This window comes from Oreochromis aureus, linkage group 15, assembly GCF_013358895.1.
Source record: "Oreochromis aureus strain Israel breed Guangdong linkage group 15, ZZ_aureus, whole genome shotgun sequence".
Taxonomy (NCBI): domain Eukaryota; kingdom Metazoa; phylum Chordata; class Actinopteri; order Cichliformes; family Cichlidae; genus Oreochromis; species Oreochromis aureus.
In genome coordinates, this window is record NC_052956.1 from 1,866,419 (window position 1) to 1,938,507 (window position 72,089).

At 41.3% G+C, this 72,089-nt stretch overlaps 1 long non-coding RNA gene and 1 other non-coding gene across 3 annotated transcripts; one reads left to right on the forward strand and one right to left on the reverse strand.

Annotated features, from left to right (window-relative positions):
- Positions 1-22,198: 22,198 nt before the first annotated feature.
- On the reverse strand, positions 22,199-25,345 carry LOC120433360. 2 transcript variants are annotated; one of them, XR_005608516.1, is made up of 4 exons: positions 25,235-25,345; positions 24,486-24,811; positions 24,261-24,339; positions 22,199-22,259 (listed from the first exon to the last, which is right to left on the reverse strand). It is a non-coding gene; the product is annotated as an uncharacterized LOC120433360 (long non-coding RNA). The 2 variants fall into 2 exon arrangements; XR_005608517.1 differs by lacking the exon at positions 25,235-25,345 and adding an exon at positions 24,946-25,186.
- A 19,272-nt stretch (positions 25,346-44,617) lies between these two features.
- On the forward strand, positions 44,618-44,690 carry trnat-ugu. The gene has a single exon. It is a non-coding gene; the product is annotated as a tRNA-Thr (tRNA).
- The last annotated feature ends 27,399 nt before the right edge of the window (positions 44,691-72,089 follow it).

Genomic DNA, 72,089 nt, shown 5'->3' on the forward strand with positions numbered 1-72,089 from the left:
AACTGCAGGTTGGTGAAAAAAGCACAGTTCATGCCATTAGAAGAACTGCAGCCTTTATTGAAACATGTGGGTTTGTAATTATGAGTAATAAAAAGAAAATCTAATATCATTTAACACTAACACTATCAAAACTTAACGGACTATTTGTTCCTTGTGAACGCTGCAAACAAGATTTTTAAAGAAAAGAGTTGACGAGGCAGCGACTCCCGAAGCCTGTTTGCCACGGCTCCCTCGTGTGTTGCAAAGCAGCGTCTGAGCAGAGAGGTGGAGCTGCGTTATGAGAAGATAATGTGAGGAGATTGAGCAATCCAGTGAGCATGACACCGCCTCTGGCTGTACTTCTTGATTACCAACCGTTTGTTGCTTCTGTAACCTCAGCGGGCCCTTCACCATGGAAACTCCTCATCACTCACTTCCCACCGCGCCTCATTATAGAGCCACCGCCGCGAGCACTGGTCCAGGATCAGCTCACCTGAGCCTTGGCACTTCAAAACTCACACTTTGCCAGTTATTAAAGCTGATCAGGTATGGAACTACAGAGGAAGTGGCAATTGAATGCGAGCCTCTGCGCCCGAAGGTGCGACTCTTCCTGGTTTGACGATGTTGTTGGCTCACCTCGGCGCCTGGATCATCTCGGATCATGTAACCATGAGCTAACATATGCTAAGCAGGCTGCTGTGACTTCTTTATCAGACCTGGATCTACAGATGCTGCCGTGTTGGCGATCAGCTGGCAGTTTGACTTACTGGGGAGATAAAACGAATGGAATCTGTGGTTCTCATGAATTAAATGCAAAAAGATTACACTAAAAATTACTTTATAACGTTTATTTTTAATGGACTGGTCTTTGCCTGTGGCACATTGCTCAACTTTTAGCATTCAGCTTGTAAAATAATCATACAGTTCAGATAATGTTTTAATAATTACGGAAGTGCCAAAGTGTCAAGTAGCTCAAATGGATTTTCTGCTTTTTCGTGATCTTTTGGTGGCCTTTTGCTGCATATTAACTCGAGTCCTTTATTTATATTGCACATTTAAACACAGCAGACATTGGGATAAACTATCGATTAGAACAATTTGTGAATGAACCAATTAAAAATGGTTTAAAGCAATTAAAAGACAATGAAACAATTAAAACAAATAAAACAATTAAGCAAGCGCCATGTTTGATGACTTAGAGAAGTGATTAACTGCCAGTTTTGAAGTTGGGCCTAATCTGCTATTGAAAACTGGGAATGATGTGCTTTTCCTGGAGATGTGGATGCTTTGCAATATTTGTTAAATGTAAAAATGCCCTAAACAAACTTTCCATCAACAGGCCTGCATTATTTAAAATGCCCTCTAGCCACAAGCTGCTGAAATCGGTCCTGTAAGTTTTCTCAAAGTGGATGCTGTGCAAGAGCCAAGATCTTGTCCTGCTATAAGATTTTTTTTTTACCTAAACAACATGTATGAACACTGCTGAATGGAGTCATGTGAGAATTAGTAATTGCACAAGGCTCTTTGAGGCAGGAGGAGCGGTGCTGAGGGGGTTGTCAGGCAGGATTTTGAAGGTGATGCAAAGGAAGAAAAAAAGTTGGCTCCTCTACCTCGTTGTTGTTTGGATGAGCCACGATAGCCTGCAGGCACAGGCAGACAGGAGGCTGAGGACTAAACACATGCAACCCGCTCTCATTCCCATCGTGTCAAATGCTGCCATTTTGTCAAAGCCTCTGGCGTCTCTGAGATACGCACAATGTGTCCTTTGGCGTTAGTGCTGTGACGCGCTGGCTGTGGCAATATCGATCGCCAAAAGCAACGCTCGTGTTTCAAAGAGAGCCACTAAGTTCACGTAAGGAGGCTTGACAGGTGATGTCCCATAGAAGCTTCGTTTTCACACATAATTTTGCTTTGCTGCATTTCCGAGCTGTTTGCTCGGCAGTGTTAGCGTTTGGGTTAAAACAGTCCACTCATGACATGCCTGTTAAAAACAAACACTTCATTTCAAGCGACAACTTCTGGGGCTGAAAAACTAAGCTAACGCAAAGTGCCAAAACAGTTCCTCTTATATTCACTTGGCAAAAAATGTCAAGACTCATGTTCAAATGCTCAACCTAAAGCAGAAGAAACAAAAGTGTTTGCTGTGTTTTTGAAGCACAGCATTGTGCAAAAATACAGGTTTGGCTTCAAGCCCCTCAATACGACTGTATAAGACTAAATCGTTCTCTAACTCACCTGAAAAACCCTGAATCAGTCGACAGGTGCAGCACTCTGCCGGGCTTAACCTGACCTGGAAAGCTTGATCATGTTAGTGCTCTCGAATCCTTTTTAATGCAGTTATCGCTCAAATAATGTGGGTTACTGTGTTTGTGCTAACAGCTTGTCTAAGAAGGTAAGTGAACAGATATAGACATGTGCACTGTGTCCACTCAGAGGATGCAGCATGCTAACTAGGCTTCCTGATATTAGCAGAGAAATTAGTAGCTCACTTTTTTGTCCCAACGTGGTCAGCTGCTTCAAAGTGCACTCATCCAATGAGATGATTGGGGAAGGAGACAACATCTTTTATCAAATCTGTGGTAGACAGGCACAGCCAAGGCACAGCTTCAGCCTCAAGCGCACCTCCAAACTGCAATATAAAATCCTCTCGGTTGACTTTTGTGCTAGCAGCCATCATAAGCAACACGCTTTGATTCTCGTGAGCAGCACTGAGAGCAAAACTCATACATGAGCACAAACTGAATCCCAAGTTTTAATTTGCATTTGATATATTAAACTTTTTCATTTTCATTTTGAGCTTTATCTGAAACTGCACCACTTAACTATTCCTATGACACCAAGTGAGGGACTGTACTAATGTTAGGAAGAGCAAAGTTAAGAAAGAACGTTTGTTAAAAAAAAGGTCAAATATGTAAAATATGTTTTAATTTTGGTGATCATTAAGTTATCGTAAGGTACTTACCCAACATCCAATATAAAGGAAAAACTAAAGGAAAAATCTTTTTTAAAAACATACACATGTTAATTCCTACATGTTTGACAATGTTGGTGCAATCTGTTTGATTCTATTGGTCCACACGTTAAGGAGGAGTTATGATACAGACACATATACAAACATACTAAGCAGTCGTGTTTGCACAAACCAAACACTAAATAAGAACTAATCACTGTGCAAGTATGTAATGAGTATATTTCACTGCTTATTTATGTATGCTATATTTTTATTCTAATTTCTTACTGTGCTATTTTCTGTCAGGTTTCTGCTTCTGGAAACTTTCTACACACTGCGATCATTATAGTAAGAAGAAGACAATAACGTTGCAATTGTTTAGTTTACCAACTGCAAAAGGAAATAATTTATAGCTTTACATGTGTCGATGCATTAGTCATTATCATTTAGGTTCATTTATATTTATATTGGACTTGTTGTTACTATTTTAGCCTCGAAGATTAGCCGCTAATTAGTGCAAGCTAATGGACATAAAGATTTTTTTATATTATTGTTATGAACTGACTAGTATTGAAATTCCAAAGAAAAGAGATTCAGGATTTTTGCAAATAATTTGAGATAAGGTTGAGCCATGAATAATTCTCAGACAGTCCCTAAAAGTTCCTGATCGTCATTCTTTTCTAGCCTTTTCAAACTATGACGGAGAGGGCGAATAACTGAATGGGTGTGGCATCCTTTGGTGTATACGCCAGGCTAATTAGATCCCTCGTGCTCTTTAGGAAATATAAGAAAAGCGAACCTGCATTGCAACACTGCATGTATACAAAAGTGGTCAAAAAAATCCATTACTGCCACATTAATGTGTGTGATTACCCCCGCGCGCGCCTGTTTCAGAGTGTCGTGAATGCGGTATTCAATAAGGTGCTGAAATGCGTTTATGCTTGCGATGAATTCCAATTAGTTACAATTAGACCCTTCGGTGTATGGCACAGTTTATTCAGCTGAATGTTTTGCTGAGGTTGCCCCGTCTGTCTCTCGGGGAGCCTGCGGTTCCTGCTCAAGTAAACTGGTGTGCCCTCGCAAGCGTATTCCCATTTTCTGCTTCACTGAACTGGTGGTCCCCAATAATCCTAACACCATCATTTAGTCAGGCAGGGTGCGGAGTGTTTTCATCCCCCCCCCCTCCTCCTTCTATTTTCTTCATCCCGCACAGTCGGCTTGGATTCCCCGAGCCTAGCAGAGTAGAATTAATGCGTATAGTTTGTTGGCCTCCCTTTTTCATGCACCTTGAGAGAGAGTAAAGTAGAATCGCCTCAAGAAAAGGTGCTTTAAATTCACACGCCGGTTTTTTAGGCGCTCAATGCTTTCTTCTGTTCTGATTTCTTCTGATTCTGCTGGCAGTTTCTCTCCTACACCTTATAGAAGGATCACAGTTTTTTGGAGACCGTTCCCTCTCCTCAAAGAGGCTTTCAAATACGGGAGCCTGGGCAAAGTGCTTTTCCATCATCTCTCCCATGCTCTGTCATGCGGACAGCAGGTTGGAACAGAATGGCTGCTTCGCTTTAATACCGAGAGAAAAGAGTGCGAGAGAGAGAAAGAATGAGGCCCGGTGATGGACAAAAAGAGCGAGAAAGGGAGCGATGGGCAAAGTAAAGCCTTGCTGTGATGCTGGCGCTCAGTCAGGTGCTTCTAACTCGCTCCCATCTTAAGCAAGAGATGAAAAAATGGACAGAAGTTATCTATAATAACCAAAACTGGAAGGAGCTGAAACAACAACAACCAAAAAAAAAAAGCCAGTGAGATACTGTAGAGGCAGGGGAAATAAAAGATAAGCTTCCTTGCTTGTCCTTTGCACCATGTCCTTTAAGACAGCAGCATATTTCCTCTTCAAAGATAAGGATTTGATTATCCAGGACAAGCTCTTCTTAAGCTTTGTCCTCTTAGTTCCACAGGCGGGAAAGACATCACAGATGAAACAATATGCTGCGGATATGAATCAAATGGGAATGTTACACGCTGAAATAGCGAAATGGCTGTGTTTACAGAGGTCTATGAAGAACAAAGGCAGCCGGGGCTTACAATGATGGACGCAAATCCTGAGTCTTGGTAACTACCAGCTTCGGCTTCCATTCTGAGCACGCCTGACAAGAACTTTGATCTCTCACATCCAGTCACCTGGCTCTGTTCCACCAGCCCGGATAAGTCTAGACAGATAACGCACACACAACTTTGTTCTCTGACTTTCAACTGTTTACACTGAAGAGCGGATTCTTTCTCTCACAGAGCTCTTCCTCCTACATGCATTTGCAGGATCACAGATGAAAATATAGGGTAACACCGATACTTCCTTCAGCCTTTGCACAACAATCTCCTTAAAAATGACACGGCTTTCCCTCAAGATTAAAGAATAATGAAAAGTGGCTTTTGCATTTGAGATTTCTCCTGTGTTTTATCTGATCTGTTGCAAAATTCAGAGATTCTGGCACAAAATTATTTGCGTTCATACTGATGCTGAGGACCCACCAAAATACTCGGCTCGACTGCAGATTTCCAAGCCTATAAGGATACGTACCAAAAAAGCCAAGGACTGGGTGTAAAGTGACAGTCTGCTGTCACAAATCTGTCCCCATAAAGCTGAAAAGCTTTTCACTTCAGGGTACTGCTAAATGAATACATGTACTGGTTGTACTTTGCAAAGAATGCTGAACAGACTGGCTTTGAGGCAGCTGCAGTTGTGATCTGGTGCTATATAAACGAAAGTTACTTGAACTGGTTACTATATTGTGCTTTTCTACTCAAGTAACTTTATACAACACAGCTCATTCACACAAACACCAATGAATCATCAGGAGCAACTCAGGATTCAGTGTCTTGCCCAAGAACACTTCAGCATGCAGAGTAAAGCATCTAGGCATTGAACCACCAACCTTCAAATCAGTGGATGGCCTGCTCTACTTCCTGAGCCCAAGCCACCTGTGAGGGGTGAAATAGAGTGGGTTGTACTGCTTCAGCAGCACCAGTGTTCCAGTCAAACCCAGTAAACTCAGTAGGTAATTACAGTGCACTCCCCAGTAATGCAAAGTGTCTATTATTTAGACACTTCTCAAAAATAATTATCCACACCCTCACTTATCTTAACTGCACTACTGTATAGCTCTGTGTAAATAATCATTCTGTACATACAATAATTTTTAACCTTACAACTGTTTACAACTTGCATAGTTCCCATTTCTGTATAGCTGTATAACTCAGATTTCTGTAAAGTTATTTATTTCATATTCTGTATAGTTTTTCATATTTATATCCTGTTCATAGCCTGTACATAGCTTGTACTCACTACAGCCTGTACATACTTATAGTTATAGAATATTCACAACATACTTCATACCGTGTACATTATAACATACCATAATAGACCCATTTCTGTAATATACTTGCATATCTATATTATTGCTAATATATATTGTACTATATCTATATCACGGCTAAAGCACTTCTGGATGGATGCAAACTGCATTTCATTGCCCTGTACCTGTGACATGTGCAATGACAATAAAGTTGAATTCTATTCTATTCTAAAATAGACACAAATGCCATTAATCATATGGCATCAAGCTAAGGAGACTAATGATAATCTAGCTGCTGATAAATGCCTCCAAACCATACGCTGACTATTTCAGTGCAAACATGTTGAATGTGTGCCACTCCATTCTGTCGGGGTGGCAAGCTTCTCCTCCATTGTCTTGGTTAATCCCCCGTAACCTGGAGACTAGCCAAGGACTCCTTCGTAACCAACGGAAAAAAACAGTATTTTCTGACCGGTTGATGTGTGGTTGCTTCCTCTAGCTAAGGTGATATTAGTCATGAACAAATATACAGATGCACCAAAAACCTTCTTGCAGATTGCTACATTCACCCCAAGTCTGCATGGAAGACATGTCTCCAAATACTCACAGAGAAACTGTGTAGAGTGCAAATCAAACCGGGAAACATTTGCTTTCACGTAACGGTTTCAGCAAACAGACACAACTTTTACTTGGAAGTTGAACTGTCTCTGTTTCTGGTTTGTATCACACGTTTTCAGGTTTTACTGCAGCCTGGCACTTAGGAAGTGTTTGCAAACAACGCTGTCACAAGGTTTTACTACCTGTTTTACCCAGCAACACTTTGAAACCTCCACAAACCATTCAATTCGGTTTTATTTATATAGCACCAAATCACACCAACAGCCTCATTTTGCTTTAAAGTGTAAGGTAAAGACCCTAAAGTAATAAACTCTTTTCAGCTAGGTGGGGCATGCACATTACTAAAGACTTCCGGTTGCCAAATGGTCTCTAGGCCTGTATTACTGAGGCTTTACCAAAACAAGGTGTTCTTTACAGGTGTCGGTAATTTAACCATCACCTGAAAATAATGGAGATTTTTTTTACCTCAGTCATTGGCACAACCTTAACTGCAATTTTTCTCCAAATATCTATTTTTGTTACCAAAACCAGATCAACCCATAACTGACAACAAGAATAAAAACTGCCTAACAACTAACAATAGTGATCCAACCAAAATGTCAACCAGTCTATGTGTCGGTGGGTCAGCTCAGCTGGTTAGCACACGGTGCTGATGACGCCAAGGCTGTGGGGTTGATCCCTGCATGGGCCACAAAATACCTTTTACATTATTTCCTTAGGGATTAATAAAACATTCAGATTCTGATACAGCAGCTGCCTCCATCAAGCGTTTAATGGAGGCAGCTGCTTAAAAGTACTCATGACGTCCACTCACAGCTCGCCACAGTCCAGCATCACATGACTAGAAGAGAGCTGGCATACTTATCAACGGCTAATGTTTGATCCAGCTACGTTGGACAACGTAGTTCTCACATCCACATCTGTCAGGTAAGTGCTAGAAAACTGAAGGGCATGCATGAAAAACCTTCAAGCATCATACGTGTGATTTAAGCCACCTTCACACCCTCCACCTGTGAATACGTCTCTCTTCATGGCTGCAGCATTGTAAGCACTCGGGAATACAGATGTTCTGTAGGCCATTAAATACTGCCGGTGTCATACGTTAAGCACAAGACGTCATTTGGCTGCAGTGCACGATGCACCCGGTACTTTTCAGGCCCACACTGAACCATCGAGCAAAAATGAAAGTAAAAAGCAAAAGAAGACGAGCAAAACAAAGTGAACAACAGTCTGCTGGCTTACACACGTCTGAGTTACTCCATCATCACCACTCTGGGCTCCTAATGCATATTTTGTATCGCTTTCAAAGAGGACCATTATCTCTAGGCGTACAATATTGCCACGGCCGGCGCATCAAGGCACAGCCGCCAAAGGACACCTTGTGTGTAATCTGGAGATCCTGGCAGCATCTGACTCTCTGGGATGAGAATGTGTTGAAATAGCCTGTAAAGATCTCCACTTATACGGTTTAATTCTGAACACAGGCTGTGTTGTCACACAAAAGAAAAGCTCGTGCTGAATAGAAATCAATCACTGACGATGTACAACCGAGAGTTCCTTTGAAAAAAAAAATAGCAGTTGAGTTACTTCATTGGACAAACACTTATAAGAATGTCTTACAATTTTTTTCCTCTTTTTTTGGTGAGTGATTAAGGTTTGAGGGTTTAATAAAGAGGGAAAATGGAATAAAAGAAATAATAAAATAAAGCCTAAAGTGCCACTTGAACCACCAGCAGGTTGCTTCTTCAAAACCTGTACCTTCTCTCCGTGTGCCTCTCTCTCGCCCTCTCATCGAGCTCTCGTGTGCGGCATCTAAATGTAAAAAGTCAGAATTAATCGAGAGACAGAGATTTGAGCTGCAGTTCTGAAATTAGGTGAGGCTAAATTGCAGTCAAGGCCGTGTGTTAGCTCAAAGCGTGATTCTCTTGGCCTTTGCGAACGAGAATCTTCCAGGACACGTGTGCCCTCAAAGCGTAAAGCACCCGATTCCCTCTTTATCGCCAACGTTTCAATCCGAGAGAGAGCGATGAAGCCATTATTGAGCCCTCTGATCTGAGGCTTGATACGGTGTCCCCGGCTGTATAAGCTAGCCTGAAATATTGCCGGTTGCTCCCTGTCCTTTGGAGAACATTAAGCCACAGTGATGGCACGGTACATTTTGCAGAGTGGTGGCCGGTCACTGCTTCTAATTCTGGGGTTTGTTTTTAAAAGAAAACCTGCCATTACTCAAACAGGAAACCCAAGTGAGAAATTGACTCTTTTCAGATTTTCCCCATCCACAGCACCTGCTGTCAAGGTGCCCTTCTGTAACTCCCTCACTCTGAGTTCAGTCCAGCTCTTCAGGAGCTGTAGATGCGTTGTGAGCATCTTTCTTTCTTTACCCGCTTCTGTCACAATTGAGCGAGCTACAAAGCAGCCGTGACCTGAGCTAATGTTTAAGAAATCCTTGTTAAATCATCACAAAATGTTTTACCCGTGTAACGATCAAAAGCCCGCTAAAAGCCCCTCTCATCAAATGAATCCAAATGAGGGAGATGTATGAGTAGTGATAAAATGAAAAGAAGAATTAGAACCAGTCCTGCACCTTTTTAATCACTCCTTCTGTTGCAGCATCAGATGTCTTTTAGGTTTGTAAGATCCAAGGGTTTTTTATCTCCCTTTGACTGTCACTGATGCCAACTAAAGGGAATGAGGGATTCACCCAATTAATTTACTGAAGCCCGCAATAAAAAAAGGCTGAAAAGCAAGCATCCAAGCGGACGGCCTCGCGATTCAATTAAGTGGAGTGCGTATTCCACCAAAGAGGAAACAGTGCAGTTGGAAGATGATGTCATGGTGCTAATAGAGAGTCGGAGACTTTTGTTAGCGCTGCAGACGCTCGTGTGACTTACGAGTTGTTCTGTTAGTTTGGATTTTATAAGCAAACTTTGGGTTGATGAAGCTGCGATAAGTTGTTGCCGCAGTGTGGCGTTTGTGCGTCCGTGTTTGTGTGTGTTGTTCAATTTACGTCCTCGTGTGATTGGAAGATATTAAAGTTTTATATTACTGCATAACAGACTCAATGAATCCTCGTAGTAGGAATGCTGGTACACGTCCTCTTTGTAACTCTTGAGAGTTCATTAAAGCAGCTACAGGGATTTCAAGAGGATGACTTCCTGTGCGTACTGTTGGGTTTAATCAAAGACAGTGAAATGGCTTCTGTTCAGCTGAAGATATTTTGATTAAAGGCTCGTGCTCCCTGCCTCAAGCGATCCAGTTTCTTGGAGGAATCTGCAATTCCCAAATCATCCCCAGTCTGGGATGGTGAGTAAAACATGATACAACCTAAAAAATAAATAAAGAGGGAGAGAATGATTGAATTACGCTGCTTCAGAGGAGTCTCCTGTGAAATTTTGCATTGAAAAAATCCTCTTTTGTCACACGTACCAGCTATTTTAAAAGGTATATATTAGACTTTTTGTGCCTTCATTGCATACAATGCAAGAGACGACAAGAAAAGAGGCTGTAATTTTTTTGACACCTGTTTTAAAGAAGTGAAATGAAAGAAGTGAAATTCAAAGAAGGTGGAAGGTTGTAGTGATTTCTTTGTCCAGTACAGCTGGCAGAGATGGAAAAGTTGGTGTGCTGATAAAAGTAAAATCAAACTCTTAAAACTGATAAATGAGACACATATATGTGCATGCTTTTCATCTTTTCCACATTGTCTTCATATGGTTTTCCTGATATACTAAAGTGATTCATCGTATCAACAATTATAAAGTAGCAGCCAACGAAACTTCAAATAATAAACTCTGTATGAGGTCGACAGTCTCGCTGGCACCCACTGATAACAGCTGCAGATGTGACAATGTATGAAACCAGGAGATGTTTAAAGAGCAGTCTGCAAAGAGAACACTTAATTGCATGATGGGCAGCATCCCTGAATGACCCAACCAGGAGGTGATCATTAGTCATAAGGAAGGTGTGACTGGCAGAGCCAGAAATAATTTCCACCGTCAGCACTGAAGCGAGGAGAAACTGAATATAAAACAGATTCAAAGCTTCTTGCAGCTGAAACACGTTTGAAACACGGACTGCTTATGCTTATGAGAGTCTGGGAGACTGGGCTGCATAATATGTGCACTATATAAGCTGCTTCAGCTCACCCACAGTTACTGCAAGTCACTTTGCAACCCACCTCCAGCCTCTGACTCAATCATTGTCATATCTGTTGGTATTAATGTCTGAGGTTTTGCTGCTTTTCCTTGTGGAAGTGTGGGGAGGTGCCAGAACAGGGCAATGCAGGCAAGAATTAATTACTGCAGAAGGAAGAAACAGTCTTGGTGACAGCAGCGCAACATTTACACACTTTCTCCTGCTCGGTGACATAATCTTCCAAAATGGTTCTTGCCCTCGTTTGCTTAGGTCGGCAACTTGCAAATCACAATAAGAACCGCAGCACTCGTGTAGGGTAACTTAGGCATTTGTTGTTGATGATCTGATACGAGCATCCAATTTAAGAACAGTGGATGTACGCTCCACGCTGATTATGTCATGTTCTGTGCTGAGGAAAATGCCTGTGAGCCAAGAGTTCCTCATTCACAGTTATCAAAGGAAACACCTTGTCTTACTGCAAGCTGCAGCGTGCACGTACAGATTACCTTCACAGCCTGCATCTCTCAAAGCAAATCAACAGAACAGTGAAATAAGGAGAGATAAAGAGACAAAGTCACATTTTCTCTCTCAGTTAGAAGCAAGGCGTTGGTAAAAACCCAGGAAATAATCAATTACATTTCACTGCCGCGTTTGCCCAATTCAAGTCGGCATCAAAGGCGGGTTGGGCTGAGGAAGATCAATTTGAATAACAGCTTTGATTTTCGCATGATTTTTGCCGGTTGTGATGCAGCCGTTTTCGGAGCACACGGAGTTCGGGAGGCATAGCAGCTTCTTAAAGAGCAACTTTGTTTACGTCGTCACGAGCTTCCCTCTCCCTTCAGCCATGTTGTGTGCTCATTCTATCAAGCACTCCCTAAACTGTCAACTGAAATTTCATACCGTCAGACTCTGACAGCTTTAAACTCCCCACCTTGCATCCTGGCCCAAATCTCAGTTACTCAGTATATTATTTAGAAACAGTGGAAGGAAGATCACCTGATGAACTTCTGCCCATCGTAATTTATCATCCACTGTCACAACCAATCTCTCTCTTTCATGGTCTACCTGTGAAACAGAGTCTGATCTGCAGAACATTATTTTTCTAATGAGCTTTTCAAAAAACATACTATTCCTTACACACTGGTGGTAAAACCATACCCTCTCTGCTGTGATACTGCTAGACACTGTTTTCCATAGTCTGAAGGAAACTGTAATTTCTCTAAGAATATGGCGAGTGCTCTGCTGCCTCCCACTACTTGTCACAAACTGCTGTATTGATTTTTGCACACTGCAAAACTACAGTAACTCTCCCGATCTACAAGAATAACATCACATCTTTGCCTGCCTGGAGTGTTGTGTTCTAAAGATGCCAACGTGTTATGTTCCCAGTGTTTAGAGAGAGTCAAAGCTGCAACCAGCTTTTTGAGAAAGCGGAGGGGAAACGAATAACACCGAAAAAGTCAGAGTGTCTTCGGTTCTGCTAAATTAGTCAGACGTGCATTAAATCCACTCTGATAATCAGACTGAATTATCATTGTTTTGCCCTAACCGCCCTGTACTTAATGATGTGTTCATCTTGCCGATGTAATTTTCAATTGACATGCAAGCTGTGCAGCAACTGCTTAAAGCAGTCGCAACAACTTTCTCATTATGAGTGAAGAAATACGACGTTTACTAGTTTTAAAGACAACTCAAAGAGTTTGATTGACTTAAAACGTGTCAGTCTGAAGTCATGGAATCTGAAGTGTGCTGAAGTAAAGCAGATCACGAGGTTGTGAAAATCCAGGGTGGTGTGTGGGCATATACAGAAACCCTTAACTGACTTAATTTAAAATGTTTATATAACCATGATCCTTCCTTTACTTTAACCGCACTATTTATGCTGCTGTTTCCAAGTATGGGGGCATAAAACTTTGTTGTATGTAACTGTTGCCCAGAAAGACTCGCGTAAACATGTTCTCATTTGACCTATCAGTGGAATAACAAGGCACAAAAATAAAACTTTATGTGCCTTTTGTAAAATTTGATAAGTTTTCATGCTAAAGCTTGGTTAGAGTATGGGATCAATTAGGCCCCAGTCACACGGACCTAGAGACCAATAACCAAGGAATAAATATGTATTCTCCAAGTGCTTGCTGTGGTCACCTGTAGTTTGCAGATAAAACACCGACTTTTCTCCCAAAACTCACCTGCTAAACATTAGGCCACAGTAAAAACTGTGAAAAGTACGCAAAAGTACGTTCACCTGCAAAGTAAAAGTTAGCATTAGCGCTGCAGCCAACATGTTTCAAAAGGCACATCGCTTATTGTGAAGGCAAACAGTCTCTGTTTCCAGTTTGTATCACACTTTTCACTCTTCCAGTACTGCTTTTTGTGCAAATTATGGGAGACAGCAGTGATCACAAGGAGGTTTTTGGTGCAGCACAGTCTAGCACGCAAACACATGCTGCACAGTGAATAGCAGTAAGACCCCAGCACAGAACAAAGCAGGTACGATGTTAGGTCAGACTGAGTGCAAAGGAAGAAACTGGGTTGCAAAGTGGCTTGCAGACGCAATCAAATGTCTGAAGGCAAAAGTATTTTAAAGAGCGTACCCTTTGGAACTGGATGTTTAGAAGGATAATAGTTGAGTTAAGAATTATACAGACAGCAACTGTTATTTCCACAGATGTTTGCAATCTAAACATAAATAAAAGTCTTTGAGCAGTTACTGAAATGACAGATGATTACATTGTTGAAGAAAGACTTTTTTAAAGGGTTTGTGGGCTCTTACTTTTTTTTTGTCTGGTCAAGTTTAAGTTTCAGTGTCATTAATCACACATATGATTCAGGATGGAGACTTCACACCTGGAACTGCCAGTGAACATACAGTGAGTATGGTTCTCCATGTTTACAAGCATCTTTCAGGAAACAGGGCTGCTACACGCAGCTTCATCTTATGTGATGATGCCAGACAGATTATTTAGTGTTTTGAGCGTTTTTAGAATATAGGCTGGATGGCAAAGTGAACATCAACATCTCCACTTGCCTTTCCTTTCATACATCAGTGGCATACTAATCAGAGCTTGGTTTCAGATCTGCCAATCACTGCCCGCATCTCAAACTTTGCAGAATGATTTTGTTGAGTGGTAATGAAATGGTCATTCAGGCTGGATGTAAGACCCAGGCTAATTATGCATGTATGTGTCAAAAAATGAAACATGACTCGATGAGGAGAAAAGTAATGATGGTTTTTAGTTTTGACTCAGAGTGGGTTTTTTTTTTTTACAGTGCCGGTCGAAGGCGAGGGTGTCTTCCTATCGCATGAAAAATCGAAGACAAGCTGAGAGACGCAAAATTTCAGGCAGAGGGAGGGAAAAAGGATGTGGGGGCGTATTGTAAACAACTCCTACCCTTGGCACTGCATGTGGTGGTTCACATGAGAAGCAAAGCACGAAAAAAGAAAAAACCTCATCACATTCACAGATGGCTGCCCAATCCAAGGCAAATGTCAAAAGGACTCACATGACAGCTCGAGCACCTGTGGAAAAGAACACAGCGCAGCGAGCACGATGGGTTTACAGATGGTTGTATGTGCGGGGAGATGATGGAAAGCCCATCACAAATGTCTCTGTATCATCTTATTTTCAGGGACATTAAATCAAACCATTTGAAGCAGCCGCAGATGATGCGCTCCCGTTTGGTCAGGATGTTTATGTTTGTTGTAATAAAGTATAGACAGATCCAAAACAAGCATTTGCCTCTTTGAGATTAATTCAGAACTCAAACTGTGCCAGAAAATACTCCACATAGGCAGAGGAATAATGAGATTTGGATATATAAAAATTAGCTTACAGTGCAGTGCACTCAGATGAACAAACTACAAAATAAAAAAGGGAAAAAGGGGGATGGTTTATGGAAATGCAAGCAGCAACATTCATATTCCCAAGATTTCTACTAAAGGTCACTTCTAACTAAATATAAATTAGCAACGATTTCCTTTTTCCCTCTGATTATTTCACAGTTTTCTCCCTTGGGATGATTTGAATGACAAAGCTCTGCAGAGCTTTGAGGCTAAAGGCATACGAGTTCTCACAAAGCTGCATTCTCCCCCATCCCATTCCCATCCAATACATATGCTAATACTTCAAGTCACAGTTGGTCGAATAACTTACAGTATAAAACATTTTACTGTTAAATTTATTCCAACTGGCAGTTCAAAAATGTATCCGGACAGCACCGATGGGCGAAACAGAACAAGTATCCTAGAAAGTCGTCCTGCTTTTGAAGCTTGAGCCCCTCCGGGGAAGCAGGCGGGGATCAAAAATGGGCTTTAAAAAAAGAAATAAATAAAATCAACTACCTTAGACTGACTTAGATAACATAATGTAGTGTTTTGCAGGAAGACTTTAAGACTGTCTTCTGTAGAAGACTTAAAATGTGAAAAAACAGAATACAAAGAATAAAATAATAAAACAGCACACATTCACAATATACAGAAAAGTTCAAGAAAAACTATGAAAATCTACTTTATACTTTCCGACTGTTGTTAGGCACTGTGAGCTATAGGGGAATGAGGCTGATAGTATTTTGTACCAAGGTGTCATTCTCATGCTGGCATTTCATAAAGCCCCTCCTATGTCTGCTCTCCAGATAAGGAAAACATTATGTCTGTGCACTATCTACAAGCAGCTGGGCTGTCCTTGTGGCCCAGTATAGAGCCAAAACACCCAGTAAGTTGACCTCAGGCAGCAGACTGTCAGCAGACAGAGGTCATTGTACTTCTAACAGCTCCACAGAGGCTAACCTCCCCATATAATGACACCAAATAAGTAACAAAAGCCCATCAGAGTAACCATTAATAAATGTCAGACGTTCTTGCTGACACAGTATAAACAGTCTTAAAGTAGAAAAGGAAGATTTGATAACGACGTGATGTGAAAAAGCAAACATGTTTTATAAATTCAACAAGAACAATAACTTTAGTTTAACACATTAAAAATCCACAGGAGAGAAAGAAGTGATCAAATGAAGATGTATTGGGTAAAAGTCTTGAGCCATGTCTTATTTATTCATGACTTTCCTTCCAAAAAGGCAGACTTTGCTTTTTTTGTAAAAAAGTGGCCTTGAGCAACACTTCTTGAGACTTTGTGATGGCTTTTCCATTTTATCTTTTGACACTGGCTGCTGTCTTCACTCGTTTTCAGTCCGGTCCTTGTACCTGACCATTTTCAGTTACTTGACTGTTGGAGCTCCTTTCTGCAACACCAGCAGTTCTTTTGTCAGTGTCAACTTATTTTGGCATCATTTTGAATTATTATTTTAAACAATTTTGAGTAATTAAGTTCAAATTTTGACTTATGGATGGCAAATTTTTTCTTCAGGTCAGAAACTTGTTTCCATACGTCTGTATTCAACTATGAATCATTCAGGCTTAAAAACACACTTCACTCAGCCAGTGTTATATTTACATAAAACAGGCAGTTTCTTAAATAATTAATTATCAGTTGTATCTTTAGGCAATTTTCTACTAGCAGTTAAGTTGTTAAACATATCATTAATTCTGACACAGGGCCTGAGACATCTGACTGGTTAGCTGATCCATCTACTGTTCACCAAAGAAATGGTCTCAATAGCTTTGTTAAGGAAGGGAAACAGGGAGAGAAGGCTCCCGTATGCCAAGTGGTGTTGGTCGTCAAAACTGATGGAATTATTTAAGTGCAGTCAGATTTTGAGCTGCCATGAAAAACCACGTGGAAAGCTTCTGATTGACAACAGCATCATTGTTAAGCAAACACACTGCCAATGTACCAGGATAGAAAAACACGCAGTGGAACATGTCTGTGGTTCTCAGTCATCCAGGTCATCGTAGTAAATGGTAAATCTGGGACTCTCCACCATTTGACCCTCGAACTGAAGAAGCTTCTGGGATGAGAGGTGAAACGTCTTCAAGCAACTTAAAGAAGTCCAGACGCTTTTCTTTCCAAGCTCTTTGAATACAGTGGAACACTATCAGTCGTGGATCGGTCTCCCCAGAGCCCGACCTCAACGTTACTGAAGCAGTGTGGGATCATCCTGACAGGGAACAGAGCAAAATGCAACCAACATCCAAAGACGAGCTTTTAATGTCCTTCAAGAAGTCTGGAGAACTGTTCCTGAGGAATACTTAAAGAAATGACCAGAAAGCTTGACTAAGAGAACTCAGACTGTTGCAGGTAGTCATATCAAATATTGTATCCTCTGTTTATGAATTATTTACTGTATTTTCATGTATGTTTCAATAAATTGCTGCATTTATTTCCATTTTCTAAGCAAACTATAAAGAAATGAGTCGTGGTCTGAAACGTTTGCACAGTAACTGTATTCTTTGCTCTTTCCTGCTTTTGTTGCGACACGTGTGCGCTGCTCTCAGAAACATATTTAACCTAAATGTCAATGTAACGGAAAATTTTTGAAACAAGAAAACTATTCACTCCTTTGTTAGAGATAAACAGCAACATAACTGTCCTTTTTCATTTCAAACACGTTACACGCACAGATAAAAGCTTGTTCTTCTAATGCTTCATCAGTGCATGAGCCTCACACTTTTGTCTTTGTGCGTCATCAAGCACCTCTCCCTGTTTCAGCCAGATAAAACCACTTAAAATAATAAACAAGTTATTAATGTGTACATGTACTTTGAACATAGACTAACAATAAAAAATAAAGATGCCCAGAGGATGCGAGAAGTGATTTCTAATTGAAAACATTAACATATCAAAGTGTTTAAACTCGATCGCTCAAAGCGATTCAACAAACACCTCTGGCACAATGATGTTGATATGTGGTATTATAGGTTAACAGGCAGACACGATTCTATCCAGGCTGAGCTGTGAATGTGATGTTCAAAGAATTGGATAATGTGCACTTAAAAAGGCTTTGATGATGATGATGCAAATAAATAAATAAAGCTTTATGTTCCAACCTTGTTTATTTGCTTTTGTTTTCATTCAGCATCTGTTTCCACGGTTGCTAAAGAAAAGGCGATGGTGCACTGCTGAGGAGCTTTCTACCCGGCTTGCTGATTATCATATTTACTTTAAAAGAGGTTTGCTACATTTGGGTTTTTTAAAGAGTAATCCAATTATGACGTTGGTTGTGGGTGTGCTTGTGAAACTTTGTATGTGCTGTGCTGGTTCAAAGCAGTGTTGTGCTCATAAACAGTGGAAATAGTGATGAATCCTCGTCTGTATTGCGTGAGGGAAGAGAGGCACGAATCCCCCGACTGGAGCCCTGAGACCAACGGATCAACGCACAGTCAACATAGGTACAAGTCTTACTATTTCCCTTTACATTCATACTGCACACTCCCTACAGCAACACACTCAAAACAACAATGAAGTCATGCCACGAAATATAAGGAACAGAAAAGCGCAACCCGGAAAGGAAATCTCTGATCCACCACAGCAGCAGCAGCAGCCTGCCCTGAGGGTGTTACAATAATCTGGATCAAATTGAGGAGACCGGACCAGCCGTGCGAGATGAGGCTGCATCAGTTCAAACATATGGACCTGGTGCAGGCTGACAGACTGGAGGCCTAATTATACAAGCATCTCATAGAGACTGGACTGCTCTCTGCGAAGAAAAACAGCCCAGCCGGCGCAATTAAAAATCAGCAGACAGAGCAAAGGGCCATTTTTATTTATGTGTTTATTTATTTATTTATTTATGTGCAAAGGCATTAAAATATAATATAACTGCAAACTGAGACAAATATTAGATAGAGACCATCTATTCATGGGCTCACACTGGCTGTGATGCCAGGGAGTGTTAGACCACACCCACAGCATGTGAAAATATTACACACACACTTTATATGTGTGTGTGTGTGTGTTGGGGGGTGGGTAATGTGCCCACTGACTGTCTGACCTGCTTCCAGCGTCCTGTACTCAGAGCTCACAGGGTTACAGGACCGTCGTAGAACTGAACCTGTCAAGTTTCCTGATTGTATCTGGAATATTTGCAAAGCTGTTTATCCACAAACAGACAGACGGAGCAACAGTCACATCTGCCAGAGGTCTTGAAACCACAGCGGGGGTTCTAGCTACATTATGAAGCTCACTTAACACATGATAGCAAACACACACAGAAAGATAAATGTATGATGTGATTGATATAGAATGAACATCCATCAATCCAATTTTCTTCCACTTATCCAATTCAGGATTGCCTGAGGGGGGCGGGGCTTTGGCTACGTGCAGTTAAACAGTCCGTGTGGACGCCAGTAAAGGAACTACTGGCTGAATTACCACCAGCAAACATAGATGACACTTTTCCTTTTTAGTAACTTCGGGGATACTAGCAGCACTTAGGTTAGTTACCTGTTGTTTTCCTCAGACAACAGCTGATGAGTTCACAGCTATAGACTGTGCTGCTGTTCGTCATCTCCCTGTGCTCCTCTTTTCTCTCGTCTCTCTGCCCTCACCCCAGCTGCTCACAAGCACACGGATTCCCCTGCTGGAGCCGAGTTGTCGTGGAGGCCTCTTCCTGCTACAAGAACGTTTTTCCTCACCAGATCTTGCTCACAGGGAATTATTGGATCCACTGTTTTCTCGGTATAAAGTTTCTGGGTCTGTCCCTAACAAACGAAAACTACTGCAGTGAATGAGCACTATTTAAGGATTGAAAGGAAATGCAAATGGCTGAGGGGTTGTAGCAATAAAGATATGTTAACTATACAAGTGACAGTTGTTATAACAGAAATAATGTTTCTTTACTTTTGGAAAGAGTAGTAGAGAAAATTCTTAGACCACAAAGGCCATTCAGTAGCTACTATTGTCTATGATAAGCACTATAATTATTAGTATTACACTCTTACAATATTGGGGGATGAAAAGAATGATTTAACAGGGCTTAGGTATCCTTACACACAGGTAAGTGTCACCAGAAACTCTAAATCCTCCTCGTCCATCATGCAACCTGATAGTGTTTGTCACTCAACCCCTCCAGCCTATTCTACACCCATCTTTTTCAAACTCTGCACCAGTTTTATCATTTTGTCTCCGAGCCTGATTACATCACTATGACATCATCACAGTGATTTTGTCAGACTTGACAAAGCTCCTTCAGAGCCGTAGAGGACATTATGTAACTGTTTTCCCAGGCTGAGTTCAAATGAAAACGTGGTAAAGGGATTTTGATGTTTATCGGAGGAATGTCTCCTTAATGTGACATTAAAACTTCCTGCTACCTGTAAGAAATAACTGTGCATGTGGAAGCATTCAAATGCTAATTGACGCCGCTCTTTTGAACTACTTTTACCTGGTGTTCTGATACAAGCGCTGTCATTTTTATCTTTGATCTACTGCGTTAGGCTCTCATCCCCTCTCCAAGGATTTTCAAGGTTAGTTCACACGCAGCTTCTCGAGAAAACACACGATCTTAACAAAGCCAGTTTCACCAGTATTTCAGCCTTAAGCCATTTCAGGTGAGAACTCCCTCTCCCTTTCAAAGGCTTTTGGGCTTGTCAGTGATATTGATTGTTTTCTCTCGGTGCGCAGGCTTTGCATTAAATGTTGTGAAATTTGCAGACGCAGTTATGCACAGAGCAGAGAAACCACCAGGGTAAACTTGTGAAGATGCTATAGGCTTGGATGAAATAGAAAAGGACATGAATTTTATGAAACATCGATCGGCTAATTTGTGCCTCGTGTGGGAGGGTTCGCTGGATGTGTGTTAAAGTTAAAGTTAATCACAGTCTGCTGAATTTTACTAACACTTCACACAGACCAGGGGCAGCATTTAATCCGTGTTCAGGTGTTTTCAGATGCGTGCTTCGGTTCCTCCTTCTTCTGTTCCTTCTGCCTTTTGGCTGCTCCCTTTAGGGCTCACCTGCTTCAGTCTCACCCTATCCCTGGCAGGGGCGGAGCTAGAGAAATGTTCTTATGGTGGTATGGAAAACAAATAGGGTGGCAAAGTCAGTCTTTTTTAAATAACACATATACAGGAGTTATAATGGTCATATATGGTTCAAATACTTCACATACCCTTTCAAACATATTCTATAACTTTCTTATTTTCTTTAGCCCACATAATTAAAGATTTCAGTCACATAAAACATGTGAATTTTGTTTATGTGTGCTGTATAGCCTGTATAATAAATAAGTATGTAGCCCAATAAGTATACAATCCAGAAAGCTACACAACATGAGGTTGTGTAGCTTCCCCCCCCCCCCCATGCCACCCCTGTAGATCTTCCTCTGTCACATCAACGCTCTGCATGTCCTCCTTCATTATATTCCTCCTTTCCTCTTTTCCTTCTACCTGGCAGCTCCATCTTCAACATCTTTTGCAGAGTATATCCAGCCTCCCTCCTCTGCACGTCCAAACCATGTCAGCCTCGCCTCCCTGACTTTGTCTTTAAACCATTCAACTGTTATGCTCATTTCTAACCCTCACTTTGCGTCTCTTGTTTACTGTCTGTTGCTTTGAATGGTTGAATCCACCTATTTAATTCGTTACCTCTTCCCCTTGCATGTTCACCTTTCCACTTGTCTCCCTGTCATTCACACACATGTATTCTGTCTTACTGTTCCCATTGAATTTCATTCCTCTTCTCTCCAGAGCATACCTCCACCTCTCCAGACTCTGTACCACCTGCTCCCTACTCTCACTACAGATCTGCAAACATCAGAGTCCACGGAGACTCCTGCCTGACCTCATCTGTCAGCCTGTCCATCACCAGTGTAAACAAAACAGGACTCAGAGCAGATCCTGTTTTTTCTTTCTTTTTTGTTGTTGTGCCAAACACATTAACTTAACAAAGACGAGCACTGCTGACTCTTTATAGGCTCATCTTGTTAGTCTTTTTCTTTTCTTTCTTGATTATATTTCATTATTACATTCATCTGTGTGGTTATACAATGCCGAAATTGACAGGGAAATCCCACGCCACCCTCCATGACCATGTCCCACAGAGGCCTGGTTTGGCAAGCCCCAAACCCACCCAGGCTCACACACACACACACACACACACACACACACACACACACACACACACACACACACACACACACACATACTGGCACTTACACAAACACATATAACAAGGCAAACAAAGTCAGATTCACATAGACACACATCCATCCACATCAGCCCACCTCCTGCAGATATGCATCACTGCTACACATCTACAAATCACTTTGCAACTCACCTCCAAGTCTGTCCGACAGGCTTGTTGTGCTTCTGCGTCTGCTAGGTTAGGTCTGGGGGACCTACAGTTTGTGGACAAAAAGTGAGCATGGACTTACAGAACTTCCAAAAAAAGATGACTACCTGTCCGTGCTGTCTGCAGTCGTCTGTATCTACAACAGACAGCTGTTGTCATAAATGCCTGCTCTGTTTTGTGCTGTGGTGTTACTGCTGCTCTCCCAACCTCTGGCTATTCATGTGTACACACAAAGGGCAGGGAGGTCCCCAAACAGAGCTGCCAAAATAAATTACTATAAATGGAAATAACAAATATCAGAAGAAGAAAAAAGAATCCCAACTCTTATTCTGTACACAGATCTTTGATAGTACTTTATTTCTGCATGTGGTGTTTTTGTGCCTCTCAGTGGCTCAGACACTAACACACACTTCAATGAAACTGCTTTTTTTGCAGGTAATATGCAGTTTAGTTAAGACATGAAGTCTGTTGTATGTTTTATTTACACTGGATGTTTGGTGCTTTGTAATCTTTTCTATCTGTATTGTCATCAGCATATGTCTAGGACCTGTGATTTGATGGGTCCTTCAGACCAAATTCCCTCTTATGTTATGTTTACCAATCATTACTTCAGCGATTATTACTTTGTCCCTAACGGAGACCTCGAGAAATGCAAAACAGGCAATTTTTGCATTCCAAACCTGCAGTTCCTCTAGTGGCCACTTGAGGCTGCCCAACTGTGGCGCATTTAGAAGCATGTGTGCAATATGCTTTTGTCCTCTATGAAAAGTTATGTGCTCATCTACCCAGATACATGAGTGTGTGGACAGAGGTCGGCCTGAAGCCTGTGACTTCCAAGTTCTGAGATCCCTGGAATTCGACATTAAGCCCCAGCTGTGCTGACATAAATCACTAAACTGGACCTATCCACCATGTTTTTACTTGGAGCATTTTCATTGATGATCTGAAAAAACAAACACACAAACAAAATCCTTGCTATGGTACAAAGTTTAATAGTTTAACTATTTAGCGCTAATTATACAACATGAGCGTGTGTCTGTTGAAGCTCGCTGGTGTTAGCTGATAGTACTCCATCATGGCAATGGCTTTAAAATACAGTTAAAACCAAAGGACGACATCTCAGTGACCCCATCCATCTGAAAATAGTCGACTAACAAAAAGTCTAATTTCTTCCTGTTATCCAAAACACAGAACCTACATTTTTAAGGAAACAATTTTCAAACACTAATGTGCAGAGTACACTCACATACACTCATGAAGTAGTCTGGAAATGAGAAAATATTCAGAGGCAGACTAACAGATTTTTTATATCGATTTACTAGATTTGTTTTCAACCAGAAGCAGCAGCCGGATGCAAACGGCTGTTTACTTAAACAGCCGTTATTCTATAAATCAGTCATGAAAAACCATTATTGCATATTTTTCCCTGAACAGCTGAACTGTTCTTAGATCTTATTTACAGCATAGCATTTGCAGCACATGGTAGATGACTGCTCACTCTGTCATCATTGAATGTGTATAGATATATATATATATTCGCTGGACTGAGTGAGAGGGTATTTGTGTTTAACCTGAAATTATGCTGGTTACCAATCCTGTGCTGTGGTTATTCCCACTCTGTCACAAAGACTAGCCAAGCAAAAGGGTTATCTCGCTCTTTTTCAGCTTTATCTCCTCAGCCATATTGTGCCTCCAGTCCAATTCCTGCCTTTTAAAGTCTCTGGTCTCACTTTTTCTTCCTTTTCGTGACAGATTGAAAAAATGAATTACTCTTTGTTCTTCACCTGGGGGAATTCTGAAAAGCAGTCACTCCATTTTCAGCAGGTGATTCTCTTTCTGCATGGCTTAGAAAATGGCACAATGAATACCAAAATCTGACAGTAGACAATAAATTAGAGTAGAGGCAAATGTAAACATAATTAAATGCGTCCTGTGGGCCCCAAAGCCTGGTGCACTCCAGCGTTCATGGACATTAATGCAGCCTGCCTTCTTGATTTGGACTCAAATTGATCATTTTATGCACAAAATGTGTGCTATTAAAGCATACCTAAGGGAGGGAGCTGTCGCCGAATGTCCGCCCCGCATTCACATCCAACTGGAGGCAGAATCTTGGAAACCATGACTGCCTTAAAAGGAAGAGGAGGAAGTGGGAGAAAATGAAAGTGGAAGACAGCAAGGCTGTTAATAATTAATTCGGCAGAGTTTTGGTCCTAGGAGGCCAGAGGAAAATATATTGATGTTAGAAAAATGCTAATTAAAGAAAGGCGCTCACTTTGGTTTGGAAGGCATCCGTCTGCCCAGGCAGTTTGAAATCTCACTGCTGCCTGGGCTAATGGTGCTAGTTATGCCTTTGGGGAAACACGGCATGAAACACAGAGGCGGGTGCTAATGAGTCTTGCGGACCTCTCCGGCACACAGGATGAATGGGAACGATGGAGAGAACACACTGAAAGGAAAGAAGGAGCCGCTCTTGGTGGAAGATGATTCATATTCTTTGGAAATTTCATGGCAAACGAGGGAAGAGGGATCCTTCGGTGGGTAAAACTGGATTGACATGCACCCCACAGACTCTCTGCTGGCAGCCAATATCGAGATGCACTGCAAAGAGATCAACAGAGAGCGCACCATGAGCAACATATTTACACTATTTGGTTTCACACAGCATGAGAAAGACAGAGGAAGCAACGTGGGGGGAAATAAAGACCACAGTGATACAGAAACAATCAAATTACTTGTTTATCCACATCTATGCCCCGGTTCCCGCAGGTGCGTGGTCAGAGTATATATCCTAACAAGAAACAACAGTCTATAATCATGATAGCTGCGCTTTTGTTTAGTTTGGGCTAAAAACTATCAATAACGCTGTTTCTCATGGATTTTACTGGGTCATAATAGCTGATTGGCTATTTATACATATTTATAATCATAAACTGTTAGCTTATGTCTTCTTTTCTGTTTATGGTGACATCATATGACAATATTGGCCCTCGTTCACTAATATATTTGTGGAAACGTTCTTACCCTCTGCACACAAAATCCCCATCAGATTAATGACACGTGTGCACCGGCCAATTTTTTCCACAGTGCATGTGTTGAATCAGTGAATCAGTCTCAGTCCACATTCTGCCTGCAGTCTGCACACTACCTGCATACCTCCACAGCCCTTTTACACCATACAGTGGGGGGGGGGCTATTTGAGCCCCTGCCGAATTTGTAAGTTTGCTCACTTACATGCAAATGAAGAGTCTCTAATTTCTCTGGTAGTTTAATTTTAATGGTGAGAGACAGGATATCAACTGAAAATCAAGAAGAAACGCATTACGTGAACGTCATAAATTGATTTGGATGTCAGTGAGTGAAAGAAGTTTTTGATCCTCTACAACCTGACTCCTGCAGATTGTCATTGAGTTTGGCTGTGAGCCACATGAGCGTGCAGCCAAACTCAATGACATGCAAATCACTTTATAACTTTTATGTAATGTTTTTTTTCTGGATTTTTGATTGATATTCTGTCTCCATTAAAATGAATTCACCAAAAGAATTTAGAGACTGTTCATTTCTTTGTGAGTCAGCAAACTTACAAATTCAGCAGAGGATCAAATAATTTTTTCCCCTCACCGTATAAGCAATGACGTTTACCTCGAGGTGAAGCAGAGAGAACGCTGTACTGCTAAGGCAAAAAAGCAGGAGAAGGTCCGACTTTAGTCTCACTGCAGCAATGAAGCACAACAAAGCACAGGTGCAATTCTCTCAGTGCAGAAGAAGACAGTCACTCAATTAAATTCAAATTCACACAAATGTGTCTATAAACAACAAAATCAACTGTTTCCATATTACATTTGTTCCAATTTGCCGGTGTTGAGTAAATACCAACAGTAAACTGCAGTTGTAAATATGTAAATTATGAGACTGTGTTGTAACATTGTAAAAATCAAACACACCTCCTTGAAGATAAATGTTTAATCAGAACATCAGAGTTTGGTGAATCTGGAAGGATTTTAATTATGTTCCTGAGACAAAGTGAGCAGTTAAATGATCCTGTCTGAGAAATAATAACAGCACAGCTCCCCCAAAGGGCAAGATCAATACAAAAAAGTGGATTCTTTTATTACAATGTGATGACATCAGCCTGTTGCATGTGTACATGTCTCTTCATGCAATATTTTACTGGTTTCTTCGCATTTTCACCGTGGATGCTAACAGTGAAGGTCGAGACAAAGTGCCTAGCCAACCTAAATACTTGTGTCCTCCGAGGCATATTATATTGTTGTGAAGTTTGAAAACAATCCATAAGAAATTGTAGCTTATATAAAGTATTTACTGATTTTCACATTTGGTGTGACCCGATCTCTCTCTCTCTTTCCTAAGGTCCACTGTTCCTCCACTTCTTCCTGTCCAGAGCGTCTTCCAGTGTGATGTTCGCAGCCTTCATATCCTCTTCGATTCGGTCCATCCAGTGCTTTTTTTCCTCATCGCTAGGGTCAACATGGTCGTACCATCGGAGCCTGGTGTGACCCGATATTCATGTTGGTTGGTCAGTTTCTACCAACACACAAAATTTGAGCACAATATCTTGAAACTGTGGTTGCTACACTTCTAACAGACAGATAAACAGAAAACCAAACTGAACCAGCTACACACTTCACTTCTTCAGGGAAACAATAATAGTAGTGATGGTAGTAGTATTAGTATTCAATTCAAAAATGTGCTTTTAAATTTTGTAAGAAAGCCAGAGCTTCATTATTTGCTTGTGTGCATCGTCTGAGGCACTTTAAAAAGTTGTTTGTAAGGTAGAAACAGTTCAGGTACTCGTGTGTGTGTGAAGTGTTCGTAAGCATGGTTTACACACACATTTGTGCACAGTTGTTTATAAATGAGGTCCATTCTTCATTATGTAACACATCAATAATCACAGAAGTGTATATAGAGAGAAGACATGAATATGAAACATATTAGAAAGTAATTATCTTGCCTTTGCATTTGGTGCATGTTCTATGAGACGCAGTGCTTATAAAGAGGATATTGTGAAAGAAAATAAAAAACTAAAAAAAAAAAAAAAATCAGTTGCATGATAAGAAAACATACAAGTCCAGTGTTTTCAAAACTGGATGAGTAATTAGGAAAAAGAGCCGTCTGAAAATTAGGACCCACTTTTTCCAAAATTCAGGTGCCAAAATCTAACTGACTCATTTCCGGTTAAGAAATGACTCAACTACATTAGAAACTTGTGCCAACCAACAGTTTTAGGTAATTTTAAGCAAAAGTTAAAATCCTCAGGATGAAAAGGTTAAGAAGAAGTTCAGCAGGTAATATTAACAACTTATCTTATGTGTGTAGCCATTTGGTCAAGCTGGTTTTCAGACTGTAATTATAGAGCTGCATTAAAAGTCACACCGTTGTGACCGTTTCCATATCGAATTTAATTACCATTCATCCAACAGATGTGGAGGTATTTTCAGGTTCAGAATGACTTTAATCCCTGATGGTGCTTCTTTTGTGACAGCTGCTCAAATATTTTAAGTGGAAGAAGCACTGAGTCTGGATTCTCACACACAGAGCGACAGACTGCTGCGTGGCTGCTTTCCTTACCTCTGTCATATTTATTCTGTTTGCCAAAACCATCTTTAAGCTGATGGAACTGATGTGAATTTGGAGCATTTCTCTGTATCAGTGCATGTATGTAACAAAACATGTATAATCGTTGGTGTGCACTCGATTGCACCGTGGGGCCTTTAGCTTGCTGTCCAGCAGTCTCACCTTGTGTGTGATGGCAGGAGGATATCATCAGCCTTTAGATACTGTGGTCTGGATCCACTGCTTTTTTCCTCGTTTCATTTCATTCCTCTTCTTCCTGTTGGTATCCTCTGTTGCTGACGTTCTGGTCATGATGGATTTCCCCTGTTTTTGGTCCTTGATTGAAAAAAAAAACATGAGAGTCTCGTGAAGAACCATCCACTAAGGCCAGTAGTGTCTGTATATAAATCTCAGCCTTCTTTACACTTTTACTACAACTCTTCACTTTAACCTCCTCATAGCACCATCAGAAAGAACATTGTTGTCTCTTCACAGGTACCACACTTTCTCAATGGGGCCATGCACTCAAGGTACTGCTATTGAACCCGTGACATGAGAAAACAAGTCGTAAACCTCTGGTGACAATTTTTGACCCCAGTGTAATAATGGTAGAAAAACTCTGGTGCAGGCTACTCGTTGCTTATTCTACACACCTGGAAGCTTACTACAGTAGGATTTGTTTAGCACTGTTCTAGTTCTGACCAGTAGAACCTTTAACTATGTGACATTTGCTGATGTAACAAACACACTGACTAACTTAAAATGTTGAAATCGAATTAAAACATCAACATTTTTACCAAGTATGTAGCCTAGACACCCTGTAGTGCTGTGGATCATACATGATATGTGCCTTTTTGCTGCTTAAAGGGTACCGTAAGGGAGACCAGGGGTTCCATTAGCCTTTCTTGACTGACTGGTTGGGAATTAAAAACTAAAATGAAGGAAAACACACATTGGTTGATAGTGATTCTTTATTAGGTTTATTTGGGTTAATATTTAAGTGACTGCTCCTTAAATGTGAAGAGACCGGGGGACTGGCCATCCTCAGTGTTGCCAACTTAGTGACTATGTCACTATATTTAGCGAGTTTTCAGACCCCTCTTAGCAACTTTTTTTCTAAAAAGCAACAAGCAACAAATCTGGTGACTTTTGCTGGTGTTACTGGAGACTTATGACGACTTTTTACATGAAAGCACGTATCACTCTTACTCTCAACAAGCAGCGGATGCTTCCGTGGGCACCTCACCTGTGCCAAAGCACTCACAGGTGGCGGATCGTCCTCACGTAGAAGTCTCCTGCTGTCAGAGCAGGAGATGTTGACCCCTAAGCGTCCAAACTGCAAATGAATCGCGCATGAGCCGCTGCTCCCACATTTTGTGAATCAGAAAGTTTAAAACTACTTAAAAACACATAAACACAAAGTAACTCCGCCAGAGTGCCTACTTTTTGGTACTTTTGCCAGTACCAAGCCCAGATAAAGGAGGTGGGTTGGAATTGTGACATTAAAAAATCAGTTTTTAAAAGAATATAATTTGTAGTTCTAAATATATTTTAAATGCATTTAGGGTGGTTTTTTTACTCACTTTATGTCTCTTCCACGATGTTATTTCTCTCTCCTTCAACTTAGGTTACAATTACATAAGCATGACCAATCATGCAAATGACATCATTTGGCGACTTCTAGGACAGCCAATAGTGATTTTCCTTACTGAGGAGTTGGCAGCACTGGCCATCCGACCCGTGTCAGGAAGAGAACCTGAGTCAGAGCTGTTCACATTTAATCATTTGTCTGTAACCTAAATTATTTGGATATGTAAAAAGAGAAGTGGTGACATCACTCATCTTTCCTGGTTGCTTCTTTTGCAGGATGTGGAGCAGAAGAGTAAAAGCAGCTCAATCACCTGCTTATGAGCTCCTGGAGCGAACCAATGCGCCAGGCTAGGGGGAGTGTGGTTAAGGTGTTTTAATGTATATAGAAGTGGTTGACGTCAATATGTTATTGAGTTATTTATAGGACTTGTTACAAATCTAATTATGTCTATGATGTGTTATATTGTTGTTGATGTTTTCTTATGGGGAGGTTTATGTTTTCATTTGGTTTATTGACCCCAGACTTGGTCTATTCCAGATGCTCACCTGAATCAGGTAGAGTATAAAAGGACGCAATTCCCTTTTAGAATGGTGGGGATTCTTTCATGTGTCAACATGTGGTCTCTTTAATAAAGTCTTTCATTTGATGGATACATTTTACTCCAGTCTTGTGCTATTTTATTGGAAGTGACCCATGACCACAGGTACACACAGTTAACCCGAGGTCTACTAATTAGGCCAGATGGATGTGTATCCTGTGGCCTATCCTGTCTGTGGATTGTAGTGCAAGGATAGTGCAAGGATAGAAATGCAAACATAGATCGTTGCATTAATAAAGAATAGGCTTTTCCTCTACTTTGGTCTTTCTCAGAGCCTAGAGAAAGAGTCACGAGATCACTGAAGCAAAGAGTAGATATTCAGCCATCCTAGGTGATTAATGTAAACAGTCTGCACTTGTGTAGAGCCTTCCAGCTTTCACTAGGCTCTACAAATGGCTTTACAATATGTTTCTCATTCACGTACTCACCCCAAGCAACAATGAAGGCAGAGCTGCCATGCAGCGTCTCCACTGAGGACACTTGGGTAAACGGAGGGGCCGGGTATCGAACCGCTCCACCACCTGAACCCCCGCCTCCCTACGGAATGTCTTTACAAAATTCGTTCATCATCAAACAGCAGTCGAGATATTTCAGCCCTGTCCAAGTCACAATTATGCAGAAACAATCAACTAGCAATCAACTTTGTGCGCCTGTTTCTCATAAGAGCTCGGTCAAATTACACACTGTGATTTGTGCTTTCTGTCAAACATCCCCACACATTTCCCAGGATAGTAGAAGAATAGCAAATAAATGACAGTCATTAAGTATTAATTTGCAGGCTTGTATGAATTCTTGACATTTGCCTCAGGCAAATAAGGTGCAGTGCAGAAACAAATTAAGCATCCCTGTTTATATATGTTTCTTACGTGGCACGTAAAGCTTTCAAGCGCGCATCCTGTGCTTTCTTCTCCAACATGAAAAGAATGTGTTCCTGTAGGTGGTGTTTACTCGATGTTCTCAAAGGACTTTATTCAAATGATCTTCGTGTGTTGGTTTCTTTGATCTCTGGAAGTAAAGTGGATTTATTGTAGCATATTACACTACTCTAACTCAAATGGCAAATATGATGATGGTAGCCGCTGAAGTAGCCTTCCACGTGTAAAGTACTTATTTCTTTACCTTTAATTGCAAATTTCTGTCTGATGTGTTCCAAGAGCGTCCGCTGGCATAACCGCTGCGGCTTCCTGCTTCATTAGACGCCCTCCACAGCTTAATAAAACATAAGTGTCTTATATCCTGTACAGTATTCTATTTTTGTTGCATCAGAATAGCAATGTGAGTACGGAGGAGAGAAGCCACCTTTTGTAGTGGCAGATCGTCAGGAAGACAAGAGGATCCGATCTTCCCCGTTCTCCTTCTCTTTTAGCTGGAGCTGATTATATTTCCATGCCAGGCCTCGCACAGTTCCTTCGTGAAATGAGCGATCCGCGTAGGTGATCAAATCGAAAGCAAGTACATCAGTGCAGATATCAGATCAGCAGATAACTTAAATAACTTGACAAAGATTAGACTTTGATTGGACATGGAGATTGTCTTATTGATCTCTGTGGCTCCGTCAAACGTGATATGATCGTTACTTAAATGTGTCCCATTAAACAACATTCAGCTCCTCACTCATTTTTCCAGTGATGCAGAATAACTAAATGCATTTCCTCCACAATCACATACACAAGTACAGCTTTGATGCCCCGATACCTGATTCATGTCTCTGCTTTTACTAAAAAAACATTAACAGGCACTAAAAGAAATCGATAATTTCCTTAATTTTTATTGCAGCACTGTAATTAAAATGGCACAGCAAGAGGCCACATTTCAGTTAGATCCAGCTGTTTTTGCAGCAATGACAATTAAAAGTCAAACAATTACAATCTGATTGTTAGAAGTGCAGACTTTCACCTTCAATTCAAGCAGTTTAACAGAAGAATAGCTCAACTCTTTAGGAATTACAGACATTTTCACATTTTGTACCATTTCTACAAAGTGCTAAACGGTCATCTTTAGGGTAAAGCAGCGGAGCCCAACCCCCGGGCCACGGACTTGTACCGGCTGTGAGTTGTTTGGTGCCGGGCTGCGAGAGTTGAGGCTCGGGTGTGAAATTTATGGTTTTCAGGGGTTTTATCAGTTTTTATCGTTATTTTTTAAATCGTTTTTATCGTTAACTCGGTTTCCATGTGTTATGAATAAATCTTCTTTTTTTGGTACCGGTACTGGTTTTATTTTGTTGTATTTATCCGCAACACCTTAAAGGCCAGTCCGTGAAAATATTGTCGGACATAAACCGGTCCGTGACGCTCCAGGTGCCTGGCTGCAGTCACAGTTCTGACTCAGTCACATCTTCCTGTAACTCGCTGCCACACACTCATATATAGCATTTTTCTACTCTGCCTGAATGCTTCATTCACCCAGGCACCTTTTTCTTTGCTAAGTGCTTTCCTTTAGCATTCTCACTCCAATAAACAGCTCAGGAACTCTGTGTTTAGATCTTACCCAAACAGACTGGAGCAGTCAGGGATCAAACCACCAACCTTCCCGAGATACAGCCGCCCTGCTCGAGGCTTCCATCACAATGTAAAGATTTCAGGAAACAACAATAAATGTGTCTTAATCACAGTCATAAAGTTACTGCTCAATTTCATGTGGCCAGTTCTTCCTCTAAGAAGTTGGACTTGTCACCAGCGTACAAAGGGCGGGGACGACACCAAACGGAAGCTTATGACCCGAACTTAGTGGGAATTCTTACAATCCCCCATCTTTATCAAGAGTGGGGCTCAACAGGTTACCCACACCTCTCATCACAGGATAAACACATCCTGGATAAAGGACAAACATCCACTCAGTGTGCAGACATCTAAGGGCATCACAGACCTGTTATTATGCAGAAAGTGCATGATAATATTTACTGATGGAATTAGGAGAAATGTTTTGGAGGGACTGAATTTAGAGTTCCCAGAAGAACCCGTGCAGACACGAGGAGAACACGTAAACTCTACATCGACGGCACCAGCACCGCCCTGCTCCTGTAGTCATGTGTTTCTAAACAAAATGAAATCTGATTCACCTGAAAATGGTCGGCATATCTTCACTTCAGCAGGAACCCGGCTGACTGAGGACTGAAAGGACTTCAGTCGGGCCTTTAATTAAAACTGAAGCTTATTTCTTCCATTGTTGCTGTAGTGCTGCTTATGTAAATGATCTGAATGTCAATCTGTCACTGTGCATTCCAGGAAAATCCCAGAATCCCTGCTGCACAGCAAAATCATACACATCACAGTTGGAGCGTTAAGCCGGGGAGCCAAACGGTTAATGTTCTTCGGTGCTCGTCTAACAGTCGATGCCGTAGGTCATTAGCATTCACAGCAGCTCTCTGCTTCCCCCTTGCCATCAGTCCCACTTCATCAGTTAAACATCGAGCTCCTAACCCTGGCTTTGTTTGGTGGGAGCGTCCATGTCTGATAAGGGCCCCCCTGATACGTCTGACATCATTAATCACCGGCACCGTGGGAGGACAGTGGGCAGGTTGCAAGGAGCAAGTATCACCATCCTTCCCCGCAGATCCATTTTAACGGTGCCGTGCTCCTAATTAATGGAGCCTGCCCCGTCTCTTCACACTTATGCCTCAAAATGCACGCGGCGAGGGATGTAAATGATGGTTTAAGATTTCTGCTCTCAGCTGGACAGATAGCGTGAATCGACGCGGTGGCTGCGTGCTTCCACTGTATGCCAGGGGAAAAAGAGTGGAGCTTCAGTGGACAGAAAACTGATATTCCCACATACTTGAAAGGTGTAACCACAAATGTCAGCACCATCAATAATGCGACCTTGTTGGTGACCATTTTTCTTCCTCGCATTAAGCAGCGGCGTGAAGGAGAGCCGTTAAAACAGTCAAAGTGGGAGAAAGATAAAACACGCAGCCAATTTTTTACCGCAGATAGGAACTGCTGCTGGAACCCAGTTTAATTCCTCATTACTGAGGATGTGGTGCACTGGTTCACCACTCAGAAAGCTTCACCTCACGTTTGCTGTCACAGCCGTGAGCGAGCTGGTTCTTAAGAATCCAGAGATGAGCTTAAAAAAGCAGATAATGTACAGTGAAAAGAAAAACAATGCTTAATATGGTGATTTTCTTCTTCTTTGCAGTCTTAGTTTGTTATTTTTCTAAGTTTGAATCTGTATATTTGCATAGAGATAAAACACCTGAGGGGAGGAGAAAAAAACTGCAAAACACAGAGAAATGCAAATGACTTGTGTTCAGGTGAGACTATTAAAAAAAGGTGTTACATAACACATTTCATCAGGAAGCCAATACATAAACAAAGGAGCAAATAGAAAATGTGTGTATGAATGTGTTAGCGAGTGCAGGAAATTATGTTCCTCCCTTTAGCACTTTTGCTCTGAGTTAAGGCGTGCTATCTCCATACTAATGTCTCCGCTCCAATCTTAACTGCTCCTGTCACTGCTCAAATTAAGGCTACTTAGTCATTACCCACACCTGAGGGCAAAAAAATAAATAAAAATAAAAGCTTACTCTGAAAAAGATGCTCTAGTCAGAACAAAATAAACCTCCTCATTAATTACTTGGAGTTTCCTGCTGCACACAGAGATTCCTTGTATTTTTATTGTTATTTTCTTCTCTCCTGAGGAACGTACCACAGAGAGCCTCTTTGCCAGGCTGAATATCACTGGCAGTAATACCACCTTTGAATCTAATAAACAGCCAATCACCATCATTCACATGGTACTACTTAGTCCCCTCAGAGATTTGCAATTGTACACTCACAACAACCAGGGAAAGTTCAGTCATTGCTGGCAGGGGGTTAGCCCAACGACTGCAGTGAAAATAGCCCCAATCAAAGTACTTATAACACAATTATGCTATGTGGTGACCAAAAATAGGTTTATTTCTCAGTTCTCTTTATACAGATAAAAATCATTGGATTAAATTGCATTCCAGCAGCAACAGATTGGTTTTCACAGGCTTCAGAGGGGCTACGGAAGAAAATGAAGGTGTCTGTAGAGCAAGGAGAGGCATGTGCTTCATTTTGCTCTACAAAACAGCGCTATTGAACATTCCAGGTACCTGGCAAATTTGGTGTCAAGATGCATGAAAGCCTACCTTGAATTTCAAAAGAATCCTTTCTGAAAAGAACTGAACGAGTCAAAAATCTAGTCAGTTTTCTTCCTTTATGGGAAGTTGGTTGCTGTGGACACATTAAAATCAACTGTCTAAATGCTACTTATATAGTGCTTATCTACTCTGTTCACTCAAAGCTCCAGCTGTTCACCTATTCATAAAAGCACTGAAATACTCACACTACCAATTAATGTACTGGGGGCAACTCTGGGTTTGGTATCTTGACGACCTGCCGTACCTTCTGACCCACAGCAGCCCTAATGTTGAGAAAGTCACGCCTGGGGAGCCAGGACGTCTCTGAACTTGTCCTGGACATGGACATGGGACCCCTTTAGTCTTCCTGTGGGGTGGCTGTAGCTCAGGAGGTAGAGCAGGTCTACAACTAATGGGAATGTTGGTGATTTGAGCTCTTTCTGCTCTGGTCTGTATGGCCGAATATCCTTGGGCAAGATATTAAACTCAGACTGAATGAGACATGTTGAGCAGAGTGCTCTGAGTGCTTGAACAGAAAAGTGCTATATAAGAATCAGTCCATTTAGCATGCTTTGTGTGCAGTTGGCCTGTTGGTTGCTGCTTCCATGGACCAGGCTTAATGATTTGTGTTGACTCATGATTTATTGTTGGAATCTTTATCTTGCTTAAGTGTTTTTCCATTTCCCGAGTATCTTCCCTTCTCCTGTGCTCCCCGATTCCCCAGTCTGTGTCTTACTTTTGTGCATGTGAGCGCACTTTTTGGTCTCTCCTTCAGTTTACTTCCATGTTTATTTTGAAAGTTGCTTCCTAATGTAGCTGTGTGTGATTTTAATCCTCCCTTTGTTCCTTTCCTGCCCTTGTTATTGTTTTGATTGAGTTCACACATGCTTTGTTAATCCCCTCCCTGGTGTGCGCATATTTCTCTTTCAGTCTTTGTATTTCTCAAGCAGTTTTGCAATATGGTTGGCACATGGTAAAGTCATAACCACATAAATATCAGCACTGGTTTCCCAGCAGTGCTTTGCAAAATAAAGAGATGAGTGGTGCAGCTCACCTATCACAGGTTTTTATGATGTGGCGATTGCTATTTGCTGTTCTTAGACCATAATATTCCTCAAGAACAGCAAAATGAACTAAAAGTGGAAAGAAATGTTCAGAAACTCAGATCTGCAAATTTTGTCTGTGCTGATGGAACCAGTCCTGGACTGCTGCAGTGTAGCTGTGACGTCAGGTCTCCTTGCGGGGAAATATTTTAGATCTTAAAATCATTTTGATCCTCTAACAGAGGGATGGAACGAGAGATCTTCCAGGAAGTACGACACTCTTCCTTATTCTGCTTATTCTCTTCCCACTCCAGACTAGGTTAGGTGATCACCATAAGTTACCATGGAGATCAACCCTCAAAAGAAGTACGTTTGGAAGATTGAAAACCTGAGGTTAAAACTAAAGTGGCCTTGCATCGTTCAGGCCTGAGCATGCCTTAATGCCTTGAGCCTGACATTATTAACATTCGACTCAATGGATTAGACACCAAACCTCGTGCAACAGAAACCGAGCACATGAACTCCTACATCCATTTCAGTCAAAGAAATACTACGAGGCCTCTTCACTCTCAGCTGTCTTCCAAAAATAGTAGTGATTAAATAGCAGATAGAGCCTGCTCCTGGTGCAGGGACCTGCTCAGCGCAAGGAGTTTGATGTGTGTAATAAAGTGAACGCCTTTATTTTTACAGCACCTTTGGAAACTTTTTACAAGACAGGATTTTGAAAAGACTAATCGCGTCTTGCTAGAGCATCTTGCGCTGTGATCGGGCTCTTGCACAGTTAGGAGTTCACAGGTGTAGGCTGGAGCCGGACCATGCAAGGCTTTCAAACAAGCAGACAAAAGCTGAGAATCAATTGTTAAACCTACAAACCAACCAGTAGTAGGCAGCAGGGATTTCTTTCACATCTTAAAAGCCTAGCAGCAGTGCTTTGCATTTGTAATGGTAGTCTTCTACTCAAGGCTGATGGAAAGCACAAATCTTTCCTTGGGCACAACCGACCAATCAAATCCTTTTTTCTCAGTGAATCAAAATGTGCAACATAAACTTTTCATGCTTATCACTTATATTATTAAATTACTTAAACAGGTAATAATATAGGCCTAGATCAGGGTGTTAAGCATAAGGAGCCAGCTCCCATCCAGCCCAGTGGGCGGCTTTGGAAACTGTGAAAAAGAACCTGAATTTTGCACAAGTTTGACAACTTTTACTACTGATAAAGACCTCCGCCATTCATACGAAATTATATAAACAATTAAATGAAATTACAGTGTCACATCCGGGTGAGGGTCTGGAAAATTCCAGTTCCTGAGTCTCCTGGTATCCACCCCTGGGCAGGGCCACCATCACTTCTCCTGCTCTACTCACCCGGAGCTGGTTTGAGGCAATCAGGCCTTAGAGATTTAAGCTCCACGTTGACGTTCCCTCACCACCAGTTCGTCAGCTACCTGACGTTGGTAGTCGGCCTTTCATGATTCATGTTTTTGTCTCTACCGTTGTACTTACCTTGCTGTCTTGTGCTACAGTTCCTGGTCTCATGGCTCAGTCTCCTGGTTAAACTCATCGTCTCTCTTGTTTCACTGCCTGGAAAGCTCTTAGCGCCACACCACTCTGCCCTCTTGCCACCATTGCTCGTTGGATCCTCTGGAAAGTCGGCCATCTCCTTCTTTCTGCTCCCCTCAAAGCTCTCCTAACTCCTCCTGCAGCAAGCCATCAGTTCAGTTATACACACCTTCACCTGGGGCCAAAACCATGCTAACCCCTCTTTGTCCTCTCTCTTGCTACCGCCAAATATTACCTGTTACACTCCAGTTCCCCTCCCTAGTCTACGTTTCCACCCTCAGGTCGCCCCTCGCCAATTTGTTGTGTTACATTTAATGCCTCCTCTGTGTTTTGCATTTTGCTGCCTCTGCTCTGGGTTGCTGCACTTGGGTTCAGTTTCAGTACTGGCCTTCGGCCTGTTGTGACAAAAAGTTCTTATTTTTTCAATTTCTTCTAGGTTTTTTTGTTTTTTATATCGAACGGTTCCACAGTTTTAAAAAAAGGAAAAAAATGGATCTTTTCTATGAATTAAGGAGAGTTTCTGTTTTATAATTAGAAAACGTTCCTGTAAGAATGTTTTCTGTGTTATTTTTATTCCTTACAGTTTAAGTCGTGCTGACAGATTTCTTCTTATTTACTGCAGCAGCATGTATCATGTAAAAAAACTGAGACAAACTGTTGAAACTGTTTCTTTATCTTACGTTAAGATCTAGCAGTGAATCAATGTGTCGTTAAACTGCTACTGACAGATATCAGAGTTTATGCGGCTCACGATGTAAAAGGAGATTGACATCCCTGGCCTACTTAAATCTATTTTATTAAAATGTAGGTTTCAACATAATGATAGCATGTTGGCACAGTGGTTAGCACTGATCCTAGGTTTGAATCTCCCACCCAGGTCGGAGTGAATGTGAATAGTTGTCTGTCCTCTCCAGGATGTACCCAGCTGGATATCCTGGATGGATGCATGGATCTATTTCAACATATATTTTGAACTTGTGTTTTAGGCTTGAGTTTTATACCTTGCACATGCACATTTGCATTCATCTCCATGTCATAACAAATGAATTTTAAAACTCTTGACTTGGGTCAGCTTCTTAAAATAAAGTGTCATAAATATATGATGTAAGAGCCAAAAACTCACTGCCGTAAAGTTTGAGTTTCACTTTGAGCATTAAGCTGACAGTAGCTCAGCTTACAGTCAGGTTGTGTTATCATACATTGATATACGCAGAGTGTCGATCCACTGAGTGCTGCGCTGTAAGATCAGCTTGTATGTTGGATCAAACTGCATTGATTTGACATTGTGCATTAGAAAAGCTTTTCCCTCCTTCTATCAATCTGAACGACTCCGCTGCCGAATGCAGCAGCTTGTTAAAACCTCAACTTGAGATTTAAGTGGGGCACAATGGATCTATACGTACCTGGGCATGTACCTGGGGTCTAGCTATGCAGTTGCTCCTGCTCAGACGAGCATGAAGTGTGTTGTAGAATCTAATTGGAAAAAGGAGACCACACCTGAATCACTAGAGTGCTCTAGCGAAGAGAATACAACCCAATTTTAGGCCTCTTTTTTCTCACACTGTTGGATGATGGGACACTAAGACTAGACTCGAGAAGAGTGTTCTAAGTGTGTGTGTGTGTGTGTGTGTGTGTGTGTGTGTGGGCATGCCTGTGTGCGAAACTGTGGAGGTTCTGAAAACATTTCGAAAGCACCTCCAGCAGTATAAGTAATACTGAATTAGCATATTTATATTTTTATGCTGTAACCCAAACCTAAACATCTCTTTCAGCCTGAGCTCGTGGACACAAACTTTAAGCAGTTTTTTTATGCTATTTTCTACTCCTATAACGGCCTAATTAGCTGCTGTGGAAAGTTCGCCCTCTCGCACCTCTCTATTAAGAGACCCTGTGCTCTCGAGGGTTGGAAAAGCATAAGGTTGACAACCAAAACGTTCAGTTTCTGTGTGTGTATCGTGTAGGCGTGTGTGTCCGTGTCAGATTAAAGTAGACAGTGATGAAACGATTCCTTTCTGTTGGTAAGCACGCAGAGAGAAAACAGGCAGCAGGATCCTTGACACCCGAAACCCATGCGCCGGGTCTCACCACAGGAGGGCACTGCATCGAGTGTGAGTAATTGCATGTGTGAGTACTTTGCTGCCCTGTAGCTTCTAAGAATCCCCGTCATAATTATCTCCCCACACAGAGCTGCACACTCTCTCAGGCACACACGGCAAAACCACACTCTCATATTGTTCCAATATGTCTCTCAGGCGTGCTAATTATGGGAATCGAGAATTGATTTTCGTGTGCTGTAACATCCTTGTGGGTTGCGCTCGTGTTTTAACAAATGGGATGAGTTTCTGTGGGTTAAAAGGCTGCGATAGCCACAGTATACACAGTGAACATATTGGTCCATTAATCTTCTGCAGTCCTCAACAACAACAAACTCGTACACGTCATGCGCTTCTTCTGAACGAGGACAGGATGCGGTCCGAGTCCGTCCTCCCGTATTGGAAAATCATATTTGCTGACGCACAAACGCAGCCCAATCATTTACAGCACAACAACCAAACCAGCCGTCTCAGTTACACTTAAACAATTGAGTCGTGCCCACGCCCCCTGGCCCCCTGGCCCCCCAGCCCCAGCTGCGCCACCCCCGCACAATCCATAATGAGATTCCTTGTTGTTTTGCCATTGAAACTCCATGATGAACTTTAATGAGATGCTTTGGAAAAGATGAGCTCAAATCAGCACTTTTCCTTGGATTGCGGGCGCTGGCTCAGAGGAAGAAGAAGTGGAAAAAAAGAAGCTTTTGCCAAGGGATGGTGGTGGTGGTGAGGGGGGGCTGCATCGATCCATATGCATTGTCTCATTAATTTTGCCAGAGGTGTGGATTCCTCGTGATCAATATCCAGCGACTGCATCTTTATTCTTCTGTGTAACCTATTACTGTCTGTGAAATGCAAGGCCCGGGTAACAAGGCCAATCAATAGCATAGATGTATGATCTGTAAAGAAGGAAGCAATAACTAGTCAAAGGTACAGGGTGAATTCTTCCAAGGCTAAAGGCTAATTTGGTTGAGTGACTCCATCTCAGTCAATGGCCACCATGCTTCTCCAGAGCTCAGCCTTAATAAGAAGAGGGACCTTCAAGACTTTTTACAATACAACTCTGGGTTCCAGGGTCATTTCCATCAATCTGCTGTGATGAAAGTAATGATCTCTTCACTTCTTTGCCTTTTGCGCAAAGCTCTGGACTACTAAAGAGGTCATAGACACTATAGGTATAAATACAACTGAGAAATATATGGAGGCCATGAAAACTACAGTATAATGTGTACATGAAAAAGAGGAAAAAACAGAGTGAGGATAAATAAGTTAAACTTGCTTTGACTAAAAGTGGAGAAATCCAGGAGCTTGTGGATCAAGCTGGCGTAAAATAATGGGCCGACTTTCCAGGTCGCATTTTATCTAAAAGCCACCAGAAGCGATGCTTCTAGGTTAGCATCTAGATCCTACAGAAGTCTGCAATAAGATGGCTTTCTGTTGTGAGCTCTGTTTAGTTTATGGCCTTAGTTCATTATTTTGGCTAATATTCTAAAGTTTCGACTACCAGTAGAATGCTAACATCCAGCTATGCTAGTTGTGGCACTTCTAACAGGCAATGCTAATCGCCCTCAGCTCAAGAGTCTTAGAAACGTGTCAAGGAAGGCTAACTAATTATGATGTTGATTATATGAATAATGATGACATTAGAGAGGTGATTAGGACAGTAGCATCATCATGGTTTTCTAAGCAACGATTTCAATGTTTTGATGCAATCAGGGTTGCCAGGCTGGGGGCTGATGACAGGGCTGCAGCTGCAGAGAAAGATGACATCCTTGCGTAGCTCAAAGCTTCCTCGCCCAGCTGTATTTTCATATCAGCAGAACAGCGGCTGTTAGCATATTAGGCTGTCCTTTTCTGCCAGTCCCTGCCATGGTTTACAAGTAAATGGAATGACTATAAATCACCGGTAAATCACACAGCAGAACTAAGATTATGTTGAGAATAATGACATAGCTATAAATCTTCCATGGTGCTGACTGGACTGGACAAAAACACAAGTTTATTCTGGGGGTTTGTAATATAATTTCCAATTCAGATTAGCCTGACGTTGATGGATTGCATCATCATTCTCTCAAAATGCAAACTGACTTTTTTTTTGTTGACAGGCTGACAATTTGACGTTAGTTTATTGTGTGGGTGGGCTGCTTTATCAATGGTTTGTGGGAATAAAAATCAACTCAGATTGTCAGATTTTCAAATTTTTATTAAGTCTGAGTGAAAAAGTTTGGAGGGCAAACTTTGCTGTTTGCTGTTTCCACATGTCTTCGCATAGAGTGACTCATCCCGTGGCTCGGGCAGTAGCGGGGAAGCAGCTTATAGATATTGGTGAACTGTATGTCTAACAGCTTCCTTGCTTTCTTTTTCAGAGTGCAGAGGCACTTACTGGAGAACAGTGATGGCTGTTGGTCATTTGTGTATGGATTTCACTGCCACGTTTGAGAAGTTGCGGCTCTCAGGTATTCACTGCAGCATGAAAAGCAATAAATAGCGAAGCTATCTCACTGTTAAAGTCCACTTAGCTCCTGAGGGCCCGGTGCTCTATATGTAAATGAGAGTGCCTTGTAACAAGCACGTCGTCACGCACACACACATTGAAATCCTAGCTGAAGAACGCACGCACATGCACACACGTCTACCAAGTGACTATGACAGTGTTCTGCTTTAGATGAAAACAAAATACTCGTGAAGTTCTTTCCTCCAGCAGGCTGGACGCGAGGTGACTGCGTCCTCCTCCACCATTCAAGTGCTTTTCTCTTGTTTTCCTTTTCCTTCTCGCACTTCACACTGACTCAGAAACAATTGAATTAGACATTGTGTTTGCCAAGCTGTTAATATCCTGAAAATCACCAGGTGGTTTGGATCTGTTTTTGCTCCGCTTCACACGCGCTTGTTCAAAGCGAGCCTTTAAGCTTTCCATCACAATATTGGGACAAGAGATGAAAGCCAGAACTTTTGTTTGTTCGACCCCACCCCTCCGAGGTTTACCACTGACCTGAGAAAGTCTGAAGGTAATGCCAGTTAATCAAATACATCAGTCAAAGTGAAGAGAACGGCAGCGATGACCCCGGTCCGGCACTCACCGCCGTGGCGTCTTCATGACAGGAAGGGTCGAGCCGCAAGGAAAAACAAACTTCAAAAATGAGTGGGTATTTAATTAACCATGACAACATAGTTTGGCTTAACGAGCATTTCTTCCCGACTAAAGTCTGCCATCCATTCTCTTGAGCTTCTCACAGTTGCTCAGGGCAACTCAACATATTTGCCAGCTAGCCACTAAAATGAGTGGGAAGCTTGCCAAAGCTTTGTAAATATACATGAAGATGAAACAGCTCTGCCAACTTCCTTCTGGTACACTGGGAATGAAGCTTTAATGAAGTATATTTCATGCTAACTTTTTGTAATGGAGCCCTTTCTGTCCTGAATGACACACATTTGCACAGCTGCCCAACATGTGTTTGCTAATAATGACCTCTGAATAATGCTTTACTTCAAGACTTTTTATGACATCCAGTAAGAATAATGACAGTGAGTCATGAGCCAGACTGGTGTAACACATTTAATAGGAAGGCCTGGCTAAAGCCTGTTTATGAGGCCCAAAATCATATACATCAGTTTGACTCCTGCGTGAGCTACACTCTCTTTTATTTTCTCGTGATGGTAGCATTAATAGTAGCATTAAAATGCTACTATTAAAATGTTTTTTTCCACCGTGGTTTGGTTACAGCTCCTCAGTGGGGTTGCCGTGGTAAGCATCCATCACCCTCCAACAGGCTGCTCTCTTCTCTCTACGTCAGGAATCACAGAGTGACACCTCGTTAACCAAACCATGAAGATTTGCAAAGCAACCTGTGGATTCTTTCACTGTAGTTTATATAATGCACGGATCACTGTATACGTGACAGTACAGAAGTACACAATCAAGTACTTCAGTGAGCCATTGTCACAGTAGCTGTGTGCATATGTAGGACACTGAATCCTGCACACAGCTAACATGCAAAGTTTTTACTGGAACAATTTAACAATTTGTCTTTTGTATTTTCTCTGAACAAAGCTGAAAGGGAAAGCAGGGACCTCTGTTTTGTCTCTACAGCAATATTTAATATATCGCTTTGTAGCCCTGCATTTTCATTTATTTGGGTTTTTTTGGATTTCCCAGCTGCCTCATCAACTTCACATGGTTGCTCATTTCTGCTCACTTAGTGAAACAAGAAGTCTAAGGATCCAACCAGTTCTTTTTGCTAGCCTGCTAATGCTACATGTCTATTTGACAGGACGATGCTAGGCTAATAATGAGCTATAAGGTTAAAACAAACAAACTGTTTTATTTATTGCGTTTTGCTGACTATTTGTGACTGTTCTACATTTTATATTGATAGTAATTATAAAAACAATGATGAAGCCTTAGTACTCAACAACATTACGAAATATTAAATACTTTACAAAACACACAAAAAAAGGCAGAAATTATATAAATGTAACTGAAAAATATTTAAAGGTTCATTGTAAGAACATTTTAGTTAATGGTGCAAATTCACATTTCACATATTTTGTATTTTGACAAATGTCAAATCTGAGGTTAAAAATGACAAATTGACAGAATAAGTGTTCAAAATGTCAAGCTGCTGTTCACTGTTGGATATCCTCGAACGCGGCCTCCTATGAGCAACCTTTGAAGCTCTTTTATGAAACTGAGCGGTTGCTGTCATATTTCAGCCCTGACTATCGAACACAGTGACTGGATGTGCATCAGACGTCGGTGGTCTCTGCTTATGCAGGTTTTACCTCTGCATATTGGTCCTATTCTCACAGAGGTGTTTGATCCACCTCATCCTCAGGGTGTGGGCTCCTTAGCTCAGTGGTTAGAGCACTGGTCTTGTAAACCAGGGGTCGTGAGTTCGATCCTCACTGGGGCCTTGTGTGTGTTAGCATGTTAGCATGATTTTATTCTTATGTGCTAAAAAATGAAGTGTCTACTCACCATGTTCCTGGAGAAACCCAGAGACTTTTCTGATTGATGTCAAACCACTTCTTTATTGATCTACGCTGAGGTCTCGAAATCTCTCATTAATCGGACTACAAACCCAGGGACACTGCGCCGATCAACGCCGACTCTGCATTCACCAACAAGCTGAACCAGTTCTACGCCCGTTTCGAGGTTAGCCAGGCGGTTAATGCTATCTACCGCCTGACTACCGAGGACAGTGACATCATCAGCGAGAGACCGGTGACCAGCATCGCGGAGCATGACGTCCGAGCGGCACTGAGGAGAGTGAACACAAGGAAAGCAGCGGGGCCAAACGGCATCACCAGCCGTCTGCTGCGCTGCTGTGCTGACCAGCTAGCAGGTGTGTTCACTTCCATCTTCAACGATTCCCTGGCGAAGTCTGTGGTCCCCACATGCTTCAAAAGATCCACCATCATCCCGGTGCCCAAGAACAGCAAACCGTCATCCCTGAACGATTACCGGCCAGTTGCGCTGACCTCGGTAGTAATGAAGGTGTTTGAGAGGCTGCTGAAGAACATCATCTCCTCCTCCATCCCAGACACCACAGATCCGCTCCAGTTCGCCTACCGACCCAACAGATCCACTGAGGACGCCATCGCCCACGTCCTGCACACCACCCTCAGCCACGTGGACAAGAAACAGGGTAACTATGTGAGAATGCTGTTTGTTGATTACAGTTCAGCGTTTAACACAATAGTGCCCAGCAGACTGTTCACAAAGCTGAGGGATCTGGGACTCAACAGCCGTCTGTGTGCATGGGTGTTGGACTTCCTCACTGGCAGAACTCAGGTGGTGAGGGTGGGTGGGTGTGTCTCCGACAGCATCACCATCAACACAGGAGCACCACAGGGGTGTGTCCTCTCGCCACTGCTCTACTCCCTCTACACTTCAGACTGTGTGGCCACCCACGGCTCCAACACCATTGTGAAGTTTGCTGATGACACAGTGGTGTTGGGTGCCATCTCCAACAATGATGAGGCGGCCTACATGGACGAAGTGAAGAATCTGGCATCATGGTGCCAGGACAACCAACTCCAGCTGAACATTGGCAAGACCAAGGAGCCGGTGGTGGACTTCAGAAGGAGTCAGCACAGAGACTACAAGCCCATTATCATCAATGGAGCTCCAGTGGAGAGGGTGCAGTCCTTCAAGTATCTTGGTGTCCACATCTCCTCAGACCTGACATGGGCTGCCCACATTCAGGTCCAGACCAAAAAGGCTAGGCAGCGCCTGTACCACCTACGACAACTGAGGAAGTTCAGGGTCTCTCCAGAGATCCTCAGGATTTTCTATACAGGCGCTGTGGAGAGCATCCTCATACAGAACATCACATCCTGGTTTGGGAACAGCTGTGTTAAGGACCAAAAAGCTCTTCAGAGAGTGATCCGTACAGCAGAACGCTGCTGCAGGACTGCTCTCCCCCCGCTTCAGGACACCTACACCAGGAGATGTGGGACTAGAGCAGCGCAGATACTGAAGGACGCGTCCCATCCTGGCAACAAACTGTTCCAACCTCTGCAATCCAGTAGAAGGTTCCGCATCATCCGGGCAAGGACAGAGAGACTCAAGAGGAGATTCTATCCGCAAGCCATCCGGGCCCTAAACCAACCCCCCCCCCCCACACACACACACACACACACACACACAACTCCGCCCTCTCACATCATCTATAATCAGAGATGGGCGTTACTGTAATCTGATTACTTTTTTCAAGTAACGAGTAATGTAAGGGATTACTATTGCAAAAACGGTAATTAGATTACCGTTACTTTCACGTAGGAACGCTGCGTTACTAAAACCGTGATTTTTGCGGAGAACGTCTCATGACAGTGACGTAAGCGAGTGCGACGTTCGTGACAACAGCTGTCTGCAGATCATAATATATCGAAAAGGGACAGAATGTAGCATGCAGTGTTTAAAGCGTGGAAGTACTGACCTTATTTTGAGTTTGATTCCATAAAAAGTGACAAAAACATTAGTGTCTGTTGTGCGTGGGAAGAAAACTTCTTTTTACAGCGAAAAAACCCCCTAAACTTCCAAGCAAGCACCAAGTGCGCTACGACGTAATGTGAAATTCACGGAGAAACTCGTGGATTCTTCCACTGACCGCTGCAGCACACCTGCACCAGGGTAAACCTCCGCCTACCCCAGTCCTGCTTTACAGGTGAAAATAGAGCAACAGGACCGCTAGTCTTTGATTTTATTTATTTTCTGCTGTGTTTTACTTGCATCTATTTGAAAGAGTGAGTGTAAACACAAAAAAATATTTTATTTTATGTGCTGGAATGTGCAGAAAATAGGTTTAAATGTTAAACAAATTTCTTCCAGTCAGAGAATGTTGCATATAATTAAGTTTTTGCTTGATGCATAAAGTTAAAAGATTAAAACTAATAAAACAAGTTTTAAAAAGAGACATTTCCATTTGATTACATTTTGTATGATGGATTATGCAGAAAAAGTAGAATTGGGCTGAAAGATTATCGCTTTATCACCTATTCAGGTTGTAAATCGTGTTTTTTAAAAGTAACTAAGTAACTAAGTAACTAAGTAATTAATTACTTTTGAAAATAAGTAATCAGTAAAGTAACGGGATTACTTTTGGGGGGAAGTAATCAGTAATTAGTAACTGATTACTTTTTTCAAGTAACTTGACCAACACTGTCTATAATTGACTGAGACAGGACTCTCTTCCAGACACTCTAAACCCACCGGCACTATGTACATTTCAAATTCCTTTAATTTTAAATATGTTTATATTGTCTATTCTGTAAAATAGTCAGATTGGCTATTCTTATTTAATTCACTTAATGTACAGAATTCACCTGCTTGCTGCATACAGGTTACATTTCACTGTGTGTTATACTTGTATAACTATGCATGTGACAAATAAAGAACCTTGAACCTTAATCGTACAGGTGACATCAAGTCTCGTCGTTATGGGGAAAAACTTAAATAATGAGAAAATACACCAAATGGAACATTTTGGACCCAGCGTGCATCCCTTAGAATACACGGTGCCAACTTCTTTTACATACATGTAAACATTTTGCGAATTTTATAAATATTCAGAAATATAGACATGTTTATTTTCAGTACTGACCCCTTGTATAAAAGTACTGCACGATATATCTAATGGGGGGTTTTCTGATATCGATTTCAGACGCTGTCATTTACAAATCAGTTTTTTTCCCAGTGTTAGCAGTTAGTCAACTGTCATCGACGGGGATGGGAGGAAAACATCATCAAGTTGACGTACGTACAATAAAGGCTTCCCAACAAATATTAACTTGTATAAATAATTTACTTTACTTACTCACTACTTACTTTACTATAATTTACTTGTGCTGACAGTCATGTTTCTTTTATTTTGGATTAAACAGTTGACAGAAATAAGTAGATCTGTCTGCCTGTATGTAGCATTAGAACTTGTGAGTGGGGGGGGCTGTTAATTGGTGAGTGTGAATGGTCGTCTGCCTCTGTGTTTTGGCCCTGCGACTACACTCTTGCCTGAAGGCAGCTGGGAATTGGATAAGTGGAAGAAAATGAATGGATGGATCAAACCCAGGAGGACTTTAACGTTTTGTGACCCCATCTTGGCACCGCTGCCAAGTTTATGACAACTGATTGTCCAATAGTCTCGAAGCCGACACACAAGTAAAAGAGTCCTTACACTAGTTATGGATGTAGCCATAAATTCTGTGTGGAAATGTGTTACGATGCAGCAAGAGTCAATTAAAATCTGATTTTTTGTTGTTATCATCCCCATTCGCAAAGCCTGTAGCTATTATGCAGTGAAAACACATATATTTGCAACTTTTGTTGAAAAGGTGAAGCACACTCTGCAGTATTTCAAGGGCAGCCACTTGGCACTGACAATGCATGCTGTGTCTCACCTAGAAGGCAAAGTACCCGAACAGCAACATATTTTTTTAATCAAGGACCAACAGCATGAATTCATTTCAAAAGCCCAATCCTTACAGTGTTAGCTTAGACTCAACTCCTTGTTCTTCCACAGCACAGATCATTAAAATATGCTTAAATGTCTGTGGTTTAAAAAAAAGAAAGAAAGTAAGAGGAAAAAAACTGCCCTGAGAAGTAAAGTGAGTGACTGTGAATCACTCTTAGATCTTATTTCCCTTAGCTGAGTTGTTCATGTTAAAGTTGTTTTATTTATAAAAGCATTCCAGCTGAAGCCTTTCTTGTTAGCTTAAATTCACTGCAGGCTTAAGAGTCAGAGTGAAGAAGCTATCTTCAGAGACAACATCGTTTTTTTCACCTTTTTGTTGGGAAGAAAGGGTACAAAAATAGTTTCATACAAGCGTAATATCCAATATGACAGCCTTTAGCGCGGGTGAGCAATTTCGGAGCAAGTTACCCGCCCCTGTCTGTCTATTTCGGTGCCGTAAAGCACTGCGAGCAATCGTAACCCATGCCCAGCTCGATCATAAATGAAAGTGACTTTGAGAGCAAACAAACAAACAGAGCTTAAGTGAATCAGTTAGGCAGAAAGAGGCATGTGGCAGGCAGGCAGGTGATGGATGGTGGCGCTTAGGAGCCGTGACTTTTGGGTAAGTGACAATGACACACATAAAGGCCACCATTACCCATTTTAAGATGCGGTTAAAATCCTTATCGACCCGCCCGCCTCACTTGCCAATATGCCAGAGCATCACGCCAGCTGGAGTTAGATGGCAGGCGGGGAGTGATTTGCATTGACGAGAACTACCCCATCCCCACTTTATAACACTTGCACACGCTCTTTATAGACAAGTTTCCTTATGTGAGCAGGGTTTAAAACCCAAAAGAGAAAAGCACCCATAGTAGCAAATTATTGATGGATTCCAAATGCTGCACTTTGCAATTCGTCACAAATGCACTTCAGAGTAAAAGTGTGCTGCAGAGTCAAATTAATACCTTGACACCAATTTGGTTGAGGACACTTTCTTCCACATTTCCTAATGCTGCCAAGTGACTCTCACATGTGCTGAATAATTGCATGAAATTACAGATTCTTCCACACTTTTCAAATGTGCACACATGCCAAAATCAAACCTCATGTGATGCATCAATAGGCCTAAAACAAGCAGCAAATGGCTTTTTTTTCTTCCATGTTAAAAAGCACATCTGTTCGCGTAGCTCGCGTCCGTCAAACTGCTGATTCTTTCAGTCGGACATGCACAGACACACCTGTCCTATATTTTCACACGACACTTTGGAAAGTCTTCCTATTTACCTCCGAGTTGTGTCTCTGAGCGGTGGAGCAGTGTACGAGACATGAAAGAGAAAAATTCAACTCGTTTTTTTCCCCATTTCTGAAAACAGTCTTAAAGCTAGAAATTCGGGATGAACGTGGGCCGTGTTTCCCTGCCTTCATGAGCGCTCTAAACAGTATGTTTCTGACCTAAAAACTGTTTCAAATAAACTCGCTGTTTACTCAATAATCAGGCAATTTTTGTTTTTCACTCTTGAAAGCTGCTGGAACAGTAGGAGAAGCTCAGGACTCAAACTATGACACAAACTAAGTGCTGGTTTGAAAACTGCACATGTAAGGATGTGGTGTCAGTGTAAAAATGTATATAAATGTTGTATTAGGTGTTTTTTGTTTGTTTGTTTTTCTGTAGATGAGTAGTCGGACGAGTTGGATTTGGATAACATATGAAAAATTTAAATTACACCTAGTGTGGATCAGGTACTGTAAGATATAAAGTAGACTACTTGACCTTATTTAATTATTTTGTCTTGATAAAATGGAACCAAGCCTGTGACCATGTGACGCGCTTCACTGACCACATGGAATAAACACACACAGGTTTCATTCAAGGTGTCATTACCATAGGTAGACATGTCCACTTCTAGCCAGCTGCAAAGTCCATGTAAACTGGCGAAAGTTTGATGTTAGACAAGCTATTCATCAAGTGATAACCACTAACTACATCCTTTTCCCTCTGCATCTTTCTCCCTCATGTTTAATAAGAGTGCTGCTATTCATCAAGGGTAGCTAATACAGTTGTTTTGTTATCAGAAACAAGTCCGTCATTAAACAAGTGCCATTGCCTGCCAAGATGTATGCTTTATGATGTGGTATTGGGAATTATATCACTAATCCAGGGTCTAAAGGCTTATGTACGCATGCTTTGTTGTCATAGAAAAAAAATAATTATTGGTCTACGAAAGCACTTCTGATCACTCTCATTGATTATCCTGGGCAATCGTGGCTCAAGAGTTGGGAGTTCGTCTTGTAATCGGAAGGTTGCCGGTTCGAGCCCCGGCTCGGACAGTCTCGGTCGTTGTGTCCTTGGGCACGACACTTCACCCGTTGCCTACTGGTGGTGGTCAGAGGGCCCTGTGGCGCCAGTGTCCGGCATCCTCACCTCTGTCAGTGCGCCCCAGGGTGGCTGTGGCTACAATGTAGCTGCCATCACCAGTGTGTGACTGAACGTGTAAAGCGCTTTGGGGTCCTTAGGGACTAGTAAAGCGCTATACAAATACAGGCCATTTACCATCCTTCCATCACTCTGTCCATTTTTTTCACTGTTCGGGTCACAGGGCAGCATTGTGTACACTTATGTAGACAAAGGACAAGTTCACCCTGCCTAGGACAGGGTTATCAGGGTCCCACTCTGGAGCCAGGCCTGGAGCCCCAGCCCAGTCCCATGGGCTTATGACTGAGTTCCCTGTTGGACCCATCCCATGCTGGGGGGCTGTACGGGTTTGTTGTTGTGGGTTGGTTGGCAGTCAGGGGCGGGAGCCTTTACTGAGATCCTCGACTTCAGAAGCTGTAAGTCAGATAATGTCAGGTTGAGACCAGGCGGTGTTTTAGTCTGATGTGGCAGCTACTAGGTCAGATTAGGTGATCATAAACATGTGCTGCGATATGGCACATTACACACTGGAATATTGTTGTTTGATATTCTTTTTTTATACCTGCCGACCATCATCAGGATAAAGATGCCGAGGACCAACCTTTGCTGTAATTGTGCACATTTCCGGGCTCTGCCTCTGACTGGCTGTCTTCATTCCATGCAAAGTTTAGATGTGACACAATCTGATAAATGATAATTGCTAAAGATTACTTCTAATAGCCTGAGGCTTTTTTGAGTGTTGAGTGTTTTCATATTTTGCTTTTACAAGAGAAAAAGCCGATGGTTCTGCTAGCTAGAATTTCTTCCCTGTGGAATTAGAGTAAATATTTATTGTTTTTAATTCAGAAGTGTTCACCCACAGGAGAAGTAAGGAATATTCTCTGTATGATCAGAGCTGTCTTGTCTTGTATTTTGTGAGGTAAACGTCTGTTAGTAGTTATTTTTTGGTCAAACGTCGTAACTTCAGTCCCAAGCTCTTGAGTGAAACCATACTGTTGTTGTCCTTACCTACAGCTTTCCACTATCTTACATTTATTCAATATTTATATAAGCAATAAAGTGCTCAGAACTTTAACTTTTTAAAATGAAAGCCACAAATTCATCCTGCATAATGGCGCCTTCGGTGTGAATGGCTGCGTTAACAATAAAGTAGGTGAGTCCAAAAAGTATTTTTAACTATTCATACTTTGATTTGTGTAAAGGCGTCAGTGATTTATCTGTTTAACTAACATCACCTCTATATCATCAGATATAACTCACTGTTTTATTCTACCAGAGTTAATGGAAGTGTTGAGGTAAACAGCAGAATTCATTCAAAGTATTGTAATCATTTCATCTACTGCTTGATAATAATTTTGCATAATATTATTTGCATATTATAAACATCTAGGCCCACTGTCAATTTACTCCAAATCTACTCAATTTAACCCTTTAAGTACGAATGTAAAGCGCTAAATTAAATTAAATCGCAGGGTTTACAGTCACGTTTAAAGCGCCCTGAGCGATGCCTGCACATAGAAATCATTTCGGCGTGAGGGAGACCGACTCCCAAGGCCCTCAGAAAAGACCGAGGTGGAGATGAAATGGATAAAGACTATGAATAGAGATTCCATTTTCCCCAAGTTAGAGCATGACACACACAGATACAGGGCACTCACAGAAAATCCATAAATGCAAATGGGTGTTTCAGATGCACTGTGGTGGCTGCAGGACACGAGGAACTCCACATCAACAAGCTCATTGGTTCATGAGGGGACGAGTGGGTGCTGCATTGATTTCTGGCAAACGCCTTAATGTTGATCTACTTATTCTTGGATGATATTTATTTATTTACTTGCTGCCTGTCATGTCTTTTTTGGGGGGGTATTGTTCTGAACACTGAGTTACGAGGTAGCCACATACTGGAGACAACAAGTGGGGCTTTAATGTTATTATCATACATAGGTGTTTCAATTTTTTATCAGAACCGGTGCGAGGAAAATATTACAACTCAAAATTAGATGACTCACCCACAACTGCCTCTCGTGTGACAGCAAATAATTCATCACAAACTGGGAGCGTTATTAGATAAATCCTCGATGTGTCTGACTGTGGGTGTAAGGGATGAAGTGGCAGTGCTGGATTCGAATCTTCAAATGTCAAGTAGCTGTTAATTATACACTGTAAATGACCTCTTTGTCTTTTGAAGCACATGGCCACTTTTTTTTGTTTTTCATCCAATGCATCATCCTCACTTGAGACCCTTTTTCCAACTCCCCAAAGCCTAAATGCCCGTGAACAGCCTCCCTAGAGCTTTGTGATAGACGAATACCATGAGGCTGCTATGAATAGTCTTCTTTTTCTTTTTTCCCCCCAACAAGAACATGAGACATAACCGTCACAGTGCTGGGAGAAAATCTATACATGCAAATCATGGTGTGTTTATTGTGGTAGCTACCGAGCAAGAGGATCTCCATATAAAAGCACGATTAGCTAACCGGTTGATGCAGTTCAGTGGTTTTCAGATTGATTTCTGGAAAAAATGATCATTGTGGATGTTCTTGCTTCCAGGGTATCTTGTTTCCTACTCAAAGAAAGCTTGCTAATATTTCTGCACCCACACCATATGTCGAGATACATGAGCTACCTCGTACCTGTCTGACACCGGCAGTCAGGAAAACAGTCACAAAACAACCCCGAACGACAGTAAATGAATACATAAAAAGTTATTTAACTGAACACAAAGACTGGACATAAAACATTTGTTTTTCAAAACTGCCAGAAAACAACAACATGTCATGATGTGCTTTTTTCCTTTCTTACTCGGAATATTAACTGTAACACTGCCAGGAGATCCTCAGTCCCAGTAGGGCCCCAACAACCTCTGGCAGTAGAGGGTAATGTGCATATAGCCCATGAGGCAAAGCCCGGGGCAAAAAAGCTCACTGGATGCTACCAGAAGGTGTCAAATAAGGTTATAAATATGTCTGGCTCCTCCTTTCTTACCTCCCGTGGATTTTGTTCAGTGAGACCCTGAAGAGCAAAAGTGGAGAACTTGGACCTTCTGCCCCACCAATGAAAATGTGTCTGTAATAGCTAGTTTTAAAGGAACAACTGCAAACTTGTTTAAACTTAAAGTCCAAAAAAAGTAACAAAATATTAAATTCATGCTGACAAATTTGTTGAAAGTGACTTTCAGCATGACGTGCAAAACAGAAGGTCCCAACGAAGAGAGACAGGAGTCTGAATAAAAGTGCACGTGCACACGTCAGAGCAAAGTCGTTTATCTTCTGTGGTAACTTTACTGTGTGATTTTAATTTTACAAGCACTTTATTTGTACGTGAAATTTTCACACGAAGCAAAGCTGATAGGCAACATCTGCACCTACAGCAGCTGTGGCTCAGGAGGTAGGTCTGCTATGATCACAAGGTTGGTGGTTTGATTCCCGGCTCCTCCAGTCCTCCTGTTTAACCTCTTGATTTGACACATGAGTTTTTGAGATTTTTACATCATCTGTGTGATTTTTTTCTGCAGAAAAAACCTAAATAAACTGCGCAATTTAGGTGTTTAGGCAATAAATTCACCAAGTATGATAGAGATTAAAACTCATATATGCAACTTCAAATGTAATTCTGCTTTTTTCATGAGAAGGTTATTATTATTTATTATTTCAGGGTTTCAGGGTTTAACCGGTTACGTAACCTTGGCCAAGATACTAAACTGCAAATTTCTCCTCATGCATCCATAGGATTATGTGGGTGATAGAAAAGGCTTAAGAAAGCATTTAAAGGCACATCATGAAACAGCTGTATGAAAGGGTGAATGTGGCTTGTAGTGAAAAAGTGCTCAGTTAGAAATGAAAGGTGCTATATGTAAGTATCGGTCCGCTGAGGTGTCCCAGTAGGTGGGAGCTGCGACTATTTTTAAAGTTCATATTTGACCCCCTGGGTTAGCTCTGCCACTGTAGTAGTAAACAGACCTGAACCTGACATTGGAGCTACTATTGAAACAACATAAGAGTGAAAGTCACGAGGGAGATGTACTTAGTCTTTATCACACACTGACTCATGTATTATCAGATGGAAACACTATCAAATAGCTTAGCAGAGCCCTGTGGAGTTTCTGATTTACACCAGTGAAAGAAACGGTATCTTTTCAAATAGGTTAGAGAAAACAGGCCGTGTGATTCAAGTCCTGTTCTGCTAGCAGATACATACCAGTGCTGCTCTTGGTCTACAGCACTGCTTAGGTGGGTGGTCAAAATAACATCCACATACAAGTCAGGCCTCAAGGTTTACCAGCAGAAGGTTGCATGAACATTCATTGTAATGTGAATCTGATTTATGTGCTATCTACATAAGATTTTTAAGCAAATCACAAAGTAAGAAATAATACCATCGTGAATTTAGAGCCCAAAGGAGGAATCCATGGGCCAGTTCCTCCACTTCCATACAGAAAAGAGGTCAGAGCTTCAACTGAGTGCAAAAAATTTCAGATCCTTGATCAAGTAGTCCTGAGCTAAAACAACAAAAATACAAAATCCACAGATTTGAATATGTAACACGATGTGTTTGAAGACATTCTGCATGTTTGAAACGGCAGCTTTGGAGTACGTGCCCGAGCACGAGTGCATTTATTTTTTATTGGGTGGATGTAAACTGCAATCATGGATTATTTATTATTGCAGTCAACATCTTTTCCACAAGCTTGCATGTCAGCGATGCAGATGTGAGGCATGTTAATGCTTTGGACTACGTGTCACATTTGCATCATGGCGGTCAAAGACATGTCACGCAGGCATCATCCAGAATCTAACCTGACGTTTACCGACACCCTTTAAAAAATGAGATTGTGCATTCAGCCCAGTCTTTGACATATACAAGTAGACTTTATTAACACAGTATAATCAATTTATCAGTAGCCATAATGAGGAAATATATCAGGTTTCAGAAGCATAAGTATTATATACACACGATTACTGTCTCCACAAATTGAAATTTTCATAATAAGTTCTTAAGACTGAGTAGAGAGATGAATGCATGCAGTCTTAACATCAACCTGTTAGTTTGTGATTCAGTCAGAACAGATTGCAGCTGTGGAATTAGTTTAGAGAAGTAATGGCTGCTGGTAGTGGGCTGATTCAGCAGCTAAACAGGTGCTGTTTATCAGACAGGATCCATTCATACTTAGCATATTCACACTTTGCATTAGGTAGCATAAAATCTGCAGGAGAATAATTGAATTATTAAATACTTTCCTGACATCAGGGTGTACTTGATAAAAGATCACCTTCACAAACCAAACGCATACATTTCATTTTTTTGACTACTTTATGAAAGCAGAGTTTCTGCTTTTGAAGCTTGACTGTGAAATGAGAATATTTTGTTCAGCAGGAGTTAAAACACAAAAAGAGGACTTCCATCACTCCTTCCCAGAGAGCAATGGGCAAAAAGTCAGTCAATACAAGAGAGCCTGAGATATATTAGGTTTCCCTTCATAGACTATAGCTTTTAAAAACCTGCATCTTACATTTCCCACAATGCAACTTTTAAGCCTTATTTGTCCATGACATATGTACATATATGATGTTTTAAAAAATGCTAGCTTTCTGCTAAAGTCTTCAACAATAAGTAAAGTCCAAGACGTAACGTGATGTTGGTAAAATATAGCCTGAAATAACACTTCTGTGACCGGTCACGTGTCTTCTACACCAAAACTATTTAGTTCCAAGTCACTGACCTCTTCTACATGAAATACAGCAGCAGAACTTCACTTAAGCTTCAAACTGCTATAAAATAAGACGTTTTAAGCTCTGATGAGTTTTAGTCAATAAACAGCTGATGTTGTAGGGTTTGGCTGGATGGGTAAGATGAAGGCGACAGCTTCTATGATCATGTGGTCTTGAGGCTATGCTGGATGGCGAGATGTCCTTTGTTGACTTTTTGAGAAATAAAAAGCAAAACAAGTACAGCAACAGACAAATTAAAGTTGTGTGAGTGGCCATTTAGGATTTCACAACACAAACTAATTGACACCCCCCCCCCCAAACTGTTATGGCCGTCACTTTTATGAGATTTTAATTTCAGGTCTCCTAAAAAGTGATAAGTGAGATCAGTCCTGTTCAGTAATTTCAGTTATTTTTTCTGTATTTGTTTGTTTTTGTCTCATGATACCTAAAAAATTGTTTTAGAGGCAATGATGATAATGAGGGTATTTTGTGGGTATTTTGACTCCATTTACATATTAGGATTTTTATCTGCGTGACTAAAGAGGTCTGTGTGCCACCCCGCCTACACCTCTTGCCCCTCCTTTAACACTTTAAAATGATTTTTTTAAAATGTGCATTTAAAGTTACAGCTTTTAGAACATGTGCAGCACCATCTTGTCCAAGTATTGAATATGACCTCACTCGATTAGTTGCCGAAATGCTGCTGCATTAGGTTTTGTTAACAAACTGCAGACAGAAAATAACTCAGTAGAATACAAGATGACTAAAACAACAAAGCTGTTTAAAGGGCAGCAGCGAGCGTTATGTTAAAAAACAAGGAAAGACTGTCCACTCTCTTTCTGTTCGTTGTTGGCTAGCTGCACTGAAATGGATCCTCTGGGTCGTCACGATGCTCGGGTTTGTAGGACACTTTATAAATGAGGACCGTGGAGACGAGAGTGCATTTGAGCCAGGTGCCCCGACAAGCTGAACTGTGTTTAATTTTTCCTCGTCAGGTCGGGGGTCTAGAGTGAGCCGCTCAGTCAGCTTTTACGTAAAATAATGCTGATCGCATCTCGTGGACAAACACTCTGCCAGCTGATTGCACCACTTGCAAGACAAAAAGCAAACTCTGCTTAAACTGCTCTTTAGTTTTAGCTTTCTTGTGTTTCCATTGAGTTATTCTCTCCCACCAGTGCAGTATGTTTATATGTAGCATCTGCCTGTTTGTTAGCAGTGTAGCATCCACAACGTTGTCAAGGTATCATGTTCCAACTGTGTGAAGGTCGATACCACTAACAGCAGATTTAATTGTGGTCAAAATCATGTCAAGGACATACCAAATGTGACATTTTTTTAAATATTATATTACCCACAAACTTCACAATAACATAGGCCTCGGAGGAAACACGTTTTGTTGCACCTAAGGAAAGGGCATGGAGAAAGCTGCACAACACACTTTTTATTTTTTTAATACATAATATGACTTTACAATGACACATATACATGTGCATTTATCAGTTATGCACACTACACGTACATACTTGATACATGTAGTGTTTTATATAGTGTCCACTTGAGGATAATAACATCTTCTTGCATATTATGAAGAAATCAAAAGAATTTTGATTTTATTTGCAGGAAACAAAAACCGTGTTTGTCTATGAATGTGTGAGATGTCACGGCCAGCGTTTTCAGTTTATTTTGCATTTTTGATTTCTTATGTTAAAGTAATGTTAGGTTCGTGTGTTATTCTTAGTTAAGAGGGTAGTTGAGTTATTTTATATTTTTTTGATTCCCTGTGAGATAATGTTAAGTTGTAGTGTTATTATTAGTTTGTCTGAAGTTGTTTTAGTCTGATTTATGAGTCTTTGCTGTCTTCTGTGTAAGTCTGTCTTGTCTTTGTTTTACTCCCTTCCCATATGGAAAAGAAATAGTAATAACTTATAAAAGACTTGCATAAGATGTGGCCTACTTCATATAGTGAATCATATAAGGCTTATATGATTCACTCATGAAAGTGGCCACTTTCTCATTACTTTCATAAATTGTTTTAGTAAGTATCCAAAACATACGAGTTTCATTTATATAATTTTTCAAGGGATCTTATATCTGTTTTCACTCTTGTATGCTTTTCATACAAGTTTCACACCAGACAGATACAAACTTTATAAGATTTATATCTTTTCCATATGGCTTATCTGTTCTCATGTGTCTCTGCTTGTGTTCCCAGGCTGTCATGTGTTTCATGTCTGTGTGTTCCACATCCTGTTGTCCAGCTGGTGTTGTCATGTCTACATCTCTCCAGGTTTCCTGTTTTATTGTGAAAGGTCTGGTGTCTCCATGTTCAGTGTGTTTAGTTTTACTTCCCCCGTGGCGTCGGGTTCATTTGTGTCAGCTGTGTTTCCAGGTGTTTCCACTTCTCTCATCACCCTGCTGTGTATTTAAGTCCTCTGTCTTCTTCTCACTGTTGGGGCGTCTGTTTACGTCTCAGAGTTTTGGCTTTCAACTGTTCAGGTTCATGCTCATGTCAGGTTAAAGTTATTTCACTTTCAAGGTTTTACATGCTCCTGTTCAGTTTTCATGTTGTGTCTCACCTCATGGTTTTCATATTTAGGTTAGTTCAGTCTCAGTTTAGGTTTTACTTTAGTTTCACCCTTATTTCACCTCGCCTTGTCTTTCTGGGTTTTTTTTGTATCAGCCGTTATAAAGGCTCGCTTTTGTTTAAACCTCAGTTCATCTCTCCTGTGTCCGCTTTTGGTCCGCTCCACAAACCCACCGGCTGCTCAGCCGTGACAAGAAGAGTTACAGATGAAGCCTCATAGCTGTGCTTAATGATAATACAATAAGCAGCACAACATCCTTTAAGGGCGAAGATGATTGGAAAATGGTTTTGGCTCCAGTGTCTGGCTACAGAGATCGCCTTCTCTCGTGTTAACTTTGGCACTTTTAAATGATCAAAAGGAGCTGAGTGAGGAACTCGTGAATTAATCCACAATCTGCAAGAGACATCGCTCGTGAATTGGAAGTTGGCACAATTTGTGAGGGTTTGTAAATTGCTTCTGTGGATCAGGCCCCAGAACACTCAAAGTTTGAGTAAGATAGTGTGTAGGAAGTGTACAAACAAAATAGCTGTGTAACAGTTGTGTACGTTCAAACCCTGCTGACTTTGCCACCATCACACAACACCATCTGACAAGCAGTTTTGATGAAAGCATACTGGCAGCCTCAGCGCTATTGTGTGGGGAAGGTCGAGGTTTGGTTGTTGTTGGGTTATATTGAGCAAAGTCAAACACAGTTGTGTAACCGAGAGAATTGTGATTATAATTGATTTGTCTGATGGCAAGATGGCGAGCGGACGAGATCCTCGCCAGAACCTCAAACCAAACAGAACCTTGACCACATTCCTTCACATGGAAACATAGCCGGCCTCTGTGCTTTGAAAAATGTGTGGTGAACAGACTGATGTGACCCAAACATGATCTGGGAAAATGTTAGCTTGTTCTCACGCAGCTCGGAGCAAGACTACAACAACCCGCCTGCTCGCTTCGTCTCGTGTCGCCCGCTTGTGATTTATTGGGGCTTTCTGCAAGGTTAAAAAGTTATAGCTGACTTGCTACTCGTCTTCCATATTAATTACATAAACGGAGTCGGGTGAGAGGCAGAGATGGGCACTGATATTCCCTGGAGTTACACAGATCAATCAATATTGATCAACAATACCTTGATGTATGGCAACATCTCACATCCGAGACCTTGGGCAGCTTGAGTGACGATAGCGTCCAGAAATGGTGCTAAAACAATTTCCCACAAAACAGATAGGATGGAATAGAGATCTAAGACGCAGACGCACACACCTCCACACTCACCGCCTCATTGTTCCCCCTCCTTCTTACTTACTTTCTCTCACGGAAACATGATTTTGTCTCAGCGCGCCCCATGAAGACATGCTCTCTCGCGGATCTTTTTTCTCCAGGGTTGGCGAGATGAATACAAAATGAAATCCATATGCTTCTGTCAATATCATAGCTGCCAACACAGCTCCACCACTATTATAAGTGGCTACACCTCGGGCAATACGCTGGCTAATGAATAGTGCAAGCAACCAAAACGAAACATTACTCCATAGCTGCGCCATAAATGAATAAACATGAGTGAGAGCGTGCGGGGACAAAATGTTTACTCATAAAAATCCTGTTTCACTTAAACACATTTTGGATTTTCATTCTGACACTTCAATTTAACTGGGTGGCTTTTATTTAAATCAAATTGGGAGGCAGGGAGGGAGGAAATGGAAGGATAAGAAATTATGGGAGAGAGTAAACATGCATGCATCTAGTTCTATACAAGCTCACATGACCACACACACACACACACACACACACACACACACACACACACACACACACACACACACACACACACACACACACACACACACACACACACACACACACATTCAAGGACAGAGGGGAATTAGCAGAAGGCGGAGGCAGGTCTCTTTCCCTGGTTGCTTTAGGCTATTTCAGGCAGCTATTTCAGGTCTTCTGTCTTCTTCCTGCGTCTCCTCTCTCCACATATCCATCTGACTGCAGCTGAGGGAGGACAGAGGAGTATTTTTAACGCTCTTTCTCAACAGGACCGTTTATTTATTTATTTATTTTCCAGATCTACCTCGGCTCATGGTTTACCACTTTCTGTAAAGTGAGACGGGGGAAAAAGACCCTGCTAGGCTTTAACATTGAACTGCAAAAATGGAACATTTGACCGGCGTTGACACAGATGCCGATTCAGGCGAGCTTCACTGCTGCAAGATTTTGCATGACCTGAACTATCAGGTCAACAAAAAATTCTGTTATATTTGGCATTTTCATGGGAGCAAATGATGTGTTTTTGCAACAGATGGTAGCGACAAGGTGCCTAAAGACACAATTTAACACTGGTTCATTGCTAAGTTCTTTGTTCTACGTAGACAACACTGAGTTGAGTTAGATGCATTTTATGCTTGAACGGTTCATAAGTCAGGGTTAACCCATTGAAAAGTGCCGTCGGGGTGACTTCTTTTATTTGTCATTTTTTGGACGTCGCATTTCGCTCCACTGAAGGGATGTTTTGTAACACCAGGTGACTACTGAACGTCTACCGTCGTCCTCCATACGACCTCCGTGTACAGGCCACAGTGTGGTTGTTGTGGACGTCTTGTCGATGTCAAACTTCGACTCATTACAGACGTTGTTTTTATACTGCTTCTATAGGCCCTGTAGTCCCATGTGTCCAGAGGGTGGAGGAAATGTTTTCTGTACAGAATCAGTTATGTGTGAAGAAATGCAGAGTGATCAGCTGACATCTCCAGGATGGTGTGGGCTCCTGAGCTAAAACAAAAGTGAGCAGCTGCTCGGTGGATTTTGCACAGAGAAATCTCTCCAGCCTTTCACAGACAGGAAAATGTGCACATCGACAAAGACTGTCGAGCAGATACTGCAGTTCATACATGCACAGTCCTGCTAACGATCACGACCACGTTCACTTGCTCTTACAAACCTCTTCACAATAAAACAGGATGCTTGTAAAAAATAAATCATATATAACCCAAATGTTCTTTTAAATGGATTAAATACATTATATTCCTTTTAAAAGGAATTCCAAAAATAATTTTAAAATGTAATGAAAATGTAAAATAATTTTAAAAAACAACATATACTGAATAAATCAGTAGGCTAAAACATAAATCATGTTACTTCATAAATAAACTGTGTGTATATGTATCGCACTGATAACAACAACACTGATGTTTGTAAATGAAAAAATATTACATTTAATAATTGTAAATAATATATGAGAATAGAAAAAATATTAAAAAAATATAATAATAATAAATAATAATATACATATAAATATGTAAATTTTCTGCATCTGTCATAGACGTCCACATGACGTCCAAAAAACTACCCATATAACTTCATATTGACATCCAACTGTGGACCAAGTTTGGACATATTGTAAACCCAATATACACATGACCTGTACTAACCGACGCCCAGTGTTTAGTAAGAAGTGGCTTAACAAAAAGGTCATTCCTCTGAAAATGGTCATGTGCAACTGAAAATGAGAGAAAAGCAGCAAATGTCCGAAGAGGAACCTGTAAAACCTTCAGAAATCCTGAAGAACTTTCACTCAAGATCACTTTTACAAAGTGAATTACAAAATATAAAGATATCACAGGTGGCTTAAGAAATTTCACAATAATTTTCCCTATTTTTTCAATTGGTAAAATGGACTGCAACTTAAGAAAAGACGAGCAAATAGAAAATTGCTGCAAAAGCACAAAACACAAGGGAAATGGGAAAAAACACCACAGGAGCTAAAACATGCAAATTAAGACACACTTAAAAGAAGTTCATCATGTTCTGAGGAAGAAAAAGATTTTTTTTTATTTCAGTTGTCGAGTTTTTCTTGATCCCTTGCATTCGGTTCATTTTTTCCATCATGTTTTGTGTCTTTTTGCAGCATTTTTTCTTCTTGCAATCCATTTGACCTTGCAGGGCCACCGTGTTGTTCTCCACTAAAGTCCATTAAAATACATTTTTAATTAAACGTCACATTTCACAAACAGAGACTCTTTGTCAGGAAACTTTTATCAGGAAAAAGGATTGCACAAAACGACAGCACCACAAACATTATTACACTGAATTAAACTGTGGACCTGAATCAGGGAAAAGCAGCATGCAGGAAAATAACGATGACAATATTAATAATATAATAATAATGATGACACACTGACTCACTTGGGATCCTATCGTGTTCAGGGAAATGATGCAGCTTCATATAGTGCTGACATCTGTGTTTCACAATGACATTATATAATGGCAATGTCGTCCTGTGTTATGTGGAGAAACAAATGAAATCTCACACCTCTGGCACATTTTGTTTTTCACTTGCTGTGAGATAATTAGATCGAATGATGCAGCTGGATATTGTGTTCGGTGAGATGATGATGAACAACACTGTCCTCCTCTGCTTTCACGGTCAAGAAGTAATGCATTAGTTATGTGACTGCGGTTCTGTTCCCACGTGTTTTACATCCAGGTTCGATTCTGATCAGACTCTCCAATATTTCCAAAGTGTATATAAGAATATTTCCTATTATTTTTTGAACAATGCAAAAAGAGCAAAAGAGAAAAGAAAAAAAAATATAAACTTGGCTGTGCAGCTGGCAGAGGCTGTTTGGTACCTTGCCTCAGGTACAGACTTCACAACCTTGTCCCAGTTGTTTGGCACAGACAAATGAACTGAATCCCAGTGTGTCTGGGACTACAAGCAAAACTGAAAGAGTTGAGCAGGCAGTCCTTTAGTGTGCTATGGGACACTTTTTATTTAGATTATGTCCCTATGTGTGTTTCCTGCTTTAAAAGCTCAGGTTCTGTCACGTTACATTCATGTTTCAAACCATGTGTTTTTATGTATTTTATTTCTGTATATGGTGGAAAGATGCGCTTAAGATTACAGAAACAGGGTTTAGTAGGTAAGACGAGATCAATGTTAAAGCATTCAAAGTTAGTTAAAAAGAGGCATGGCAGCACAGTATGCACTATGTCTAAAAATATTTCAGACACAGAACATGTGCAATTCATAGGGGAGAAATCTGAAAAGTGTTAATTTGTTGGTAACCAGCCAGCAGCTCGAACGTTTGTGTGATTGGCAAATTTGCTGTTTGGTGCAAGCAAAAGTGCTAAAATGTAAAAACACATATTAAAACAGCCTGACAGTTAGCTCTCCCCTTCATAACAACTCATCCATTTTTGGGTTTGTCACACCAGCAACCTCCTTGCAACTAGTAAAAACCTGTGATTTAGAAACAACTTGGAAGTAGTTACGTGACGACTTTTGATCACAAGGCGATTATTGGGAGACGACGTTTCTTCAAAAAGTCAAGCTCCAACTCGACTGCAGTCACTCTCAGACTGACTGGTGAAAGTTGGCAAAAATTCATTGTCATTCATAAACGCAGAATTCTTCTGACGCTTCACTTTGCAGTTGGAGACGTGACTCACCTGATTGCCAGATGGTTGCACTCTGATTATATTCCAGTATAAAAGCAAAGTTGCTGAGCACTTGTCCTTTTTTCATTTAAATCGTCATTCTGCAGCAACTACGTCAGTTTATCAAGGAAATTCTGCTTCAAAGCTGAGGTGCTGGCTGGTCTCTGAATAAAAATAATCAGTTTCAGTTTATATCAGTGAACATTGTTTATGTAGAAAGCAACAAACTAACAACAGACAGAAACAGATTTGAGTCCGTTTCTCACAGACGGATGTGTCCGCAGACCTGCGAACGAGCCGTTTCAAAGTCACAAGTTCGTTTGACGAACTTTACAACCACTGTTTTGCTAGTGTGAATGAATTGTTTGCCGATTGCTGCACCGCTGCTAACTCCTGGCCCTTTTTGTGCCTTTTTGTGTATTTTCAATGAAATAGCTTGACAAATAATATGGATCGTGAAAGTCACAACGATTTCTTCTCAAGGGAGTAAAATCCATCTAATGCATCTAATTATTGACATATTACAGCCTGGACCAAAGCCAAGGACCAGCAGACTGACATCAACACCACTAACATGGCCAAAAATCAATTAAGCTGCAAGTGCAGCTTTAGTCATTAGATTTTAACATCTTGTGTATATTAATCCAGTTTCTCCTGTTTTTCAGTATTCTGAGTGAAAACTGTGCATTTGTTTCAATGAACGTTTTGATGAATTAGCTGAGACAGATTTTAAGGCCAAATCTGAACAGAGCTCCATGCTTATGAAGATATACCTGCTGTTCACACTGCAGTCGCACTTGGTTTCCTGTCACATCCCTCGCTGGCGTACGAGTTCTCAGTCACCCCTCCTCGTAGGCAATATCAGCTCCCACAAAAACAGACGTTCGGAAGCAGTCCCTGGCAGCTGATGTTGGACCGCAGCTGCTTTATGGATCTCTGCCATTTCTTCACATTTCCCCAAGGGCTCAGTGACTAGCTGACCAGAGAAGAGGAGAACAGGATGTATTGATCAGTAGCTAAGAGTAGAACGGAGCCACTCAGAGTGTCAAGCCCAAAGGGAGAGGACAGAGGAATTGTACTTCTCCCCTGTGAGTGTGAAGAAGTTGAGGGGGGGGGGGCTTTTATCTCCAGGGCACCTTGATGCCTCATTACATGCCTGTCCCCTCCCCATGTTTTTCACTGGACACTTCTGTCTTTCTTCGAGCTCTTGAACCAAATATACCGTTGACTCTTTGAGGCAGAGATTTGGTGTAAGTAAATGTTCAGTGTGCTGAGCCGCATCACAAAGCCCTCCTTTCTCTGTATGTCTGTCTGCTGAATCTGCTTTAAATTTCTCAGTGGAGTGGGAACAAAGGAAAGCGTTTGAAAGGTAATCAGCATTTCTTTACTGGTTGTAGCTGCGGAGGGAAAAACTCATTTCATTTCGTTTTCAAAGCGGTGGCTGTACAGCACCTTGCTTCGGTAATTGTTACCCTTGGAGAGCTGCCAAGTGGTTTGATGGTGTGCCAGATTAGCTGTGTGTGGTTTGTCTCTCACTCGGGCCCACCTTGTACGCGGCCTATCGCCCAGGCCTACGTTGGCACAGGCCCGTACCATCTGTCAGAAACTTGGGCTTTGAACCACTCCCCCGCTTTCCCCCATATGAAAAAGAAATCATTCTAGCACAGAGAAACGGTAACAACTGAAGACACCAAGAGAAATCTTCTTAAACTGTTCTTGCTGGTTTATTTTAGTTTTAATGTGTGTGAAATTTTATGGAAATTCACCATTTCTCAGGCAGTAACAAAGACGGATCAGGAGTTTACTTTCCTGTCGGCGCTCTCCTCAACCAGCCTTTTTTTCTTATAAAGAAAAAAAATTGTAAAATTGTTAAGAAACAGTAACTGGGATGTAAGCAGTATTCAGTTAGGGCTGTGATTTTATTTCACAACATATGAAAAAAGTCTGAAGTTGATTCAAAGTGTCAATTTTTATTTTCTACGTTTTCACTGTAATTTTTAACATGATGGTTGACAGGCAAGTAATTGTCTTTAGCTCAGTTAGCAAACAGTAACTGAAACTTCTCTCTGTCTCCTGGGCTGAGGTCCAGTTCTGAGCAGACCAGCAGTGAATGCAGGAGGGGTGAGGTTGGGTCAGGCAGGTTAGCAGTGAACTTTGTCCAGCAGCCCCTCCAACAGGTTTACTAAGAGGAAAACAGGAGACAGACAGGAAAGTACAAATACAAGCGATTCCACACACGCAGGTAAGCTGCAAGTTGCAATACAAATTGCAAAATTTCGTTCAAGTACTAAAAGTGCTTGAATACTTATGTTTGTTTGTCCGGTTAATCTTTAGCCTCTAAAACTGAGGACTGTGAATAAAAAATGCAAGAAATGTTGTAAGACAACTTGAAATAAAGCTGAGAGTCTGTACTTCAGTCACATTATAGGAAATTGTGTTATTGTCCAGCAAATTGTGAACTTAACTGTACAAGAGCTGCACAATGTGGTGTGAGGTCTGGTAGCAAGTACGTGTTAGCGTCATTATAAACGTTTTCTTTCTGTCACTGCTTTAGTTCTTTGACTCGGTTACATGTCGATGTTTAAGAGTTTGTGTATGTGTTACACAAAGTGGACTCGACGAGAAAAGGAGCTTCTGGTATTTTAACAGTTTCACAGAATGTTTCATGTGTCGATCCAAAAGATATCCTTGGTAATTAAATCCATTTATTGTTCCTCTTGCAGAAACATTTTAATATTTTAATTGAAAATCTGTTTTTCTTCATTTATTGCAGCTCACTGTTGTACAACTCCCGTTCAATCATCAACCATTTGAGGAGTTCGCACAATCAGTGATCATTAAAAAAGCCCAAAGCAAGGCTACTGGTTCTGCTTTGTCTGTGGGTAAATACCAGTGATGAGTAGTCTACACAGAAGGTTTGAAAACCTGTCACTCACTAATAGGAAAGGTGCTCAAGAAAAATATGATGGCGCACATTAGGAAATATTATCCTAAAGCAGGTAATTTTATGCTGTTGGGTGAAAGTGGAAAAGAGACCCTGAGGCAGCTGTCAGTGAGATCGTTTTCTCAGTGATCTGTGGAATAGTTTGCTCTGCCAAAACTGCAGATAAATATCTTAAAGTTAAAAGACTTACCAGTAAATTGCCTGCAATTATGACAGAAATGATCTAATGAACAGTATATAAATCTTTTGTCCTAATGTTGTAATACAGTTTATTGTGGCATAAAAGCTCCAAATGAACTGAAACTGTGAGTAATCATATGAATGTTAATGTTCAGCTGCATGTAGATCACATAACACTGGATTTTGTCACCACTGATCCACGACAGAGGCATTATTAAAAAAAATAACTTTTCATGAGACATAAAGGGTCAGTATTTGGAGGGCTGTCACTTCTAATCACACTTCGCAGGAGGGTCAAAACACGTAACCTCACCAGCCGCACTTGGCAGACTACAAGCGTGCTTGAGACACAGCAGACAGTCTGGACCCAAAGCACTCCAGGGAAAGGCAAACTTGGCAACAATATTCCCTGCTGCACACAGGGATACACATATATACACATATACAAGTGCTCTTCTCTCAACCTCCTGCCCCCATCTCCAACATTACACCAAAAAGCACCTTGAAAGAGCCACACCTGCTTGTCAAAGCCATGGTTTGAAACCACCTGATCACTGGTGCAGATGGATGGCCATGGACAACCGGCAAGATACCAGAGACGGAGAGAGAGACTGGTGGAGGGGAAGAGGGGCAGCATCACTCTTTACAAGCTCCTCTGAGGGGCAGAGCTGCAGCATGTAATGTTGCAGTGACAGACAAGGTTTGTCTAATCTACAACCCCATCACTGTCATTTGAACACACTCTTTCAGCTGCTACTGTTCCTAATTATGCACGCACAATGCAGAGCATCATTTATCATTTCTGTTCTATCACTGGGCTAGCTCGAAAGCAGCTCCTTCTTCTTCATGTCCTGTTTGGAAGAGAGAGGCTTCCCCCTACCAGAGCCCTTTAAATAAGTTGTTTTCCAGCTAATTATGGAGTAGATCCGGGGAGGAGATGGTGGTCTGCTGAAATGCAAAACTTTTCACCAATTAGCTCAGACACATAAGTCAAAAACAATAACAAGTGCATGTAGTTTAAGCAGTAATATCTGTTCTATAGATACATTGCCACTGTGGCTTTGTAAGAGTATCCTGTTAGCTTTGCACTACTTTCCACTCACAACACATAGTTGTTTTTGTTTTTTTTAAAGTCCAAAAATAGATTAACCACGTTACCCACAATGCAACTCCACCGTAGCAATCTGTGCTTTGAGGGTGCCTTTAAAAAGAGTAAGGGGAGAGGTGAAGGTGGAAGAAGACCAGTGCAGTGCTTTCCCCTTCACACGTCTGTACTGAGCTTCTTCAGAAAGTCACATATCCATGAGTGCACAACTTCTGTCTCTGTGCGGGTTATCCTCACTAAATTATCCTCTTATCGTTTTTTTTTTTTTTACATTATTAAAATTGCGTTTTAAAAGTTAAACCACATGTAATGAATTATGAAATTCATGCGGAATAGAAAGGGGAAATGGTTGAAGAAACCACACATGGGTGGGGAGCGTTTCCCCCTGTCGGAGCCCCGAGGCAGCAGCAGATCAAAACCAAGCCACACATGAAAGCATCAACTATCATGTGATGAGATGATTTGTTTTGCAGTCTCAACTTTCAGAACTCTGACAACAGCAAACTTCATCTTTAAATAAATATCTGTGAAAGAAGAAAAAAAACTGCATTGTTAATCACTTAGTGGGGGTTCAGAAGTACTTCATACCAAGTCGTTATATCAAACACATGCATTGACCTCGATGTTCAATTTTTGCCTGTTTGATCTAAAGCTGCAGGTTACAAATGCACTTTTCACTCTTTTACCCAGGTGCAATGTTCCCAGTTCTCCTGCCACCTATAACATCAAATGATGCATGATTCACCTGCAAGACCTGTGACTTTGGACACCGTCTAGAAAAGAAAATGACAGATTTTAATTGAAAGATTGCTTTGAGAAAGAGCTATTAATTGTGCATTGTATACAGCAAGAAGAGCAATGAAAGCTGTTACACTGAGGCTTCCCAGCTGATGATCCAGTTAATTTCCGTACTAAGTTACTCTCAGAATTGATCAAGCGGAGCAGCAGCCACATTAAGCAAATTGTGCAGGGTTTCATATGCTGTGGTTATTGGTGGTTTTATTGTATTTGTTGCTGGGAGTTTATACCCTTGTAGCCTCACTCTGGAACTGCATACTTTATGTTCAGGTTTTACAGATGCATCAGCAAAATGTCCTCAGCACCTACTTTAAAGGGCACCTATTATTCATTCTCTATTCCAGCTCCATATTTCTATTCTTGGAGTTGTAGCTTTGCCCAAGATACAGTTTATACTTTATTACTGGGCTTTGGCGAAGCCCGTGAGGTCATCCTACTGCATAGCCTTTAATCTGGTTTTCTTCTGATTGGCTGCCAGTCACAAACAGAAGGTTTGAACTGCAGATGGGCGGGGCTTCTTTGCTCACAGTCGCTCTCTATGACGTTACAGGAGTTTTAGACTGTTTTCAGTGTTTTGTTTTTTGGGGGCTTTGAGCTTTTGGCTCAGAAGGATTGCTTGTACATGTGCCGACATCATTACCTGAAGCTTGCTGTTTGATCGATATAGATATATATGGGAGTAAATAAGGAAAAAAGGCAGTGATGAGCCCACTTTAAGTTAACTAAGTTCATTAATATAGCATTTTTAAAAATGTCTCAGATATGAGGCGGTCATTTTTTTCTTTAGCCTGTTTTTTAGCATCAGCTGTGCATAGAGAACATTTGGCTCATGGCTGTTTTCTTTGCTGTTTGAAGGAAAATGATTCTCACTGTTCACAGAGACCGAAAGTGACTACAGAACCTAGAATCCTGATATTTATTCCCCATCATACGTGTGTCTGTGTGCACGCGTACTGTGTTTAGAAGAAGAGGAAGGAAATAGAAAGATACACATGCACACCTTCAATGTGAAGCGTGGTATTTGCTTTCTCCCCTTTTAACTGCAGCCCATAAAAACTTTACTGAGAGCCCTCCCTTCTGCTTTCATCAGCATATCACTTTGAGCTGCTATTATGCAAATGAAATCACAGCTCTATAAACCATATGTAAATGGAAAACACAAGCATGTCCAGACAAAATTACAGTCATAAATTTGATCAGGAGCCCTCTAATAATCAGAACAGTAGGTGAAACTTTCCTGTTCTCAGTATTTCTGCGAGATCCTTTCCATTCATCAGCGCGACATGGCGGTCGAGACGTGTCAAATTGCCAGAATTTGAGGTCTGATTGTTGGGAAATATGTTGCAGCTTCTGTAATTGTTTACAGCATTTCTGGACGTCCTTTTTGGAGCACTCAGAGTACTCTCATAATATACCCGCAGCAGATAAAAAAGGCAGTCAGCCCGTGTCCTTAAATCAATCGTCCGTGCATTATCGAGATTTTCAGTCATTTACTTTAAATGTATCCTCTCTCTGTTACTGTGATGTATTGATCAGCTGGATACAAATCTCAGATCGCATATATACTATTTACACTTGAAAGCACTGAGATTCAAAAAGGCAACGCATCAAGTAGAGACCAGAGTGAGATGGAGAAGCAGATTTAAAGCCCATGCGAACTGAATGGATCCCATAAGTGTCTGATTCCCCATTACATTAATAATAAATATAGCCAACAGTAGACGTCAGTGGGATCTGAGCCTGTGAAGAGATTGCTTTGACGGTGGGAATATAAAACTGATTCATCATCGTGGATATGTGCTACACGTCCGAGACAGAAACTCGCAGCTAAAATGTCTTCTAGCAGATTTCATTTGAAACTTACGCATTTCAGTAAACCTGAATGCAACCACCTTAGGCTGCCTTGAAGACTTAAAACTTTTGCAAAATTATTAAGTCTGCTAAGTGTCCCTGAATCACGTGTACCTGCTCGTCTATTATGGCAGCAGTCTGTAGTGACATTTGATACAAATAAGAAAAGTAGCAGATTTTTGTACAGGGAAATGCTTATTTCATGCTTCTTTAAAACTGTCCAAAACTGTGACATGTTTACTTGTAGTATGTTTGCCCAGTGCCGTTTGCAAGATATTTGATTTGTCTCAGTATTGATGTTTAAACCATTTCTTTCTCTCTCCTTTGTTCCAGCACAAAAAT